At 37.9% G+C, this 72,089-nt stretch overlaps 3 protein-coding genes across 3 annotated transcripts; 1 reads left to right on the forward strand and 2 right to left on the reverse strand.

Annotated features, from left to right (window-relative positions):
• Positions 1 to 6,590: 6,590 nt before the first annotated feature.
• Positions 6,591 to 15,992, reverse strand: LOC107786893 (glucan endo-1,3-beta-glucosidase, acidic-like). The gene is made up of 5 exons (XM_016608408.2): positions 15,944 to 15,992; positions 14,453 to 15,407; positions 13,967 to 14,034; positions 11,265 to 11,741; positions 6,591 to 6,868 (listed from the first exon to the last, which is right to left on the reverse strand). The coding sequence occupies exons 1-5, from the start codon at positions 15,990 to 15,992 to the stop codon at positions 6,591 to 6,593; spliced, it is 1,827 nt and encodes a 608-aa protein (XP_016463894.2).
• Positions 15,993 to 18,790: 2,798 nt separating this feature from the next.
• On the forward strand, positions 18,791 to 26,982 carry LOC107786895 (uncharacterized). The gene is made up of 14 exons (XM_016608410.2): positions 18,791 to 19,146; positions 20,412 to 20,509; positions 21,449 to 21,531; positions 21,665 to 21,791; positions 22,698 to 22,761; positions 23,897 to 23,994; positions 24,096 to 24,180; positions 24,422 to 24,545; positions 25,106 to 25,207; positions 25,517 to 25,581; positions 25,743 to 25,824; positions 26,314 to 26,393; positions 26,481 to 26,565; positions 26,742 to 26,982. The coding sequence occupies exons 1-13, from the start codon at positions 18,911 to 18,913 to the stop codon at positions 26,536 to 26,538; spliced, it is 1,302 nt and encodes a 433-aa protein (XP_016463896.2). The 5' UTR covers positions 18,791 to 18,910; the 3' UTR covers positions 26,539 to 26,565; positions 26,742 to 26,982.
• Positions 26,983 to 27,320: 338 nt separating this feature from the next.
• LOC107786894 (uncharacterized) lies at positions 27,321 to 39,221 on the reverse strand. The gene is made up of 11 exons (XM_016608409.2): positions 36,847 to 39,221; positions 36,501 to 36,740; positions 35,569 to 35,698; positions 34,618 to 34,770; positions 34,241 to 34,485; positions 34,092 to 34,161; positions 32,301 to 32,507; positions 29,780 to 30,012; positions 29,391 to 29,469; positions 29,178 to 29,315; positions 27,321 to 28,201 (listed from the first exon to the last, which is right to left on the reverse strand). The coding sequence occupies exons 1-11, from the start codon at positions 39,057 to 39,059 to the stop codon at positions 28,004 to 28,006; spliced, it is 3,906 nt and encodes a 1,301-aa protein (XP_016463895.1). The 5' UTR covers positions 39,060 to 39,221; the 3' UTR covers positions 27,321 to 28,003.
• Positions 39,222 to 72,089: the final 32,868 nt, after the last annotated feature.

The following is a 72,089-nucleotide window of genomic DNA, read 5'->3' on the forward strand; positions in this document are numbered from 1 at the left end:
CTTTTCCTTTTAGTCAGCATTAGGGTTTTAAACCCTAAACTGAACTTTTTCTTTTAGTCAGCATTAGGGTTTTAAACCCTAAACTGAACTTTTCCTTTCAGTCAGCATTAGGGTTTTAAACCCTAAACTGAACTTTTTTCTTTAGTCAGCATTAGGGTTTTAAACCCTAAACTGAACTTTCCCTTTAGTCAGCATTAGGGTTTTAAACCCTAAACTGAACTTTTTCCTTCAGTCAGCATTAGGGTTTTAAACCCTAAACTGAACTTTTCCATTCAGTCAGCATTAGGGTTTTAAACCCTAAACTGAACTTTTTCCTTCAGTCAGCATTAGGGTTTTAAACCCTAAACTGAACTTTTTCCTTCAGTCAGCATTAGGGTTTTAAACCCTAAGCTGAACTCTTTTCCTTTAGTCAGCATTAGGGTTCTAAACCCTAAACTGAACTTTTCCTTTAAGTCAGCATTAGGGCCCCAACCCTAAACTGAACTTTTCCCCATTTTGTCAGCATTAGAGTTTCAACTCTAACCGAACTTCTCCACAGCTAATCAGTATTAGGGCTCCAACCCCGAACTGCACTATTTCCATCCCGCCAGCCTTAGGGCTCCAACCCTAAACTGAGCATTCATATCTTCTTTTATCAATTTTATGAACTTCCTGGCAAATAACTCACGAAATGTTCCTAGTGAAACTGGGGCAGAAAATTTCGTTCGTTTTTTTTTCCCGCAGGTCTAACATCGAGCCGCACGGATCGAAACGACCCACGAGATGAATCTCAACTCAGAATCAATGAATAAAAAGACAAAAGAAGATGTCCCGAGATACCAGAAAAAATGGAAGACGGATCGCGCCAGGACTTGATCAAAGTCCCGAACTCTGCCAATCACGTCTCACTCAGTATCCCAGAGATTAAACAAGCACCTACAGCTCGCAAGCATCAAGATTCGGATCGAAGTCCCCAAGCAAAATCAGCTAAGACCCAAGATCAAGTCGCAAAAGAATCATAGATAGGAATCTTGTAATTAGCAGTTGGCATGCATATAAGTGTTTAGTTCAGTTTCAATTTTTCTTTGGTTGTAATAAGGCGGTCAGTAAAGCAGCGGTGACAACAGCAACAGCAGTAACAGCAAGCATTGCAATCCCATGGTAGTCCCAGCTGCCAAAACTTCCCGAACTACATTGACCTGATTCCTGTTTAGCCCAGGATATGTAGGAAATCTTTGAAGCAAAGATTCGGTCAAATCTTTCAAAAAATGTGCTTCACACGGAGTAGTCCGATAGGCAAAAATCGCCCATACCCGCTCACTTTATCTTTGCACGAAAACCCTTCGTGTTTCTGAACAAAGAGGGGCAGCTGTGAGCACGTGATTTTTGTTTTACGCGACAATCACTCCAAAAGAAACAAAAATAATAGCAATTGGTCTTGCTGTACAATTTCTGGATTTTTACGTGGCACTTTGTTAATTATTTATGATTTTGGCCCATTTTTATTTTATTAAAACAAAATACAAAAAATGTGTGTCATGCGTAGTTTAAACCGTAATCCGGTTATTAAATGGAAAATCATAAATATGCATCTTTGTCCTGATTGTTGCCTTGTTTTGATTTTACCTACTTTAAATATTTTAACATATGTGTGTAAAATAATGGTATTGAGTGTTTAATTAATGAATTTTAATTTGGTTTAATTAGGTTTTTGTTTTAAAATAAAAAAAATATATAGAAGAAAAGAGTGCAAAAATTGGCTTGAAATCGAGTTGGGCCTGCTCCCATTTTCAAAATCTGAGGCCCAAATCAAGCCCAGAACGTGAGCTTGCCCCGGTCCACACCAGTCGACCTCAGGAACGTCCAAACGACGTAGTTTCGATTTGGTTTGATCTAGGCCGTTGATCTCAGAATGATCAACGGCCAAGATCACATTCCCCATACCCACTAACGAACCCGACCCATTCCACCCGGACCGACCCAAACCCCTTTAGGTTGAAACGACACCGTTCCCTACCAGCCAAAAGATCCTGACCCTTCATCTCACCCCATCCAACGGCCAGGAATCGACCCCTCACTAACTATATAAGCCTATAACCATACCCCACGCCCCATCTAAACACCCCCCCTACCTTTCATCGTCTACACAGACCAACCCCTTTGAACCCTAGCCGCCCCCTTTCCCCTCACCATTAATCCCGGCGGCATGAACGCCGGTGGCCCTCACCTTAACACCATAGATGCTCCTTACCATCCTGAACCTAAATCCACCAGCCACTTAGCTCGAATCCCCTCCCACCTTCTCGAATCTTCATTTGAAGATTCGAGTCGGAACCTGACTTACACCAATTGACCCCAGTTTCACACCAGACAGTCCCTGGACCCCCCTCGTGACCAAACCATGCTTGGTTTGGTTCGAATCTAACCAGGGAAAACATGAATCCCATATCTGATTTTGGGAGCCCTAGGGTTCCTCGTGACTGGTCTGTATCCGTTTGAGCCAAAGTATTTAGGGTCTAATGGACTTTAGTTGAAGTGTTCTCAGTGAGAACACTTCGATTAAAGTCCGTTCAACCCCAAAAAGGGTCTACTCAAACACAAGTTGGTTTCTCTGATTTTTTCAAGGGCTTTAAGGTAAGTTGGTTTTCTTTTCTTTGTCCAGTTCATGTATGTGGTTAAAGGTCTGTCCGTATGGCCAAACGTCTGTTTTGGTTTGTGCTTTTGAATTGTATCAACTTTTGTTGCCCACCTTGCCCGGACCTCTGTATTCAATCAGATTTTCCTTCCCTTTACTGATCATGTATACGTGTTTGAGTTGCACCACTAATTGAGTTCAAGTTCGATTGATTAATTGATTCCCCAGTGCAATTTTTGTTTAGTCAGTACCATTCGGATCATGTGTTGACACTGTTAGATGTCTGATTATGGTTTTCGATTGTACATATTATAATTAGTATAGTCGATTCGATACGTATCGTCGAATAGTTTCAGTTGTTTGAATGATAACAATTTGATCAGTTTTCTGTTAAGCATTGTCTTAATCGATTAGGAATTGAATTAGTTACTTATAGTTAGTGTATTCGAATCAGAGTTTAAGGGTCTGGTCTGTTAGCTGCCATCTGAATTGGTGGCATGTGCATTTGTGCACAACATGTGCATAAAAGCCCTTTTGAGATGAGGAATAACTTGACAGCATGTGCTGTCAGGTTATATTCCTGCTGCCCATGTCTGCTTTTAGTTTAATAAGCCAATTAAAAGGGCTGTCAGGAATCTCATGGGAAGGTTCATATTTTAAATGTTGAATGGAAAAACAACAGGAAAGAGAAGGTTTCTGATGTGTTTTAACAGGCTGGAATAGCCTGATGTTAGGATATAAAAGGAAGCAGAACTTCCATTAAAGGGGGGGATTTTCAGAATAGATAGAAAGGGAGATAAAGGAAGGAAGGCATACACATTGAGGGATTGGATACACATACAGAGAGGATTGAAAAAGGATAGAACTGATTTTAGGAAAACACAGATAGAGAGAGATGTTAAGAGATAGAAAACATACAATCAACAATCAGAAACTGTTTCTTCCTATTGTTGTTTGGGTTTCATTTGTTCAACCTGTTCAATCAATTCTGATTCTTTGAAGTTCCAATTGAGTCTACTGGTCGAGTGTTTTCATTGGTTTACTACTGGTTTTGGTCTGCCTGGAGTTCTGATTCTACTCCACTGTGTGCTGCTGTCATTTCGCTACTTTTTCTATCGGCTATAGTTGCATTCTTGCACTCGAGCCTGTTCTGCTGTGTTGCTTTGTTTGCTGGTGTTATTTTGTTCCTGCTGCTGCTGATTTTCTCTATCTTCTTCCTCTTCTTCTGTTTTATTCAACATCAAGGTACACATTTCATACTGATGTAACCATGAAAGGCATGAATTGAAAGATCTGAAGAATTTTTAATCATCTGTTGCCTTACTTACAGCTTTGCGAATATTGTTAAAGTTGTATAAATTCTTTAATTTGTAGCCCAATAGAAAACACATTAGTAAGTTTGTACTTAATTGAAAATATTCTGGTCTAAAACTGCGATATGGTTTGTTGGCAGTACACATGATGTAGTCATATAATTTATGGAATGTGTTATCATTTGGTAGAATTGTTAATTCAAACTCTTCCTCCAGTTATGTTTGAGCATGTAGGGTGAATGGTTTCTTGAAAAATCTTGTCGAGTACAACATAGTCTTAAGTTTAGGAGCTTCAGTTTCGGTAGGCAGTTTTAGGATGAGTTCTGAATATTATTAGTAGTACCATCTAATGAGTAACTTTATTAATCCTGTTTAAATAAATTCAAAGTTTAACTCGAGGAGTATTTGGGGCTAAGTGTAGTGTTTCATCAATCTCGTGTATAATTCTTCTATCCAATTAAAAGCACGTTCCATGAGGTATAACGCTTCTTCACTTCGTAAATGATTAAGCAGATAATTAATAAGAATCCGGATTTGGCCAAAGCACATAATTGAATTAGCACGTATCTTTTTCTTCTATTTTTAGAGACAAACACAATAGAAATGTAGTCGTTTTAGGATATCCTTTCTAAAATAATGAGACGAGCCTCGTCAACTTAAAAATGCAAATTGCGGGGCCCTCAATAATTAACCATAATAAATATTTAGAATTTGGGATGGACTGTTTAGTGAATTTCACTGCCGTCCCCAAAGATAGTAACGCGCTAGACTCTTTAAGCGCGACTCAATTGAAAATTACCTTCTTAAACACGGGTGCACATTGATGTGACCCAAATCCAAATCTCAACGGAGTCAAAATGTGTTGACGATCACGGGTGCATTGATTGTGACGCGATTCGAGATGCATTTTCACGACGTTGCAATTCTATAAAAATAAATGATAATAATAAAAGCGGTTTTAAACTTAATAAAAGCACATAAGTCACAAAATGTATTTAAATCAGATATTTAGCCATTATAACAATTTAAGCGACCGTGCTAGAACCACGGGATTCGAGGGTGCCTAACACCTTCCCTCGGGTCAACAGAATTCCTTACTTAGAATTTCTGGTTCGCAGACTTCATTTGGAAAAGTCGAAAATTTCCTCGATTTGGGATTCAAGATAAACCGGTGACTTGGGATACCAAAAGTCAAACCTTTACCAAGTGGCGACTCTGAATTAAATAAATAATCTCATTTCGAATATTGTCACTTAAATTGGAAAAACTCCCCTCACGCGTTTTTAACCCTTCTGGGCGAGCGCGCAAAAAGGAGGTGTGACAAATAGTATTTCAGTGAATGAGCAGAACCTGTGCTATGATACCAGTTGTTGGGAATAAACCTCCTACAAAAATAATATTCACGGCAATAAAAGTGGAATAAGAACGTAGCACCGAGATACGATAATTAACAAGAATAAAAGAGTAGCAACGACACCAAGATTTTTACGTGGAAAACCCTTTTGATAAGGGAAAAACCACGGCCCCGAGAGGAGCAACTAATATTACTATAGTAAGGAATTTTCACTTTGTAGGTCTGAGTAAAATACTCTAAAGACCACTACAATACTCAAAAGAAATAGCCCTCTTTTAATATTCTCACCTCACTACAATATCACTCACTCTCTATTTTTCTTACAGACTATTTTCTTATACCCTGTCTGTAAAACCTCACTCTTTCTTTCTCTCTTTGTTGGTGTGTCTTACAATGAAGGCAGAGACACTTATTTATAGCTGCATAATACTTATGTTGATATATGCAGTGACATCAACACTACTGCAAAAAATCAGCCGCTCAAATCTTGTTTAAATTGGCTGGCTTGATAAAAGGAAGAAAGAAGAAGTTTTTCTTCTTTCACATATGGGCTGGACCCCACATGAGGCGCTTACATTCTCTCTGCCATTAAGTCTTTCCACCCATGATATGACATTAACAGTACGGGCAATAAATTGAGGAGGCCTCAGTAATGAAAAATTATAGAATTAATCATACTTTTGATGTCAAAGTAACAAAAAGCACAATCAAATAATGAAGTATCACAAAAAATATTTAACACCCAGGAGTAAGGTATTGAAAACCAGTATAGTTGCATCGCGCTAATGCAAGACAAACAAAAGAAGAAATAAATGGATTACCAGTATATCTGAACAGCCATATTTTTCTTTTATCCAGTTGGATAATGTATCAATTGGTCCACAATATCCAGTTGATGAAACCTCTTGTGTAGATAATTCTCGGTGCTTTTTCCCCAAGGCTAGTCTCTGGCTATGTAAGAACTATCATTAGGCCATATTATGGCAGTTGATGAACAATCTGTATTTGCACCAGTTCATGAATGGTGGTATTCTTTGGCACCATTATATTAACTAACAATATTCCTTTTGCAATATTAACATGCTACACAACAATCTGTCATTGGACTTTGGCCTATTATACCTACATTTATGGTAGAGCTTTATGCCATTTAGAGAATTACAGAACAACGTAAAGCAATAAAGAAGAAAAAGAAAAATTCAAATAGATTGAACAAAATAAATTACTAATAGACATTTCAACCAATTAACACTGTAACTAAACACCATTACATACCACATTCACCATAAGCACATAAAACATAACAAAATTAAGCCCTTTCGCCCCTAATACGCCTAGTCAACTGAATATCCTTAGGTATAATAGTCACCTTTTTAGCGTGAATAACACACAAGTTGGTATCCTCAAAAAGACCCACCAAGTAAGCCTCAGCAGCCTCCTGAAGTGCAGCCACAGTACTGCTCTGAAACCTAAGATCCGCCTTGAAATCCTGTGCAATTTCTCTGACTAGTCCTAACAATCTTAATAACAAAGTTGCGGATAATAGTTTAACCGAGGCTATAGATGAATTGTCGGTTTTGTGAAACACTTGATAAATACAATTGTGAAAACAACATTAACAGAAACAGAGTACTGGTACTATATATAATTTTTCACAATGAGTACTTTGTATTGTGAAAAATTTATCCATAAAACCAGAAAAGAAGAAAAACTTTAGAACTATGTAAATTTGATTATGTTACCTTTGCATCTTGTAAAATCAACTCAATCAAATATGGTTTTTCAGGATTGAAACGATCCGGCATTTCCCACATTCGAACGACTCTAACTTTGAGGTTCCATTGCATCGAATTGCTTGAAATTTGACTGATTTCATGAAATGTTGTAGCCATATTTACAAACTTATGTATTTTGAGCAGAGAAAAAAAGGGAATAGAAGTAGAATAGAAAAGAAAAAAAGAAAGAGAAGGCGTTTGAGACATTATTAGTTTAGGAGACAGTTTCTAAGTTATGGAGTTAGGTTTTGATGCCCACGTTTGTGAAAAGGATCTGGAGTAATTTTCATCCGGATAAAAGAAACGTGAGAGTCCAAAATATTGAATAGATGATCGTAGATGAAGAAATATGGGAGTCCAAAAAATGTGGGACTCATGGATATGCACAAATGTGGGACTCTTAAGGGAAATAACTGAAACATATTAATGCTTTAAAAACTTCAAAATAACTTTTTTATTTTATAAATTATAATTTTTTTGAATCTCCAAACTTATTGGAGTTTTGTATTAAATCTTGACACGTGTAGATTTTTCGGTTTGACACTTGGCACAATATTATGAAGTTGCCTCTCCTTTTCTATATTAGTAGATAGATAAGTGGATACGTCGGAAGTTCCAACTATTATTACACAAATTATTTGTCACGGCACAAAACTTAAACTCTTAAATAAATAGGTTGGACTATGTGGGAACATAATAGAACAAAAGAGCCATTTAGAATTGCAAACTTTAGTCGTTTGGCCATGCAAATTTTCACGTAGAAGCTATACTAGCAATTGAACATAATACCATATATAATTTAACTATTGGAACTCCAATCAAACTAAGGGGTGGTTTAATTAGCGGAAAAACTGCTTACGAATTACAGTACAGTCAAACCTTTCTATAACATTATCCCTATATAATAGTCATTCATTATAAAAATCATGTTTTATCGGAACCAATATTTTTATATTATAATATATATATCCTTCATAACAACACTTCACTATGGCAACCAAAAAATATTGAAACAAATATAGAAAAATTTGACTGTACGTGCATTGTTGCAACCTTAAATGCTGGATTATTTAATGGATTTGTAATTTTTATTATCGAATATTTGTTTGATGATATTAAAATATGGATATATGATGTATAAAGTAAAATATGTGTTCTGTTTTAAATTGAAAGTTTGTTACAAACAATACTTTCACACAATATTAATTGTATCATATGCGATTAAACATATGTTGAGTTGTGTCCCACATCGGTGGGTTATGGGTATCTTGGTCTCCTTATATGGTCTTGGGCAATCCTCACCTCACAAGCTAGCTTTTGGGGTTGATTTAGGCCCAAAATCCATTCTTAACATGGTATCAGAGCTAGACTCATCCCAATTTATTATTACCGATGTTGGGTCCCCATTTATATTGTCCACGCTCCAGTTGCAGGCCTGAGCGTGGGGGACGGGGGTGTTCCTCTATAACAATAATTGTTTAAGGAATACTTTTGTTGTTTTACTAGGTCTTATCCAGGTGTTGCAAATACATATACTATTAGTTACATTATATTTCCATACCAAGATTATTTCAAATACATATACTATTAATTACATTATATTTTCTATAAAATAATACGAAAACTGCATCATAATTGATGGTAAGTTATGATTAGGGGGAGGGGGGTGTTCCTCTATAACAATAATTGTTTAAAGAATACTTTTGTTGTTTTACTAGGTCTTATTCAGGTGTTGCAAATACATATACTATTAGTTACATTATATTTCAATACCAAGATTATTTCAAATACATATACTATTAATTACATTATATTTTCTATAAAATAATACGAAAACTGCATCATAATTGATGGTAAGTTATGATTAGGGGGAGGGGGTGTTCCTCTATAACAATAATTGTTTAAAGAATACTTTTGTTGTTTTACTAGGTCTTATCCAGGTGTTGCAAATACATATACTATTGGTTACATTATATTTCAATACCAAAATTATTTCAAATACATATACTATTAATTACATTATATTTTCTATAAAATAATACGAAAACTGCATCATAATTGATGGTAAGTTATGATTATGGAAACCAAATAAGGAACAAAATAGCGGATTACTAATGTGAAATTCAATACCAAGATTATTTCGCGTAACAAGATGACTTGTAAGAGTATTAGGCCTAGTATTTCCAAAAACTTCAATGGCAACACTTATAAGCTACATATTTTGATGAGTTTTGTTTTCTTTTCTTCCATAAACTATATTAATGGTGTAATTTTCATAATATTTAATAACTGGAACATTAATATGAAGCATAATACCTATAAAAAGAAAAGAGTATAAAGCACAATACTTCATCAAATTGCAGTTTCTACATCTGTAACGTATATATAAGTTCATCAAATTGTAATATCTGCACTCTGCGAAACTTCTTATCGTCTTTATTAAAAATCGACAAAAATCGAATAGAGTTAATTGCTTTGATTTAGTTCTTATATTCGAAAAATCGACTTAATTATTTTGATTATCTTTTAGGTAAAAATCGATCCAAACCGAACCATGAGCACTCCTAATAGTGGGACTGGAATGTAGTTATTGTAGTTGTATAGTGTGGGGCTTGATTAGGAGTCTTATTTATAATATTCATTGTATGGATTAGAGGTTTAGATTAATTTAAATGCATGTTAATAGATAGTAGTTGTTAAAATATTTCTTTATTATTCATTATTGTCAAATATAAAATATTTTTTTCTCACTTACAAAATTTGATAATCAATTATGATAAAATTTTATACCTTATTTTTTACGTTAATGTCAAAATTGGATCTGTTTACTTTATTCTATTAGTCAAATAGGAAAGACAATATTTTTTCTCCGACTTCAGACATACTACTAGGATTCAGTTAATCAGATTCCTAACGTAACTCGAAGAAATATCTTGCAAAAAAAAAAGGTACTCTCAAACATATATTTTTGTAAAGGAAAGTACAAAAAATCTCAGTTTGAAGAAAAGTTGAGAAAAGGTGGGGGGGGGGGGGGGAAGAAAGTCTGAATCTCACACACACCCAAATTAACTAAGCTTCAAGACTATATATGCATTTGTATTTTTCGCGAACTATCTATGTATTTTAACCTATTGTAACAGATATATAATATGCGTTATTCTCTAAGTTATTAATTGTATGTTTGTAAACGGTTACTAACTATGTTTATTTTAGGTGATCTGATAGTGTAAAAATTCATTTACAATATCAGTATATATAAAAGTTAATATTGTATGATTATTTATATACATTAATTTGATATTTCAAATGTATTCATACATAAACATAATTATCCAGCTTGAAGCCATAGACTTGTATTGTAATTTTAGGTAAATGCATTGTTCTTCTTCCTATTTAATTAGTTGATAACATTTTTTTTTACTCTAGTTTCTTGCAAAGTAACAACATTTCCCTTTAAAGTAGTTAATAAAAACCATGATTAATGGGTTTTTTTCTTCTCATTAACCATGGTTGGTTAAGTACAACATGGTGCCTAAAGTTATAAATTGCCATCTTCAAAAAAAAAAAAAAGATTAAGCCTAGCTTGCTAAAAAAATGTTGGAAAATTAGAAACGCATCATAATTTTTTTTTTTTAAAAAAAAAAAAACTTGAAAGACGAAATAAATTAATCATTTCACAATCTGAAGTTTAACAGATAAGTGATAACTACTATTTTTTTTTTTTTTTTGCCGTGGTTTCCGGGTGTCGCTTTGCGAACCCGACTAGCTGTACCCATCGGGTCCCGCTGTTTCAAAGCGGGTCCACCACGATTAGTTCCACGGGGCCCTGGAGACGCGGCCGATTTGTAATGCCTTCAGTGACCCTGCTGGGCCCTGGGGCTCGAACCGGCGACCTGAAGGACTTTGTCCTCAAGCCTTTACCAGCCGAGCTACCCCTTAGGGTTAGTGATAACTACTATTAATATGTAAGCACAAGGGAGAACATAACTTGAAAAGAGTTTAAGCTTCATAGATTTGACAGAAGATAATCTTAATTACATTCTAACAAATGAAAATGAGAAAATCCACTTTTTCTGCTGCTGGTTTTTCTAATTAAGGCATAATAAACAACGAAATAAAAATTACATGATCATAAAAATCAAATTGTTACAACCTAATTAGCCTATGGTATTTATTGTCCTTTAATCTACTTCACATGACTTCGCTACCTTCACCGCAACTGCTATGATCACCCACAATAAGACCAGTCAAAACATTACATTCAACAAAATCAACAACATTCCAACCAGTTGGTATAATTTTCTCAATTGGCATATCATAATTTCTCCTCAAATGCTTTGGAATATTAATTCCATCATCTTCTTCTTCTTCTGCAGCTTTCAATGCCAATTCCAATTCCAATAAAAGCTGAGAATCATTTTCTGAATTATTCCAATCAATTTCATCAATGTAGAGATTAGGGTTTGGCTCAAAATTAGTATCAATAAATTTCAAGTTATGAAACTCAGCATTAAATCTATTTTTTGCATAATTAAATGCTTCTTCGGCAGCTGAATCATTCCATTCCAATATTTTTGAAAAGTGATATGTATATCTCTTGCATTCCAAGAAATTTTCCCATGTGAATTCACCATTCTTTAAACAAAATTCCTTCTCCCATGCAGGAACTGCCGGCACCCAAATCCCTAATTAAGAAAAAAAATTAGGTTAAATTTTTACACGCAAATTTTTAGACTATCAGATCACGTAAACGATAAAGAATATATAAACGTCTGTAATAAGTGTGATTAGTAATTGAAAAATAAAGCAAGACTAAATAAAAAATTGGATTAAATTTATGCACGCAAATTTTCATGCTATTAGATCACGTAAACGATAAAGAACATGTAAACGCCCGTAACAAATGTAAATAATAATCGAAAAATAAAGCAAGACTGAATAAATATTGAATCTAAGTAAATCGATTACAAGAAATATCAGCCAAAGTTCTATAAATAATCATAAAATAAAGATTCATGATAAGAGGGTTGCCTTTTGTTTTTTTGTTAATTAATTCCTTCATTAATTTTTGTTTCTCCTAATTTTGCTCCTCATTTATTCAACTAAAAAAAAACAGTTACACATTTGCAATCAATATTCTCGTAGAGTTCGCCCTTTTATTTTTCTTCTAGTTTTTAACCTTTGAAATTTAAGCTTTTATAGCTAGAGTGTAAAATGTCCAAGGCAATTAAATCTTTGATCTTCAAATAAAATCAATGAATGTAAGAACAAATAAAAGTAAAACTAGAATTTTCTTAGTGTAGAGAAATTCAGACGAAAACTATTGATGATAATTTATACCTCAGCTTTAAAATAAGGAAACCGCTTAAAACCCCTCATTGGATAACAAAAATCGAAGATAACATGAAAAGAGGAAGAAAAAAAAAACGAAAGTTTTCGCTTAAATGACGATAACATAGCTTTTAAAAAAATAAAGATAAAATCAATTTCTAGAGCTTAATTTTCTTATGGTAATCGATCAACAATCAAATAACCAAAATTTAGACCAAAAAATTATTTTTTCTGATATATCTGTGAGAGTGTCTCTACTTCTACTTCTTTTGTGCTTTATCTTCTTTCTTTTTTTAAATCAATTTTTCCCATGACTTATAACAATTAAAAATTAAATCCCAAAAACAGAAAATATTTAAAACAAATAATTTAACATTCAGAAGGGGGGGAAAAACTTACGTCTAGTAGTCTTTCTTCCATAGTAAATAGTCTTGTCATGATTTCTTGATTTGAACCCCATGGTTTTTTTTTCTTTTTTTGGTGAAACAAAGAGAGAAATTTGTTTAATTTTGTTGAATAGACAACAAATCAAGAATTTTTCTGATGGGAATTGAATAACAAAGGGCTTAAGAAGAGGTCTTTATATAGATAAAAATTTATATAGTGTGAACCATTATTTTGTCCTTTTCATAGTATAACTAGGAAAGTTTCATTTAAGAAGATTTTCCGTTTTAGAAACCCTATAATGACAAATTTCATGCAATCCAACTCCAAATAACATTAGGAAACAAAATCTGATCTGGCATAAGTAACAAAATAAATTACAAAATACATGCAAAAACAAAAAAAAAAAAAAAAAAAGGAAAAAAAGTGGGTTAATACTTTCGAGGTGTATCAACCTTTTTTCTTTCTTTACAGCTTGTTTGGATGGTTGTTGCGCATCGTTTCATAATGTATCGTATCGTACTGTATTGAATTGTACTATATCGTTTGATAAATACAATGTTTGGATAGATTGTGTCATTTGCCATCATTTTATGATATCACGCACCAGCAATATAAAGAACAAACTTGCAATATTATAAAGAAAAAATATGATACAAGATAAAATTGCTATATAAAAAGGTAGGGTAAATGATAAATAAAATAATTTAATAATAATAGATGGTGAGATTGAGAGAAAAAGACAAGGTAACGACGCGACCACACCAAATCGGTCGTTACATAAAGTGGCACATTTCGTCGTTATATAACGATGGATCTAACGATACGATACAATAAAATTTAAGTAACAATCAAAACAAACATTATATTTAAAGTAACAATACGATACAATACAATGGATAACAACCATCCAAACAAGTTATTGAAATTAATAACTAGTTATAAAGTACAAAGGTATGTCAAACCACCTTCTATCAAATGCTTCTTATTAAGAAAGAATGCTTAGAGATTAATGAAGTTGCTAAAGCTAAATATGCAAAGTTTAACACTGAAGAATCTCAACTAATTATGCCAATTAAGGATAGATTGTACCCGCTACTTCGAAATGAAATAAACCAGAATTAATCCCAAATAACCATTCATCCAACTGTTTAAACTAAAAAATAAAAATAGTCGGTGGAGGTATAGTATATACATAATTTATGTATTATATGTGTATAATTATGTTTAATCAATGTATAAACTATGTATATGATTAAAAAAGTAAAAAATAAATATGACAATCTATTTATGTAAAGATCTCTTTTGTTAAAGCTGCACAATTTTGTAGATTTATAGTTTTCAAATTCTATTTTGATTTTAATATAAATTTCAAAACTCCTATGGCAAGTATAACATTCATTCCACTAATGATATTGTTCGCGTTACAAGAGCTTAAGGTTTGTTTCTTTTATATTCAATATCTCTTTCGTATTTTACCTATGTGATTAGTTTAGAATATTATGTATAACAAAATAGAGATAACTTGAGAGAGAGAAGGGATTTCATATAATTAAGCTTGCAGCCATATATTTAGCAAGAACAATATTTTGACTAGATCAAGCTAGTCATGAATTGAGTCTTTAATATGTCTTTCTATCCTATACTAATACATAATTAAAAACAAAAAATCCTTCCCTATTGGAAGTTAATATTATACTTCTTAGCTTTATTAGGATAAAACACTCCATAATGTTTCTCAGTCTCATCTCCTTCCTTCAAATTTTCATCAAACATAGCGAACAAATAAGTTTCTATAACTTTTCCAGGCTTATGTGGAGTTCCTCCTCCTAATTTCACATGATTATTCAAATTTATATAATAAGTTCTAGCATTTTCCATACTTGCTCCAAATCCACCATCAGAAGGCCATCCACTTTCAGCAACAACAATTTCTATGTTATTTCCATCGGCTTTCTCAAGTGCATAATATTGTGCATCCAACATAGCATCAAACAAGTTATGATAACCCGACCCGGGATCCGCTCCCGGTTGGGTAAATAGTGCATAAGGGAGTGCAACATGGGCCGGGTCACCTCGATACGCGAAGTAAGGGTAAATATTCGCTAACAACGGAGAGTCATTCTGTGCCAGGAATTGCACTATCGGGACGATGAAACCCTTTAGGTCATCGCGAAAAATCGCGTTCCAAGGAGGGTAGGTATTCGTTAAAATACCCGAATACATGACCGTTGAGACCTTGATTTGGTTTTGTACCCCATAAGCTGCTAATGCTCGTTGTACATTATGCATAGCAGGGAGAATAAAAGGAGCAAATTGAGCTGTTTGAGGAAATCCTGGAGAAACTTCATTTCCAGCAGCTATATATTTGATTTTAACACTTGGAAAATAGTTAATAATATCGGTATGTACCCAATTTGTAGCTGCATTTGGATCTGTTAAGGCTTGAAGATTGTAATTGGGAATGTCAAGAATTATTTCAACGTTACTACCTCTAAGAGCATTGAGTACTTCAGGATTTGGATCATAAATTCTCAAGTTTGTTATGCCATTATCTTTATAAAGATTTATGACATCTTGAGGAGATGGTAAATTGTTGCCATTTCTCCCATAGCATACTCCAATTGACTGCACTCCTGCATAATTAAAATAACACATAAATAAAAAAAAGTCAATATACATTCGAATATATATATATTGCCGAGGATTTACCGGAAACAGTCTCTCTACCTTAAAGGTAGGATTAAGGTCTACGTACACTCTACCTTCCCTGGACCCCACTTATGGGATTATACTGGGTTTGTTGTATACATTCGATATACGAGTATATATATATGTGTGTGTGTGTGTGTGATGACTTCTGATATTCCATGTAACTTAGCGATTATTTGGTTGATTAATGTATGGTATAACTAATTCCAACATTACTAATACACCATATTCGTTGAAACATGAATATGAATAATATTTGCGTTATTTATTGTAAGATTTGTTTGGTGGAATCAAACAAACCACACTTAAGTAATACGAAAAATTATGTATTATTTTATGCAGGATAGAATATGTGGAATAAGAAAATATATACATAAAACCAACTTTCGAGTTCTGAAAAATCAAATGGAGTTATGCATGCAAGGAGCTATATAAAAAAAGAATTAAATTAACATATTACCTAATATTAGAAGATTTGGCAACAGTGCAACAAGCAGAAGTATAGCCATTGTAGAACTATTAAAAGAAATGTAAGAAAATAGGAGAAATGTGTAGTGTGAAATATTTTAACCGCTTCTTATATAGGGGAAATTTACTACTTAGCAATAAATGAAGACTTGATTTTTTGTAATTTGTGTTCATGAGTTTAACGAGTGTAAGGAGATATATTCACACTTCAATAAAGGCAAAGAGTTATTAATTCATTTGTTTCTTTAACAAAATTGAAATGATTTGATCGCATCTACATTAAAGCCTCAATTCATTATCTTGCACTTAAATAATATTAACAAAAAGTATACATGAAATGAGGTATAATTTGATTTTTTTGGTTTTCCACTCGGCGTTCGATACTTATATTTGGGTCCTACTAAATCCGGATTCGCACCAAAAAGTTTCACATTGGGTTAGAGCGCTCCATAATAAAGACGACTCCATACCCCAGGCATAATCTGACGAGAAAATAGAAAAGTGAAAAAGTTAAAGGAATTGAGAAGAGTCAACCTCAAAAATGTCATTATTTCAAACATATCATTTGTTTATTTTACCTTAACAATTTAATATTTTCTCCATAGTTTCAATTCACTTACTAGTATTTATTCTAATCAATCTCAAACTTTAACAAGAAAAACGCATTGCTAGACTTTTTTCTAAAAACTAGCTTTAGAGTACGCATTTTGTGCGTGTACCCATTTATGTATTTTTTCGAGCTTGTATATTAATCTTTTTAACTCTATCATAGTATAAGTGACTTGGCAAAATTTAATAATTTCTTTCACTGCAGTGTTATTCTTTTATAAACAAATTTATATATCCTGAGTTGTTAGCTTAAAAAAAAATTACTTGTATGATCTTAGAAAAATAATAGATATAATATTTTGTTAATTAGTGTATTCAAATACTTAATTATTTATTCTCAATATTAAAGAAAATTATTTATTTTTGTTGATTCAAATACATAATATTAGCCCATCCCAAAATTTAAGTATTTACGTAATTATAATTATATCTAGTAAGATTCTATTTTCAAAGGATAAGATATTAATGATTATTTCAATTTCGAATCTTTGTGCGCGGGACTGTAAATGTTATATCAATCATCTTTCTCACTTTTTCTCTTTTATATTTTTAGATATTTTCTCTGTTATTTGTTCTAAGTGTTAATTGTAATTTTAAATATTATACAAAAGAGCCGATGAAGGAAAAAAATATTTTTTTGGGTAAAAGAGAGTTAAAATATAAATATGAAAATGTATTATGTTTCATATAATACGATCTTAATGCTCAAAATTCAACCATCTTAGCAAATGCACAACTAACAAATTTGTATTAAGAAAATACTTGACTTCAGATAATAAATTTACTGAATTACTCACCGTAACATAGCTATCTAATTATTTGGAATCATGATGACAAATGTTTAAGTCACACATTTAGTTGAGAGAGAGAGAAATCGACTCTTAGTTATTTTTTTCCTGTACAAATTTGTGATATTATATAGTTTAAATAAGGAAGAATATAAATATGTCAAATTTACTTGATTTTGAAATCCTAAATATTAGAAAAATAATAAATGTCTATCCTTATATATTAAAAAAAATAATAACTATTTTACCTAGAGTGAAATCAAATTTTAAAGGGTAAAAAAGGCGAACGACATTTCGTTATGCTTTTAATATAGTATATAGATATTAATCTATGCCATATTTGAATTAATTGGTAGATATTTATATCTATGGTATAATTGAACTAAATGCAAACTTAGATTTTTTGTAACCTCAAAAGCTATCATTTACTAAATCCTTATATATCATAAATTTAGTTCATAGCTATAGTTTAAACTGGTTAGTTCACTTATGACTCCAATTTATAAAAGCTGACCAACTTACTGTTAAATATTTATTGCAAAATACAAATTTAAAATATTAGACTGATACAAATTTAATAGAGCAATATGGTTAATGAGCATTCATATAACAAATTCTGACTAACTTCATTGAGGTGTAATTATCATTATTGCTGCTATCCCAATATAGTTTGCTTCAAATTCTTGAAAATGAGCTTTTGCACTAAGAACCTTTTTTTTTTGCAAAAAATTATTTTTTATGGGTTTTTATCCAGTGTTTGGTCTTCGATATATTCACGTTGGAACCCGATTAATTCATATTCACGTCACATAAGTTCCATTAAAGAAAAAAGCGTTTACTACAAGGTATTTTTTTATTCTCAAGGCTAACCTATTCATGTTTCACAACCATAGGATGAAGAGCAAGAATAGTCACTTTTAAGCCTGTTATTTAAAATATATTCATAATTTACAATGTATTTAAAGATTAGTCAATTTATCCAAACTTCAGAACTTAGTATGCTGAACTTGGAAGTCCTGAATTTTTGAGCTGCTAATTTAAAATACAGGATTATAAGTGTCTTGAATTTCTGAACTACTAATTTAAAATTCAGGACATAATATTCGAACTTCTAGATATAATTTTCGAACTTTAGGACACGATGTCCCGAAGTTTGAACTTTGAGGTTTAAACTCTAGGAAGTCATGTCCTGAAGTTTGAACTTTAGAATTTAAGCTAAATTAACTAATATTTAGATACAATATAAACTATGAATATATTTTAAACATCATGCTTAGAAGTGGCTAATGTGGAAGACTTATTAAAGGCACTCTAGAAAGAAAAAAAAAGCTTTTAGTTAGACTGTTGCCTTCTTCTTTTTTTTAGTTTTTGCAAAAATAAAAAGCTCTTTTTATTGATGGGACCCACCAAGGCATTATATTTCTGGCAGTTGTTTTCCCACGCATGTAATCAAGAAGATGATAAACTGTTAACTTCTTCAGCCAAAGCAAAAAGAGAGGCAGAAACTGTACTCTTTTAACACTTCAAGAATACTCCTTTTTTCCCATTAAGAAATTAAAAAGATGGCTAGTTTAGGCATGTATTGGAATACAGGATTCAAGAAAAGGGCAGTGAAAATGGCTAGTTCTGCAAAGGAGATTAATAATGAAAAGCAGAACAACAGAGTTGAGCTACCAGAGAAAGTGAAAAAATCAAGAGTATTAATATTAGGTGGAACTGGAAGAGTTGGTGGTTCTACTGCTATTTCTCTCTCTAAATTCTGTCCTGACCTTCACATTATCATTGCTGGTAGAAATAGGTAATACCCCTTTTTGAATTTCAAGTTATTGGTTTTCTACGTAGTTTAGTTTTTATGGGAAATTGTTGGAAATTACTAAAAATTCATTCATGGCATTTTGTACTTTCAGAAATACCACTCTGCAATTTGAGTGCTACTTTGTGCTTTTAGTTACTTTAATATAACAAGATAGCCCACGTTGGTTGAGTGGTTTCACACGCGGGAGACCTAGGATTGATTCCCCTCACAAGTGGCCTCCTCAGTCGGGGCTCGTTGCACCGGGCTTGACTAGTGCGGTTCAAATCTCCTGTGTGTTTTGCGGGCTGTTGCAGAGTGAGCAGGTTACCCAGTGCGCACCGAAGGGTGCTGATAAGATATAGTTTTGTGATTTTACTTTTACGATGGGTAAAGTTAAGTTACTTGAATGTGACTAAAAATTGTTTTGTGACGTTACATGTTATAGTAGGTAAAGTTTCCTTAATGTGACAAAATAATTTTGTGAATCTATTGTTATTGTTGGTTAAGTTCAGTAACTTTAATGTAACAAAAAAATAGTTATGTGATTTTACTATTGTATAGGAGGCTTAAGAAATATTGGGGAGAGGTGATTAGGCGGGACATGATGCATCTTCAGCTTACTGAGGGCATGAACCTTGATAGTAGGTTGTGGAGGTCGAGGATTAGGATAGAAGGTTAGTAGGTAATATAGCGTCTGGCCCTTCCATACCGATAGCTTTAGTACTACTCTTGTTCTGGCGAAGGATCACTATTATTACCTGTTGTTGCTTGTTGTTGCTTCTGTTCCAGTTTGTTACTATCTTGTTGTTGCCTCTGTTTCTTTTTTATAACGTTTTACTCATTTGTTATTCATTTCTTTACTACTATGACTGCGCTTACCTGAGTCGAGGGTCTATCGGAAACAGCCTCTCTACCTGCACAAGGTAGGGCTGAGGTCTGCGTACACTCTACCCTCCCTAGACCCAACTTGTAGGAATTCACTGGGTATGTTATTATTGTTGATTTTACTAATGTAGTGGCTAAAGTTCAGTTACCATATATATATATGAAATGCAATTTCACAATCCCATGCAGCATATCGCTAATATTGGCTATGTCTTTCATCCAAATCTCACAGTTAAATCTATCTCTTAGTTCATGTCATTCTCTGCATGAATTTCCTTTGTTTCTTTCTAAAAGTTATTTGTTGTAATTTTGGACTTCTTGATGAATGTGGTTTTGGAGTTGGTGAATAAAGAAAAAATGCTGTGCATTATTATTTGTGACAGGGAGAAAGGGAATGCTATGGTGTCAAAACTAGGAAAAAACTCAGAATTTGCTGAAGTAAATATAGACAACAGAGAAGCATTAGAAGCCAATTTGACAGGTTATCCTTCCACTTTTCATAGTTTGAATTTGAGAAGTACTTTACGAAATACAGCTGTCTATTTCATGTTAATATCTTGATAAGTATGGATCATCATTATAAACGTCTATGTTGCGGGGACTCTCCAAAAGAGCTGCCGCACCCGTGTCAGTTCCTCCAAAAATGCACTACTTTTGGAGGATCTGGCACGCGCCATCGACATTTTCGGAGAGTCCGAGCAACATAGACCAACATCCTATGCAGTGCTATATGGTGTTATGTTTTATATAAATTTATCTTAACAGGAAAAAGTTATGTTAAGTCAATGATTCTTCCTCTCTGTCATTTATCGCCATCCTGCTGTCACTTTAGCACCTCACTCTCAGTAAACTGATATTCGTTGCATTAAACCGCTTCCTTGATCGATTAGTTAAGGAATCTGTGTTGTATGACTATAGATAAACTAGCATAATCATACTCTTCAAAGAAAATTATGTTAGCATATGTTCGGTTTGTAAATTTTTGTGTACGATGTCATTTCCTCTTTGACAAACATGTTAAAGAGTATGATTGTTTGATATGACTACGGCACTTGCACTTGGATACTTGTAAGGTAAACTTAGACAAGTCGATATACTACGACCTCCACTGGTCAGCATAGACATGGTATAAGCACAAATGTCTCACGCATGAGTGATTTTATATGTTGGCATAGTTGATGGAAGAAATATGGGGCTTATGCCAGAAAAAGAAAAAGGAAATAACGGCAGGGAATTTTGGAAGGATCTTGTTTTTTCCTTCTTCTTTTACATGTTAATGATGCATTCCACTTCTCTTCCTACTTATATAAAATCACACTATGTTCCTTATCAAAAATAAAATCACGCTATGTTCTTCATACTTCAAACATTGGCTGAAACATGGGGAATATAATTTATCTTACTGTTCGCCGATTTGCAGATGTGGACATTGTGGTTCATACTGCCGGGCCATTCCAACAGTCAGAAAACTGTAAAGTACTAGAAGCTGCCATTGGGACCAAGGTGAGAGAAAGGTAATCGGCATAACTTCCAAGTTATTTAACTTTCTTATAAGAAATGATTACAGAACTATGAAACTCTTCCTCTAATTACAGAGACAATTGAAACTTTTAATTAAGTCGTGTCAATTCAACAGACAGCCTATCTTGATGTTTGTGATGACACAAGCTATGCAACACGGGCAAAGTCCTATATGAATAAAGCTCTGGAAGCCAATATTCCAGCCATAACTACCGGTGGAATCTACCCAGGAGTGAGCAATGGTATTATATGACTGATGTTATATTGTTGTGCATTTGAACAACGGAAAAAGAACAATATTCAATAATCTCTTATTTATATGGAACAGCTTAGAATGGAAATTCCTTTTAGTTCGGCTAATTCTTTTGTGGAAATATTTGTTATGGTTCACAACTATTGATGGAATATAATGGATGGCAAGTATGGCTGAATCAAGTCGATCATTTAACATATAGTTCTAGCTCAAAGTAAATTAAGGTTGATTCTAACTCAAATAATGTTGAGCTCGAATCAAGTTCGAATATATTAATGAGGTTCAAATATTTCTAGTCTAGAATATGAAGAAGTTATTCGGCTTCAAAAACTCCAGAACTTTGCTCGATTTTCTGATGCATATGTTTTGATGTATATACATATCTAAGTAGCATATACACATATCTAGATTGTGTGGATTATTTTGTGGTTTGAGAATAAAATTAAGAACTTGAAACATCATATATGTAGAATTTAATTTTTTAAGAGAATTGGAGCCAAGCTGAGTCATTTCAACTTTGGTCACTCTAGAGCTTGAGCAGAAATATAGAGTTCGAATAGTTCGAGCACGAGTTGTAACACTTGGTAAGCAAAGTTGAGTTGAGCCAACACCTTTGGGTTTCGGCTTGTTTTATCTAGTCTTTCAAACTTCGTTTATTTCCTGTGAATCTGCTTTACTGTTGCATGGACTTGAGAAAGAAGTGTTTCTCTCTAGTTTCCATATGCAATCTGATTACTTGCCTTTAACAAGCTGATACTATTGTATCTTCAATTAGTCTGCTGCATTGCATCTACAATCCCTTTTATAGGGTTTTATGCGGAAGTGTATATGTCGAAAATTAAAATTTACTACTTTATCAAATGAACTCAAATTTATTTTTTTACTACAATGACAGTGATGGCAGCGGAGCTTGTTCGCACTGCGAAACTTGAAAGTAATGGTGAATTGGAGAGGCTTAGGTAACCCTTTCCCGGTACATTTTAGGGCGGATTTATTCATTTTACTACATTGTCAAGTTTTGATCAGAGATTTGAACGAACATTAATTCATTCAAGGACGAACTTGTCTATCCTAACAATTATTCCAAAGAGAGCTTTTGTTAGATGACATATACGCTCTGCGACGATAATAATCATTGAGTATCTTGCAGTTTTTATCCACCCTAGTATATCAAAAAATTTCCATCTTTGCCACAAAATGTTGCTTAATGCTCTCTTGAAATTACCCCTCTGCCTATCAACCAACATGGAAATGTTTTGAATTTTTCTATTTAACTCTGTCCGATTCTCATCTAGCCGGATAATACTGAATTTGCTGGCGCAGTAGCAAGTCCTTGTTTAATAGTAATAGCTTATTGCAGTGCCTTTAATTTGTGACAGGAATCTCTGTCTGGCTCAAAATGATACCTCTGCCGGAACAGTTAATCAGCTGATCTTCCATTTTACAGGAAATCTTCTTCATTCGTTAACTGCTTCTTTCTAGCGCTATGGAACAGTTAAGAAAATGGGCATCAGACCTAACTAAACGCTAGATACTAGCTCAAATTGTAATAAAAACATATAAGGAGACTATAGCCCTGCACTTTAACCGATGTGGAATTTTAACACCCTCTTGCATGCCCGAGGCTGGGCATTTTGAGTGTGGCATAACATGGTTGGCCTAATATTGGATAGTACAACATCATGAGTGGATCTCTAATACTATCATAAGAAAATGGACCTTTGACCTAACTCAACCCCAAATGTTAGGTCAAGTGGTGAGAATTACCTAAGATCATACAAGGAAACTAAAATATACACACTTAATCGGCATGGAATTATAGCAGGAAGAATAAGAATGAAACATCTAATGGGTAACTCACTGCGGAAATTTTTTTAGCAGTTCTTATCAAGAAACATTGATTTAAGCTTACAGTTAGAGCAGGAAATTTTTTCAATGTTAGTCCCTTCCAATCAACTACGAGCTAACCTATTTTCTTGAAAGATGATCAAGTAGCCTGGACTTTGCTCCATTTATATGTCAACACATTTGTCTTATCGCTTTTTTCCTGATACATCTTTTACAAATTTAACATGTTTTAGATATTTTTTTCAGATTCTACTACTACACTGCAGGCACCGGTGGTGCCGGACCTACTATTTTAGCTACTAGCTTTTTGCTTCTTGGAGAGGATGTAGTTGCATATAATAAAGGTCAGATTTACAGTTGTAGGGATGGATTTTTCCACCATCTTCCTCCCTGAACCACTTGTATTTTCTTGTGATCTCACCAGTATATCGTAATTCTATGCCAGGAGAGGAAATCAAGTTGAAGCCTTATAGTGGAATGCTTACCATTGACTTCGGAATAGGGATCGGCAAGAAGGATGTTTTCCTCCTGTGAGTATTCACAACAGAAAATTTATTATGAAGGATCTAGCTTTGAGCACTGTTTTATAATATCATGAAGATCCTGCAGAAATATAGACTAGTTTTAATATCACCCTTCTTATAATTAGAAGGTTGGTGACTTTTTTATAAGTCAGTTTTTTCGTCTTTCTGTACTAATCTACTTCTTCAATATGTGTGAGCCTTTGATCCCTCAAGTTCTAACTTTTTTTGAGAATCTCATAATGTTCAGAAATCTGCCAGAGGTGAAAAGTGTGCATGAGGTCCTTGGAGTACCGACTGTTAGCGCTCGGTTTGGTACGGATCCATTTTTCTGGAACTGGGGAATGATTGCCATGAGAAATTTACTTCCTCGTGTAGGTCTCTCAACTTGATACTTCCCGATCTCCGTTTTTCGAGGCTTAAATTCCATTGGGTGCAGACTTCATCTTTATATATTTTAAAATAAAACTCCACCTGTGCGACTCACAAATTATAGCTGGTCTGAAATCCGAATAGAGATTGTGGTCTATTAACCGCTAGCGTAAAAAGTCAACTGTGATGAATTCTCCGAATACTGGACCTGTAAGAGCTAGCAGAATCGATACCATTCATATAGTTCTTAGTTAATTTCTTTTTTTCCTTTTTGTGTGTATGTGAGTGTGAGTAAGTGTGTATATTGAAAGAGAAAGCAGAGAATCTTCGAAGCTCTGATTTTTTTGTTTATAAATAAAACATTCATTTCATTTTGTCTGCTTTGATCTTGATGTATCCAATAATAAGCCTCGAAATGCTGTTGACTCTTTACTATGTTTTCTATCTTGATGTGTCCAATAATAAGCCTGGAAATACTGTTGACTCCTTGCTATGTTTTATTTCAACAGTATATCACGCACACTCAATAGGTGTTTTAATCACATAGTACAAAATTCTGCAGGAATTCCTGAGGGATAGAAGCAAAGTGCAGCAGTTGGTTCAACTATTTGATCCAGTTGTTCGAGCCGTTGATGGCACATCTGGAGAGGCAGTCTCAATGCGAGTAAGTCGTAAGATGACCACCAACTGTCGTTAGTTTATGTACTTAAGTTGTGTGCATTCACAGCGTATAATATTTACACCATCAGGTTAGATTACTTGTTAAAACAGGTAAGTATTTATAACAAACATGATCGACCCCCCACCCCCACCCCCAAAAAAAGTAGATAACCTGCTATAAGAGGTTAAATTACATATATAACTTAAACCCTAAGTTCATTCAGTTTTAATGCTGCTGAGAAAGGGTAAAGACTGTCAAACCCTACTCGCAAACAGTAAGCTCAGCAAGTTAGTTTGATCTTTTGTGAAACAGGTGGATTTAGAATGCTCAGATGGACACAACAGAATTGGCATATTTAGTCATAAAAGACTTTCTAGGTAAGTTATCCAGTCAGTGTAAAATCTCTTACTTTTTTCAGCTGTTGATTGTCGAGTTACTATCTGTGCGATGTTCGTCTCCTTGTGATTTTCTTGAGAAAATCCAAGAAAGAATGTGATGAAAGCCAAAGGTTGTAAGCTTTAAACTGTTTCTTTTTCAGATCAGTGGGAATTTCAACAGCTGCATTTGTCCTTGCTATTCTCGAGGGAAGCACAAAACCAGGTGTCTGGTTTCCTGAAGAGGTATGTAATGATGAACCAACATACCCGTGATTTTTCTTGGCGTAACTGGTAAAGTTGCTGTCATATGACCAGGAGGTCACGGGTTCGAGCCGTGGAAACAGCCTCTTGCAGAAATGCAGGGTAAGACTGCGTACAATAGACTCTTACGGTCCGGCCCTTCGCCGGACCCCGCCCATAGCGAGAGCTTAGTGCACCGAGCTGCCCTTTTTAAATAATAGATTTCAGGTCCACTTGCATGCACCTCAGTTATTCCGTCAGCTACTTCCTACTCCCACCAGCACAAGTACCGAGTAACTCATCCACCAAGACTTAAGCAAATAAGAAAAAATCACTTAGCATTTTTGTCTCTACTGATTTAACCATAATCTCCCATGGTTTTCATCATCCACTTCATATACCGCTAGGCCATGCCCCTTGGGCGCAACATGCTCGTGAATTATTTTGACCGTCAACTTCATATTTAAACATTATTTGGAGCTTTCCGTGCAGCCTGAAGGAATTGCAGTTGAAGCAAGGGAAGTTCTTCTCCAAAGAGCTTCCCAGGGAACTATAAACTTCATTATCAACAAGTATGCATTTATTTGTTAGCATTTTTCTCTTGCAATGTGCTGCTTAAATTTTTAATGTTTCAAATGTTACTTCCGGCTTCTTCTTAGGGCTCCATGGATGGTAGAAACAAATCCTAAAGAGCTCGGATTTGGAATTTATTCATAAATTCAGTATACAGATTTTACAGATCAAGTAAGTCTTCCTAAGTTTCATGCTGGTTCATAATATGTACCTTTTGCATTTCAAATTTATAAATATATGGAGGTAGACAACCTTGACACTTGTATTGAGCTGTTTTCTCGATTGTGTAAATATCTTTTACATCGTCAATGCATAGAGCTTAAATTCATTTCCTTTTCGCTTTTCAGGCGTTGGGCTTGGAGCCAAAAAAGCAACCTCAACCTGAAGATTAAAAAGATGACATTGTCTTATAAATTGAAAATGCAGATAAAACAATGAAATCTCATCAATTGTCTCCCTTTCCTTTTCTTTCCCCTAATTATCTTCTTTTACATAGCTGGAGTACAATTCTATTAGAGAAGTCTGCTGAATAACAATGTTAAGACACATTTGATAATTATACATATTAAGCAGTTCCTTGTTGATGCATCAAGTTGTGTTAATGTTTTACTTACCAATTAATTAGTGGTTGAGTAGTAGGATTTCTTTGGATAATAACTACTTCCTTAAGGTTCGTCCACAATAACAACAAAAAACCTTGTGAAATCCCACAAGTGAGGTTTAGGGAGGATAATGTGCACACAGACCTTACTCCTACCTTATGAAAGTAGAGAGGTGGTTTCCGATAGATCCTCGGCTCTCGTGCATGATAACAAGACTTACTAAAATTTAAGTAGAGGAAGACTCAATATATAACAAAAGTTAAACAAAATGTGTAATACCCAACACCAAGTTTGTCAAATGAAATTTTCAGGAAAGATGTTACATTGACCAAAAACAAATCAAATAATTATCAAATTGCTCAAAAGGAAATAAGGAATTGACTTTAGTGTATTACAAACAACAGAAAACCCCACCCACAATCAGGAAAATGAAAAGGAAAAAAAGAAACCACTCTATCATTCTTTGGACATTTCAAATACAAGCGCACACTTCTGTACACAAACAAAATTACAAGTATTGCCTAAAATTTAAATGCAGAAATGAACTGGAACAGAAAATGAATCACTTAGAAAAAATCAGTCATATCCTTCTCAAACCGTTGAGCTGGTCTCTATAGCATGTCTGTATACATTGTCTGATAACTATACAACCGCATCCGTGCAGGCTATCCTTGTTTGTTGCCGAAACAGTTTTGCATGCATGAGTCCGGCTTGATGTACATTCGAATCTCTCTCAAAGTTGCTAAGCCAATGTTTGAAATCCTCAAACAAGATTTTATGTAACAATTTTTTGTTCATCTCTGCTCGAATGACTAGTCAGGAAGTGCCAAATATGAAAGGCAGAGGTGTCAGTATGTTGAGAATACTTCATCCACAAATTCCACGCCTCTTCTTTTGTCATTTCTCACACATCCTGCGCTAACAGCAGACTGCACATGCAAGCAGAATGCTGAACACGTGGCTGGATCGAACTGTATGAAGGCTCAAGCACAGCACATTCGTCACAACTACCAGTTTGATCTATTTCTGTCCGACTCTCTGGGCTGGGTACTCTTATATGCTCTCCAAACATCTTCCCAATTGTGTCTACTTCCACTTCTCTCAGACGGATAATTGTTAAAATCCGTGTGTTCTCTAAATGTGCTGCTCTCATTGCCTCTACTTTGACTATTTCTCATCTCTTCTTCAAGGTCATAACGTGAACGCTTCAAAAAAATAGCAGTAACCCATTTTAAGATTCAGCGAACAAGAGATGTACAATCTACAGAAGGAAGCTGTAAGCAGTCAAAGCCACCTTAGCAAAGAAGACAAAAAGAGAAGAAAACCAAGGGGTCCTTGCACTTCCAACCATTGGATTGGGAGTTCGAGTCACCAAAGGAGGGAAAAAGTGAAGTGCTGTTAATCCTCTTGGGAGATGGGTGGACGGGTCAGGCACGGGAGGTGGTTTGGGCTGGCTCCTAGTGTTTTAACAATATACACCAATGCAGGTTTTGTTATGGTGAAAGCTTTAGGCTTGTCACTACAGCAGCTGCTTTTCTTTAAAAGCTCCTCGACTCCCAACAACAATTAAGAAAATTCCATTCAATGGAAGAAGGAGACCTAACTTTCACGAGCTCCACATTGACAACGCCCGCAACACGAGGAACAAGATACATGGGATAAGGCAAGGCATAAAAAAGGATTGATTTCTTCGATTATATTTTAATCTACTGAAATTAATAGGCAACTCAAGCAGGTTGGGTACATAAACTTGCTACAAGCCCCTAATTCCATGCTAACCTACACCCTAGGGGAAGATCCACGAGTGCCCAAGGCCGGGATAGGGAAAGAAAGGCTAGCAACAAATTGGCCATTTTACATGCTACACATTCTTTGATCTTGGTAACAATTTTTTATTTATAACTGTGGTGTCCGGGTCAGCTTGTCCGCACCTTGACTAATTCCATGAAGATACCTGCTACCTCCCTCCTGCAACAGGTACCAGGTAACTCTATCCACCAAGGCTTGAACAGATGGGAAGAAATCACCTAGTATGTTTTTTCTCCGCCGGAATTTAAACCTGAGATCTCAGGTTTTCAACCCACTTCATTGACCACTAGGCCACACCCTCGGGTGTGATCATAGTAACAAATTACCTCAGGAGAAAAACAATGAAGCACAATAGAGTATGCATAAACATACCTTTGCAGAGTCCGAAAGCACTGCATAGGCCTCTCCTATCATCTTAAAGAGCCTGTCGGCATCTCTGTGGACTTCTTCTGCTATGTCTTTCCACAGCCCATCATCTGCATTGTCATTTCTAGCCAGTGATTGCCCAGCCTAGATCAGCAAAACAATGTTTAGCTAAAGTCGCCATAAGCGGTGTTATAAAGTAGCAAAGGTCCTAGAAAGAACCTTATCAGGGTGATGCTTGAGCGCAGCTTTTCTATAGGCTTTCCTAATTTCTGATGCACCAGCAGATGAATCAACTCCCCTGTCATTGTCGCATCAATCGTTAGAAAAACAATTGCTTACTAAAACATCATACACCTGTATGCATATTATTTCCACAAACAAATACTCTCTCGATTCGTTTTATAGATGTAAGCTAGAGATGTATAACATAGCAAACAAAATATCTTGTAATTTTTAACATGCCATGTCTATTTCCATAGCATGTCATTAAAGGTAAAATGTCGCCTCTTAACATTAAAGAGTTTTTAAATATCGAAAGGTGTCAATCTTTTCTGGACTGAGAAAAAAATAAAGAGTTCAATAACTTGAGTCACAATTAAGAAACTTACAAGATGAGGTAAAAGTTCAAGGGGATTTCCTTTCTGGCTTCTTCCTCCATTACCGAAAGCTTTCGTTGTGTTTGACGAATCTCGTTTATGAAACTCATTTTGTTATGTGATCCAGATCCACCAACTTTATTTTCCATATGCCTTGTCAGAAGGGACACAAGTCGCTGAAGATCTGAAGCTGCTCGTCCGTAATCTCTGATCATCTCAAAAAGAGAAGCCCGTCTAGAAAGTGCCTGCATTAGTTTATGTTGGCATTAACCGAAGATATACTGTACCCTTGTTGAGTTGTCCCACATCGGAGAGATTTGAGGTCCTTGGTCTCCTTATATGGCTTGGGCAATCCTCACCTCATAAGCTAGCTTTTGGGGTTGAGTTAGGCCCAAGGTCCATTCTTATCATGCCTAAAATCAGGTAGCTAACTCCACAAAATTGCTATGGATAATTTTTCACTAGAAAAACACTGCCAAACTGATCAAGTTCAATATACTAGGTTACCCAAAAATTCAGTGTAGTCAAGTGAAGTCCTCCGGGTAATGTTTAGAACTGCACGAAGTACTATGCTTACCCAGCCCATTCATATGAGAGAAACAATAAAACTACCATCTTTGAACCAGTAACTCAATCAGCATAGGACTTCGTGAAGCAAATGAGAAGGAATTTTTTTTTCCTATTTAAGTCATCTATGGCTATATTCATCATAAAAATATGCAAATGAAAAAAAGTAGCTAGAAAAAAGAGATCGTCTAAAATGCAGTCCTGGAGAAGTCCGATCTCACAATTATTGTAAACAAAAAACTCCATATAACAGTACGATCATGCCAATTAGGATTTTCCTGGATTTCATTATGTTGAGAGTGGGATCGGGGGACAGACAAAGGAAGTGGATTAGATTCTGCACCGCTACAGTCAGAAAATAAGTCCTACTGAATGGTAGCCCGTGCGTAAATATTTCAGTAGCTCGAGAGGTCTAAGACAAAGGGAATCCATTATCGTCCATGTTGTTTAAACTGCTTATGGAAGCATTGAACAGACTGATGGTTTGAATTGTGACAAGTGGATACCTGAGGGGTTCTCTACAGCGTTTAGGGGTCAAGGCATTGACAGAGTTACACACCACTTGTTCAGAACAACGCTCTAGTATTTTGTGATGCCGAAGGAACTAACTGGAAACCTTGAGACATGCGATTATTTGGTTCTAGGGCAGTGCTTGGTCTCGAGATCAACCTCAGAAAGTTTGAGACCATCCAGTGGGTGAAGTGAACAAATATTGATAGTTGTACAGGTGCTCAAATGCAGGATTGAAGCTCTTCCAACCACTAGTATCAGTTGTTGTTGGTTCATCAAACAAAGAAACAGAAGCAAGCAATCCAGTAGTAGAAAGGGTAAAGAAAATGACTTATGAGTTGGCAGAAAGATTTGCTCAAAAGGGAGTAGAGAAAGGAAGTGTTAAATTAAAAGCACTACATCTAGTATTCTCACTTATTTTTTGTCGCTACTGCAGGCACCAGCTAGCGTGACAGGGAAACTGGAAAGAGTGTAGAGGAACTTCCCATGGGACTCAGTGGACAGTTCTTAGAAAAAATTACTATTGAAAGTTGCTAGCTAGAGAGAAGTCGGTTTCCCTTATCTATCGGTTTGTATCCCTAGGACACCAAGAAAGGTGTGAGTTTTCACTTGGTTGGTCAGCTAAGTAATCTGTTTATCCTCCAGATCCAGCCCTTTGTCTAATAGTTAGCTAAATTTCCATTCATCTTTTTTACCATAGACAGCTTCAATTATTTGCTTCCGGGAAGCGTCATCTTCAGAACTGTATTTTCATAGCCACTTGAAGAGCAAACTTTTATTATGCAGTTTCAAGTTTCTAAGTCCCCTTCTTCCCCCTTTTTTATCCCTTATTACTTTATCCCATTTGATCGAATGCATCTTTCTATTTTCAGCACACCCTTCCCAAAGAAATTTACTCCTCGGGGAGTTCAGCTTTCTTTCAACAGCAGCTGGTAAAGTAAACATTGACATTAGATAAGTTGGAAACCCATCAAGTACACTATTTATAAGCGGAAGTCTTCCCCCATATGAAAGATACTGCTTCTTCCAGGGAGTGAGTTTGCTGTTGCATTAATCCAGTACTCCCTGCCATAGGTTTGGATCATTTCTTCTTGCCCCCAAGGGAAGTCCTAAATATTTTGTAGGAAATTTTTCCACTTTGCACTCCAACAAAGCTGCTAATTTTTCAACCACATCATCAGCATTAATGCTAAACATCCGAACCAACACAAGCCCAATCACGGCCCTCTAGTTAACACTGAACAGTACAAGCTTTCAACTCTTATGCAATAATAAACTGCAGAGGAAACCATTTTCCTCTTTTCCGTCGGAGCATTTGGAGGGAGTTTATGTTGGAGATAAAAGATGGGTAATAGAAAACTACCCTTCAAGGCAAGACTACCAGAAAATATGCAGTAGGCCTAAGAGAGAAATTACATTCAACAGCTGCACTGAAAAGACAATTCTGAAGCCTTACCTTCACATAATTCCCATCTAGGGCAATTGCCAGGCTGCAATCTGCAATGGCATCTGAAATTTGACCCATAGCTCGGTATGCAGCAGCACGATTGCAGAAACATATTGCAGTGAAAGGCCGCGACTCAAAATTACATGATACTGCAGCAGTATAATGCTCAACAGCTTCTGCATGCTTTCCTGATTGGAATGCCGCATTTCCAGCTGCCTGCATGGTAAAGAGTTGAATATCTTGAAAGTGCAAAGCAAGATGTTCTTCTTCATTTTTATATTTACTGTTTTCATGGGGTGGCGGCAAAATTTTTTTGCATTACTTGCTCTGAGATCTTTCAGAAATCAGAAAATGCAAAGAAGATGAGTAGTAAAACAAGGTAGTTAAAGGCTGAACAAACAAGTCGAGGTCTATAAAGAAGCAAACAAGAGTCTGAAGCAACTAGAAACAAGAACCATAATCAGTTCACTCTGTAGTGGAGCAACCCTACAATTTCATGTTTGCTGATGGATTCAGGGCATTAGGACTACTAACTTAAGTAAATTACTGGACTCATTAAAACCTTACAACTTTCAATACAAACACAACAGAATATGTCGATAATTGTATCTCATTTAGTCACGAGAATGGCTATATTATTATAGGCTTCCTCAGTAAACTGCTTTGTTGCATGTCAATCGCCATTTCTTTGTTCTTCTTTTTCAGAAAGGTTACTAACTACAGTAGCTTGCTCGTCTTAGGAGCTTACCAAAAAGGGCATCAAATAACTTTTCTCTTTCCGTCTCCAAAAAAAGTAACACAACTTTGCTAGGAAAATTTATGACTGACCAAGAATGACCAACCAAAGTAGGTGATGATAGAAAAGTATACACCCCTCAAAGAGCAATTCCTAATGCTTTTCCGCAATAATAATTAATCACGATGCAAAAGTAGAAGATTACTTGTTTATTCAAGGGTGGAGGAAATAAGCAGCTATTTACAGATGATAGAAAACTTCCAAGTTCAGTAGTTAATTCCAGATAGTTTAGTGCGGAAGGAACGTAAGGATTGCCTTTTCTCTCAGTGAAGTCCTGATATAAAGTTGTCACAAAATAGACAGCAAGAACAAATATGACGATGAAAATTCATATGGAGAACAAAGCACCTTATGCAGTAGAGTGTTATTCATGTGTCGTGTGTGAAGAAGATTATGAAGACGCAAAACACTTATTTATCTATTTGTTGAATCACAAACCAATCTAATACATGTTGAACTTGCTTGAAGTTATATGGTGCAGCCATGCTACATTTTTGGAATAGAAGAACAATACGAGGAGGAGAAAAAAGTTGTGGAACACTATGCCAGCAGTTATATGGTGGACTATGTGGAAGGGAAGAAACCAATGATACTTTGAAGGCAAAAAGGAAAACATTCTCAGTGGTATAGACAGAGCAGCCCTAGCAAATTTAAAGATTCAACGCTACAACTTCAAATATAAATTTTCGCTTAGTGTGATACCCACAATCTCTCTCATTTATCATGGCTACTAACTAGCTAATGCAATCAGAGACCAGGATTGTCTCTTCTTCTTCTGTTATTGTTATTTCATTTACCTTCCAATTCATCGCAGAAGATCTTCAAAAATATCAATAGGTAAATCATTTTGCGAGTTTCACGAAAATAGAGATTTATAGTTCAAATGGCAGCTACCACATTTAGTTACTGAATAAATACATGTATAACAATGAAATAAGCTAAACATAGAAGTGGTGGATGCTTGTTTAGGAATGGGAAGATGATAAAGCACAAAGTTCACTCACCTTGAGGCACAAGAGCTCACGTATTATTACAGCTAAAGGAACAACAGCTTCCAAATTCTTGAGTCCACTACTGCAAAGTCAAATTATATGACTGTAAGCTAACGCCTACCTGTAAAAGTGGATAAAGATATTCCAAATAAAGAAGCCACCTTTCCATTAGACACATCGATTTTTCTTGGTTCTTCATAAAAGTATCAGCCTCTTCAAGCTTCCCAAGATAAAAGTAAGACTTGACTATTTTAGAAAAACACCAGATACCAGAGGAAGCACTTTTCTCTGTGGCCGCACTATCTAATTTTGATGACTGGTAACTGGAATTAGAAGGCAGAGCATTTGATTTAGCAAATTCAAGTGTCTTCTCACATAACTGAATCACCTCTTCGTACCTCCTCAGCTGTTCATTAAACTCACAGTTTAGATTAATTCAAGAAATTCAAAAGATTTTTAGAGCACTTGTTGCAAACTGCCAAAAAAATTTATGTAGTCAAAATTTAATTTTACAGTCTCATGGTTCAATGACAAATACCAAGAGAAGAGCATCTGCTTTCATTTCAAGAAGTTTCTCCGAATAGGTGCTTATTGTCAAAGCCTCAGAGATTGCACCCAAGGCCAAGTCTGCATCACTTTGCCTTCGCCTTTGCAGAAGTTCCACACACTGCTTCATACATTCTGATACTCTCTGAGGGCATCGAAAAAGACCAATTAGTTTTCATTTATCAAGAAGTGCAACAAAGTTCATTTTGTTTGCGAAGAATTCAGATGTTGCTTAAATGTCATTATTAAGGAAGAAACTGGACAAATAAAATCATAATCAAAATTCAAAGCTTCAATCAGAATGTCAAGAACACAGCCTATATTTCCAGTTTTCTTTTCTTAGTGAACAACAGCTGTGGTACACGGACGGAAGTGTCAGATAAGAAGTTATCTAGCAACAGATACTTAATTCACCCTCTTCTTCTTCTTTTTTTGATGAAGTAATGAATTTTATAAAAAAAGGCATCAAGAAAATGCAAGAAGAACCTCTACTTCTTTTAACCAGTACACCCTCTCTACTTTGTGTTCATATTATCCTTATTTTCTCTTCCTTTTCCCAATTTTGGGGCCCTCTAAGTGACCTTGCATCTCATAGGAGATAACATAAGCAAGTTGTTCATGTCGCATGCTTTGACAAGCTCAAAATTTATATGACTAAAGTTTCCAGATAATCTCATTTAAAACCTAATGTGAAATCCATATATCTTGTTGGAATTTTTCTTTTCTTTATCTTTCATCAAACAACTAGTGGATTTGAAACAAGCTGGGGCATAAACGACATAATTGTGTTATTGCTGAGGTAAATAACTGCATACAAGACACGGCTAAGATAATTCAAATAAGGGGAGCACAGTCTAGGAGGTAACTGTCTAGCAAAAAATCTGCTAAAGAGAAGTCCTGATAAGAAGAATGTAAAGCAAACTACTGAAGTTAATCATTTTACCTGTGTCTTTTCCAAGCCCTCCGAAGCTTCCACCAATATTTTTCTGTCCGCACACACCTCCGGCCCTTGTTGCAAGCACTTCATGAAAAACTTTGATGCATTTTCGACTTCCCCAAGGGCAAGGTAACAGCTAGAAAATGCAAAACAAAACATAGTTACAGAAACAAAGTGTCTGCTTTTCCTTCTGTCTATATAAATGGTATTAACACTACTATACACTTTGGCATATACTGGATGCTGGAATGCAACTGTCTACAACATTCTAATTATACGATTAATCACCGCTGAAGTAAGTTCGTGATTTGAAGCTGTAAACAGAATTTCAGGAACTATCTAGAGTGGCTAAATCTTGAAAAGCTGCAAATTATAAAATTCGATCACCAAGAAATTTGTGACCTTTGTATAAGACCTAAATGCATCAGATGAAAAAGGACAAGAGTAAAAGCTGTATGACTGTATCATTGATTACACTAAATACACGCACATATCAAAAGACAGATACCACAGTAACCACGGTAACAGAGAAATATCAACTTTTTCTCCTTTTTCTAATTTACATATTTATAGATATTAAAAGACGAACCTAAAGGTATTGATATTCAGTTTCTAAATGAGTCTTCCCCACGAAGTTATACAAGAAATGTTGACACTGCGTGAAAACAATCAATATAACTAAGTTATCATATTGAAGAAGGTTTATCCAACAAGAATCACGGAACGATAAACTCAAGACAGAATATTATACGTGCTCCATGCACTGTGATTGTTTTAATTTTTAAAACAGACATGTTTATGCATACTAAAGGACAGTGATCAAACTTCTATCAGTCAACCATATGTTCAGAGAGGTAAGAGGAAGCTAAACCTATACCATATAGAAACTAAAGGAACTTATGACAAACGGAAGGTAATTAATAACGCATGGATCATACTTTGCAGCTCGAACTTGGACCCTGAAAAAGTTCGGATCTAATGCAACAGCCTTCGTACAATCCTCAAGTGCTTCTCTCATTCTTCCAAGAGACATACGTGTTGCTGCACGGTTGCTATAACATAACATTAAAGCCCGAAGACAGCTCTTAGATGTCTCGCTTCCAGACACACAGTTCAGTCCTTGTGTGTAGGATTCCTCAGCTTTAGACAAGTTCCCATTTGCATAGGCTTGATTCCCCCTAATATAAATAAAGATCACAAGCATGAACTTTGGACAAAAATGCAACAAACAAAGGAATAAGTGAGTGAACAAGGTAAATCCCTCCATGAAACAGTAACTTGTACCTCAATCGCCATTTTTCACAAGCTTCCTGAGCAGCCATGCTTGCTGCAACCGTTTCATGGTTGACCTTCTGCACCTTAGCTGGTTCATCATTTCCCTGGCTATGGCTTGTCAAAGCAGGTATATATCCTTTCTTACCCTGAGTGGGAGATGAAAGAGAAGATCCAGAAACTTGCAAAAATTGCACCGGTGATGATGAGTAAGAAAATTGCGTAGTTGACATTGAACTACACGAATCATTGGTGAGCTTCGTTCGATTTTTCTTCTTCTGTTGCCGTGTTGCTGCTGCTATCTGATTTTGAGCAACAGAGGATGCACCAAATATGAAGTTACCCTCAATGCAACCCTCTTCAAAATTTGAAGTAACACTAAACTGACTTCCTCCATCGCTATCTTGCCTCTCTATTGTTGATTTGGAAGTCACTTCATTATCTGCTGCAGTTACAAAAGAATCAGTACTATAATCTAAATGCTCGGTAGCAGATTTGAAGCTTTCAGTCTCAGTCCCAGTCCCAGATATAGACTCTTCAAAAGGACCGCCTGTATCTGCACCATGATGAACAGAGTGTCCAGATTTTACTTCTTGTGTTTCGTTGTATGTCACATCATTTTCATTGATATTCATGCGTTCTGTAGCATCTACCAGATCTTCATCTGTTACATCATTTGCATCCGCTGGTCGTGAATCACTACATCCATAAGTCTCATTCAGACTAAAGGACTCATCGGAAGCCAAAGAAGTTTCCCTTGACAATGTATTATCTGCTGGTGCTTCACGATACGGAGAAATATCCATTGGTGAATATGGTTCGGAAGGTTCGGCATTCTCTTCTGAACTTCCTCTGAAGGCAAAGTCTTGAGCAAAGTCTACTGGTGTTGAGTGTGTTTGCTTAGGTTTCCCTTTCTTTTTCTTGTATCTGGGGTCTTTAGTCGCTTCCCTTCTAGTTTCAACTTTCTTATTTAAGCTTCCTTTAACAGTTGGTGTCTTAAATCCAAAATTTTGCATTAGCAAACCATCAGACTTTGTAGTGAAACTAAATTCAACCGGATTAGAAAAGGGACTATTCCGCATCGCTGCCTGAAATGAGAACCCTGAAGGAATGGAATCTGAAATTCCACCAGCATCGGTATTGCCCGAAAACTCAGTCTTCCCTTTATTCACATTATCTGCGGAAGCCGGAAAATCGGTCTGTGTTTGACCAAATTGGCTTCTGCTTCTGCTTCCAACTCCTGACTCATTCACATTATCATGCTTATTAACAATATTTCCACTGGGGTCACTTGAACTTGGATCAACCTTTACATTCTCATTAGCAACATAAGAACCGATAGGCTCATTTATATGCATGTTTTTCATCTTATCATGAAGCAAGGTCTCTGAGCTTCCACCCAAAGAGCCTCTTTCCATATACGCATAGTCCTTCACGTCATTCTCAATGCTTTCTTTGATATTCAACTTGTTCATCTCATTCGAGAGATTAACTCCTACACCCCCACCAAACTTATTATCAACATTTTCACTACTCGACAAGCTGCCAAACACGTTAACCTCGGGTTTTACATTCCGTGCAGAGTCAACATTTCCCTCACTATCGATCTTTAGCTTGCTCTCCACCTCCTTGCTTACCATTTCATCAAGTTTCGCATCACCGCCCGTAAATACAAAAGATCCTCCTTTATCAGCAACAGAATTAACCACATTGTTGTTTACACCACTCACATTCATTTTCTTCTCACTTTCAAGTTTCAGTTTTCTCATTTCATCAACAAGAAATGTTCCTTCCCCTACATTGGTATTTGAATTTGCTCCAAACAAACCACCTTGATCATTACTACCACTAATTCTACTAGCTCCAAAAACAAACCCTTTATTACCAACATCCCCACTACCCCAATACCCCAAATTACCCCCCACCCCCAAACCCATGTCCATTTCTTGATTTTCCACAAAACCCTTAAAAGGGTTGAAAGGTTGGTCCTTTTTATGAGGACCCATATATTTCTTCTTGTACAATCTGGGTTTTTGCAGCTTTGCAGAAGACCCAAATGGAGACGGGTTCGGATCTTGACCCTGACCCGTATGTCCAAGATTGTGATCCATTGGAACCCCACAAAATATTTTCTGCTGCTTTGAAAGATTATATGAAGATCGAGTGTTAAAAATCTGACCTTTATGAAGATACAAATCTCCGGTATCAGTCAACGCCGGCGACATAAGTCATCTAATCGAACGGTCGGCGTTTACTCCCATAAATTCTGATCATGAAATAATTTGGTTTGTTTTTGGGAGAAATCAAATGAAGCTTGTAGAGGAGGGTCTACTTCCTCTTTTAATTTTCTTTTTAGCTTACTACTTTTCTAATTGTTGTTTGTTTACAAATTTTCATGTTGTGTGTGTATATATTTTTTATTTTTTATTTTTAAAATCTTTGGTTTTTATCATGAGGGTTTTTTTATTTTATTTTATTCCATGACTCAGGGAATTTTGTGTTTTTGAATATGATAGTTCTTTTGTTGATTTTTTTTTCTTTTTTTCTTTTTTAAATGTTCATCTTTATCTTTTGATAGGATCTTTTTAGTGGCCTTTCACAGTTTTTCGGGTCCATAAAATAACAATTGTTTTCATTCTGTGGTGAAATGCAAATTGTTCATCTTTTAATTTGAATAATTATTTTTACATTATTATATGAGTGTGTTTGTGAATCTTTGCTTTGGTATTATTTTGATGTGAATTAAATATTCAAATAAATGCCTTTGTCCTACAAACAATTGAATGTAAATAATATATCAATAATATGAGACTTGCAAACAAAAATAATCTTTTTGTGTGTTACTAAGAGATCGATTAGTTGTATGAATCTATTATTTATATCACAATAAAATGATGTATGCACGATTCAATGAAACATGAACTAGGTCAAGAGTTATACGGACAAAAGGATAATTTGGGATAGAGCTTCACCAATTGACCTATACTAAAAGGTTAATCAATATGAAAATTCCTTAAGACACCATTGATCTTCTCGAATATAGACTACTATCAAAAATAACAACAACAATGGCACGGTATAATCTCACAAGTGGGATCTGGGGAAGGTAATATGTACGCAGACCTTACCCCTACCCCGAGGGGCAGAGAGGTTGTTTCCAGGAGACTCTCGGCTCAAGAAAGCAACAGGAGACGATATATTAGTACCATCAATAGAATCATAATAAAATAACAGCAATATAAGAAATACGGATTAGATGGAAGGTATAATAATAACCAGCAGCTAAAGCCCTGCATCAGTAGATGACCACTAAAATCCTAAAACTAACTCCTAACTGGCTAATCTCACTCTAGTGCGCTGTAGAAATATTCACAACTTCCCCCTAGCCTACAACCTTAATGCTCGACCTCCACAATTCCCTGTCAAGGGCCATGTCCTCAGCAATTCTAAGTCGCGTCATGTCCTGCCTGATCACCTCTCCCCAAATCTTCTTAGGTCGCCATTTACCTCTCCTCGTACCCACCACAGCCAATTGCTCACACCTTCTCATCGGTGCATCAGTGCTCTTCCTGTGAATGTGCCCGAACCATCAGAGTCTTGCTTCCCGCATCTTGTCCTCCATGGGGGCCACGCCCACCTTCTCTCGAATTTCTTCATTCCTAATCTTATCCATATTTGTATGCCCGCACATCCACCTCAACATCCTCATCTCTACTACTTTCATCTTCTGGATGTGTGAGTTCTTAACCGGTCAACACTCAGTCTCATACAACATGGCAGGCCTAACCACTACTCTATAAAACTTACCTTTTAGTAACGGTGGCACTTTCTTATCACACAGGGCTCTCGATGCTAACCTCCACTTCATCCACTCCACCCCTATACGGTGTGTGACATCCTCGTCGATCTCCCCGATCCCCTGAATAACCAACCCAAGGTACTTGAAACTACCCCTCTTGGGAATGACTTGAGAGTCAAGCCTTACGACCACTCCCGCTTCCATTGGCTCGACCCCAAATTTGCACTCAAGGTATTTCGTCTTCATCCTGCTCAACTTGAAACCTTTAAACTCAAGGGCATGTCTCCAAACCTCTAGCCTCTCTTTGACGCCGCTTCGTGTCTCATCAAATTAGAACTATGTTATCAGCAAATAGCATGCACCATGGCACCTCTCTTTGAATATGATGAGTTAGTATATCCATCACCAAGGCAAATAGGAATGGGCTGAACGCAGACGCTTGGTGCAACCTCGTAACAATCGGGAAGTGCTCGGAGTCGCCTCCTACTGTCCTAACCCGAGTCTTAGCTACATCATACATGTCTTTAATTACCCTAATGTAGGCAACCGGAACCCCTTTAGCCTCCAAGCAGCTCCATAAGACCTCCCTAGGAACCTTGTCGTACGATTTCTCCAGACCAATAAACACCATGTGGAGATCCTTCTTCCTATCCCTATATTGTTCCACCATCCTCCTAATAATGTGGATAGCTTCTGTGGTAGATTCCCCCGGCATGAACCCGAACTGGTTTTCTGAAATAGACACTGTCCTTCGCACTCTCATTTCTACCACTCTCTCCCAAACTTTCATGGTATGACTCAGTAATTTGATACCCTTATTGCTGTTACAACTCTGGATATCGCCTTTGTTCTTATACAAAGAAACCATTGTACTTCACCTTCACTCTTCAAGCATCCTATTAGTCTTGAATATAACATTAAATAACCTCGTAAGCCATTCCAAGCCTGCTCTACCCACACACCTCCAAAGTTCAACCGGAATTTCGTCTGGTCCGGTAGCTCTGCCCCTTCTTATCTTACGCATCGCCTTCATGACCTCACCGACCTCAATGTCCCTACAATAACTTAATTCATGGGGACTGTCGGCATTCCTTAATTCACCTAGTACAATATCCGGATCCCCTTCTTCATTTAGAAGTTTATGAAAGTAGGTCTGTCACCTCCTCTTAATCTGGTCATCCCCCATCAAAACTTTGTCGTCCTCATCTTTTATGCACCTCACTTGGTTCAGATCCCGAGCCGTCCTCTCTCTCACCTTAGCCAGTCGGAATAACTTCTTCTCCCATCATTTGTTCCCCAAGTCCTCATACAGACGAGCAAAAGTTGCAGTCTTAGCCTCCGTGACTGCCATCTTCACCTCCTTCCTAGCTACCTTATACCTCTCACTATTCGCTCTCATCTCCTCCTCGTTAGTGCTCCCTACTAACCGTAGGTAAGCCGCCTTCTTTGCTTCCACTTTACCTTGGACAACTACATTCTACCACCAGTCTCCTTTGTGGCCACCGGTGCGGCCCGAAGAAATCCCTAACACCTCTCTCGTCGCCTTCCTTATACAATCTGTCGTCGTCGACCACATAGTGTTTGTGTCCCCACTACTTCTCCACGCTCCCATTGCTGATAACCTTCCTTCCAACTCATAATCTTTATCCTTAGTCAAAGTGCCCCACATAATACTCAAACGGCCTCGTACCAGCCTCTTCTTCCTCCTTATCATAATACCAATGTCCATCACCAAAAGCCTATGCTGCGTTGCGAGGGTCTCACCAGGGATAACCTTGCAATCCTCGCACAACCTTCTGTTGCATCTCCTGAGGAAGATATAGTCAATCTGAGTCTTCGCCTTCGAACTTTGGTAAGTAACCAAATGTTCCTCCCGCTTCGAAAAACTTGAGTTCGCAATCACTAGATCGAATGCCTTGGCAAAGTTCAATAGCGAAGTGCCCCCTGTCACACCTCATTTTTACCTACACCCCCGTAAGGAGGGTATAAGGGAGTTCTTCCAATTAAAGGACAATCGAAACAGGATTATTATTAAAGATTCAGAGTCGCCACTTGGGAGATTTATGGTGTCCCAAGACACCGGTTGAATCCCGAATCGAGGAAAATATTGACTCTGTTTAACAGTCCGCGAATCAGAAATCCGGGTAAGGAATTCTGTTAACCTGGGAGAAGGTGTTAGGCATTCCCGGGTTCCGTGGTTCTAGCACTCGCTCAACTGTTATATTCGGCTTGAATTATCTGATTTTAAACAATTATGAACATATGTGCAAATTTTAACTTTAACCGCTTTTATTCATTTTTAAGAGAATTGCAACGCCATCAAAACACGTCTCGAACCACGTCACATAAATGCACCCGTGATTCTTGACGTATTTCAATATCGTTGAGATTTTGATTTGGGTCACATAAATGCGCACCCGAGTTTAGGAAAGTAATATTATTAAATGGCGCACCTAAAGCAACTACGCATTTTTCAACTTTGCGAGGGCCGTGGAAATTTAACTAAATGGTACGCCTCGGTTTCTAAGGATTAAAATTAATTACACAAGGTCCATGGATTATTTAATGAAAATGGCACACTTCAAGTTTTCTGTAAAAAAAAAAAAGCTAACTAGCTTTGTGAGGGCCATTGATTATGGAAGGTCAATATGGATAGATGTATAAAGATTAGTTTTTGACATGTACATCAAATGGATTCTACCAACATGGATCATAAATTCCAAAAATCCTTATACACTTTGTATTTTTTAAATCAAAATAAAAAGAAACTGATGATATCATGGAACAATTGTATAGCAATATTACATGAGCCAGAATACACAAGTGACTTGTACAAGAACGAATACCCAGTTCAACATTTGTTAGGTGCATGAATAGTCGACTTAAACGATTATACTGCCAATTCACGCAATACACTTTCAATGCTTGAAATTAAAAAAAAACTCATGTGCTATTGACACATACAACTTCAATTGACTTTTCGCTAGAATTCCAATTTTTATACACTACCTGCTAGTTATATGAGAACTCATGTAAATCTTTGAATACAAATGAGATCACAGCTAATCATGAGAATCCTATCAAACATTCGTACATGGAAACAAGAATAGGAAAACAAACCATCGGACAATTTGAATCACTTAGCATGAGTACATGCTTGTCAATTTACAACTATGACCAACTAGTGATTACAGCTGCTAAATGATCAGTCCCCTGCAATGATTAAACTCCACAATGCCATACAAATACACTTCTATTCTGATTAGCATGACTCAATTTTAAAGAATTAACTGACAGCAGGATTCAATGAATTAAGATTCAATTCCAGCATCAAAACAAACCATATCATCATAAAAGTCTATACATTTCAGAAACTCATAAGAGAGTAGGAAGCAAAATACTTATTTCCTTCGACAAATAAACCTTGGAACAATCTTAACTAGTACATATTTATCAATCCAAAAGATCCTGAGTTAGCTATATTCAACCAGGCTCAAATCCAGACCTTAAAGCAAAAACAAGCAACCAACCAGATATATTTAAAAGGCTTCAACTAAAAGAGATACCCATCCAAACTATCATGTAATATACAATATTCAGAAAGTTATTCTCTTGATTACATATTCAGGGGTGTAGGGGTGACGATCAAAACTACCTAAATGAAACAGAAACAAACAAGTAAACTAACACAACACAAATCCTATTCAAAGCTCCATAAATCCATCTTTTATATATTCCAAGCCAAGCTTTACATTAGGTGGAAATAGAAGCGAATACCTAGAAAAGAGGGTAAACAATTAAGAAATGAGATTCAGCAAGCTCAAAAAATCAACAGTACAACAGATAACCTCAGATTCAAACCAACAGGTGTCGAGATCGACCCCAGAAACCCGTAGAGTATCTACTTGTTCAACCAACTTCACATCCCACTCAAAATGAAATCCATTCTACTTTAAACACTCGAATGAACTAAACTAGACCGGACAGATTGAAAATTTGAGAAAGAAAAATCGAAACAAGAGAGATTAATGAAACAGTGAACTAGGATTCATTTCAGGAATTCGAAATCTAAGAAATTACCAAGATAACTTAATGAAACAATAGTTTCTACAGCTTCCTGGTATTTTCAGAATTTCTCCTCTCAGTATTTTTAGAGTATCTGAATCTCCCTCCCTCCTATTTTAGAATATCCAACTGCTGTGTATATCCTAATGTTTATCTCTCTCTATCTCTGCCTCTCTCTCCTCCAATGTTCTCCTCTTCTTTTACAAAGTCAGTCCTCCCTTCTTATATATATCAGTGAGTATCCCCCTTTTAAGGTGTATTCTGTCCTTTTTCTTATGTTCCCCTCCCTTTCCAGACTGTGTACCCTTTTACACCTGTATTTTAGTCTTTAATTATATCCCCATGTTCTCTGATTCCCAGCTCCTAAAAGGGCAATAAGCCAGCCACTACCAGTCCCCTTTTCATTCTTAATTCATTCCACTACTTAGTGCTTATAATTAATTCAGTAGTGCATTTCCTAGACCCTACCACTATTAAGAAGCCCTCTAATTAATTATTGACAGGTTTCCCCACCTAAATTACCCTCAAGGCTTCTGTTATTCATACCCCCTAAGTTCTGAAGTACCACAATTATAGTAAACAAAAGACTAAAACCTTTAACTAGATTGAAAAATCAAAACCGCTATTAAATTACTTAACGACATACATGAATATGCATCAAAGGCAATCGAATGGATAATTCACACTTTTAAACCTAATTCAAACCTAAGAAGAGAAGAAGACAGGGCAGAAGTGGAATAATAACAAGAAAAGAAAAGAAGTAGTGTTAGATACTCACCAACTAAACTCGAAGTTAGAATCTTATAACTTGATTTATACAAAACTGATACCAATCGCTTTTTTCTGTCGAGAAAGAGCGAATGGCATCAATTTTGTAATGAATCAGCCTTCCCGAGTCGATGCATGCCACCAGTTTTGATAGTATCGAGTTGTGAGTTTTTAGAGCTTAAATTTGGATCTAATATTCGAGGAGTTCTAGAAAGATTCGAAGGAAACCATTCTGGGATTTGTAAAAAGAGGGTCCAGGTGGTCATATGGTATTAGTTTGGGGTTGATTGGGTAAACTAGGGTTCGGGTCCGATCTTCGATCTGAAATTCGAGGGATTTGGCTAAGATTCGAAGGCAATGGTTCGGGGATTTGACATGATGGGGTGAAGGAGAATCAATGGTGTTAATTTGGGGTTGTTTGGGCCACCGAAACCGCCGTGAGGCGATTTTCGGTGGGCGGAGGGTGGTGGTGTGAGGCGGTGAGAGACACAGAGAAAAGGGAGGGGGGGTCCTGAGAGGGGTAAGTGTTTGGGGGGGTTTGATATATCAAACGTTCGATTTAATTAGGGTCGTTGGATGATTGGAATCCAATGGCTCTGATTAAATCATAAATGGAAACGGGGTCGTTTTGGTTTCAACTGGGGCGGTCCGGGTGTGGGAATGGGTCGGGGTTTGGGAATGGGGTGAGAATCTGGTCTGTTTGATCAAATTAATTCAACGCCTCAGATTAAAGCATGTCCAAACGACGTCGTTTGGTTTAGTCTGGTAACGGACCGGGTTGGGACGGGTTTGGGCCGGACTGGGGTGGGTTTTCAGGTGCATTTGATTTGGGCCTCTTGAATTAAATTGAATTTGGCCCAAATTTGACCTCCTTCTCTTTCATTAATTCTTTTTCTTTCAAAATTTAAACTTAAAAATCCTAAATTAAACTATAGAAGACCTAAATTAGCTTTAAAATATTAATTAACTTTAAATAACACCTATCACAAATAATTAAACACTTAAATTAAAAGAAAATCACACAATTTGACCAAAATACAAAAATATGTTTATTTTTTTGTGAATTTTTATTTTTTGTAAAACATCTAATTATTAATTAATTCTAAAAAATATAAAAATCAAATCTTAAATGCAAATGCTATATTTTTGTATTTTTTATGCATTAATAAAATTAAACATGCACACAAATACATGCGAAAAATCAGGAAAATCACACAATAATTCCTAAAGTAACACATAATCAAAGCCAAAACCTAATTTTGGGAATTATTTTGGAGTAATTTGTATGAGGCAAAAATCACGTGCTCACAGCTGCCCCTCTTTGTACGGAAACACGAAGAGTTTTCGTGCAAAGATAAAGTGAGCGGATACGAGCGATTTTTGCATGTTTGAACACTCCGTGGAAAGCATTTTTTGAAAGATTTGACCGAACCTTTGCTTCAAAGGTTTCCTACATATCCTTGGCTATTAAAGATTCAGGTCAATATAGTTCGGGAAGTTTCGGTAGCTGGGACTACCATGAAGCTGCGGTTTTACTGTTACTACTGTTGCTGTTGCTGATACTGCCTACTGTCCTCCCTATTACACCATGACAAAAATGAAGAAGCTAGACTAAGCTATAATCTATTCTTTACAAAGATTTATTTTCAAACTTGGTCTTGTGACTGTTGTTGCCTTGTTGATTTGCATTTCCCTCAGTCGTTCCTTTGCTGCTGACTCGAATTGTATTCTTGAGATGCTTTTCCTCTCCTTCAGGCGGGTGCCTGATTGTTGAACCTTTAAACGTCTTTCAAGACCATTGCTGAACTTGAATCGTATTACCTTGTTCTCCAGGTGGACGCCTGATTGCTGAATCTTCCACTGCCCTTCCTTGTTCTCCAGGTGGACACCTGATTGCTTGAGCTTGAATTGCTTCTTCCCTTCGTTTTTCCGGCGGGTTCCTAATTACTTGAAATCTGAATGGTATCCCCTTGTTCTCCAGGTGGGCTCCTGACTACTGCGCTTGAAAGTATTCTCTACTCTCCAGGCGGGCTCCTGACTTCAAAATAGACAAACCAAGAATTTGAAAGCTAAAACTTAAATTATACTCCCTTGTTCTCCAGGCGGGCTCCTGACTGCTGCGCTTGAATGTGTTCCCATGCTTTTCAGGCGGGCTCCTAATTGCTAAACTTGAAATGTATTCCCATGCTCTCCAGGCGGGTTCCTGACTTCAAAATAGACAAAACAAAGAAAATTTTCTGCCCCAATTTGGGTATCTAGGCACATATGTAAGTGTAAAACGAACCACATTAACAAATATCAATAAGCATTTGAAAACTAGGTTCCGTTATCCAGGGGGTCCTGACAACTCTTGACAATTTTAAATCTAAGCTATATCTTTTAAAGGTGTGACTTCCGCTAAATCTTGTTATTTAATGAAAACTCTCAAAGCTAGGTCCCATTGTTCAAAAGGGTCTTGAGAATTTCCGACTAAATTGGGAAAAGGCGGAAAAAGATGGCGTTTCTGCTTGGGGAAAACGTTGAGGAAACAGAAAATCATAATCATTAATCTGGGAAAGAAGAGAAATTAGAATCTTTGTTCTCATGGGGTAATGTCCAAAGTGTATCTCAAACATACAAACTTCAAAGTTCCACTTATAATCTTCTAGGGTGCACTCATGTCAAATTCCGTTACTCATGATTATTTTGAGTTTTAAACTAAGTCCTATTTTCCAGGAGGGTCCTGAGAATTTCCGCGATCAAATCTGCCTAGTAATTACTCTTCCTACGGATGATTTCCCGAAACAAATGCCATTTTTGCCCCTGTTTCAAATCAAAGAAAATTTCGTCAGTTTAAAATGTGGTGGTTCATCGTAGCATTCTTGCTGGAGGTGGTTTTCTCTTTGTCATTCTTTGCTTCGTCCAACTGCCTTGAACTGATCGAAAAGATTGTTTTGACCTTCCGACTGATCCTTAACTGCAAGATCCCCAACTGCTATTCTCCCCTTCTGACCTTTATGCCTGAAGCCGTACATCTCCCACGACATTACTGAACCATTCCACAGTTTTAAGTTTTGCTTACACCATAGGTCCCATTTTTCGTCTTTGGCGTGTTCTAGCTGCATTTTGCTTTGTGCAATTCCGAAACTGGTAGTAAGCTTTGAAATTCCTTCTTACAAGGCTAACTTGGAAGAGCTTTAGAGAAGTAAAATTAACAGCAATAAAATGCAAGGATTTTAAGAATAAAGAAAAGAATCCAAATTTGGATGACTGTTGGAGATAGGAAAAGGGACTTAGCTGAGCGGAATCACCGACACCAATGATCATGGTATGCATTTGGATTAATTAGCCCAGTCTATTTAACCAATCTCCTTTCCAATTGTTTTACTTTGTTCTCCAAGATTTCCACAACCCAATTTTACTTTCCGCCAACTTACGGACCTTGTTCGACTTGCAGTGCCCTGAAGGGTTTTCACCGACAAACCTCTCTCATTTGTTTTCTCTCAGTTTTTGTCGCCTCATGGTGCCCATAAGGGTTTTCACCAATAAGACTCTCTTATTTTTTTTTTGATTTTTCTTACTTAAACTGGAGTGTTGCCCCTAATATGAATTCTCTTTACATTTCTCGACTTGGCATCTCTCGAAGACTGATCGGAAGGTCTTTCTTTGGACCGTAATGTGGGTTTTGGATGAGGTTAGAAAGAAAAGGTATCAAAGGCTCAAAACAATTTTGACACTGGTTTAAAATTACAACTCTTGGAATCACATTTCTTATTACAAGTACAACTTCTGCCCGAGTTTCTTGCTTGGGGATCTTTTTGTCACGGCCCAATTCCCGAACCCGGTCGTGATGGCCCTCTCGTGAAGACAAGGCCAGCCAAACTAAACAGAACACCTCTCGTAAACAGTTAAATATCATAAACGGTAATAACATATACTATAATCTTCATAAATTATGAAATTTAACAAAACAACAGTAGAAACCATCCCGACACAGCCCAAACCAGGGTGTCACAAGTCACGAGCATCTATAAGAATGAAATTTCCACTTTACAGTCTAGAAATACACTAAACAAGAATAATGAATAACATATAAAGACAGTGGTGCTGCGAACGCTGGCAGTCACCTCGCTAAAACCTCCACAACTCTGCCTCCACACAGCCAATACCCGCTATCGGGTGAAAAATAAAATACCTGCAACTGCACGCGAGGTGCAGGGAGTAAAGTGAGTACTCCAACTCAGTAAGTAATAAAGGTAAATAATAACTGAGCAGCAAGAAACCACGTAAAGCAACCGACATGCTATATAGAAGCAGTGTAAAAACTCCTTGAGAAAAACCAGTGAAACTGTGAATTCTTCAGAAAATACCTTGGCTCAGTTTTAAACCTCTTTTGAAAATGATCTTTTTCAATAGTTGTGAAATAATTTCAAAACAATTAGTGCCGCTATGCACAGAAATCCGCCCCTCGGGCACAAATATCACAGTTAAACAAGTAAAAGACAAGTAAGTATGCAAAATGAACACATAAACCTCGCCCCTCGGGCAATCATATAGAATAGTAGCAGCCCCTCGGGCACAATTAGTTCCTGGTCAGCCATTGTTACCTGACCGTACGGTGTTATTCCTGGTCAGCCATTGTTACCTGACCAAATTGCATCATACAGTGTCATTGTTACCACTGTTTCAAATCACATGGGTACCCGCGCTCACTGTGGGTGTGCAGACTCCGGAGGGGCTCCTACAGCCCAAGCGCAATAACAAGCCATCTCGTGGCATCAATCAAGTCCTGGTCAGTCATTGTTACCTGACAAATTTATATCATACAGTGTCATTGTTACCACTGTTTCAAGTCACATCATACAGTGTCATTGTTACCACTGTTTCAAGTCACTGCTGCGGCGCGTAGCCCGATCCATGCTCAGTTCAGAAATCATAATAAGCCCCTTGGGCATTTGTAAAACAATATTTCTCAGCCCGAAATATTATTTAGAAATATCATTTAAGTTTTCAAATCTTAGAAAGATGGCTGAGTTGCAAAACAGTATTTAAAACCTTGAACTGAGACAAATCTTACATCACAATATGCTAAGGGGACAATACCCAATCGAAAACAATCGCAAAATATCAAGAATCTCGAAATTAGCAAAACCCGAGCCCCGGGCCCACGTCTTGGAATCGGGTAAAATTTACATTTTTAGAATCCGCATGCCCTCACGAGTCTAACCATACCAAAATTATCCAATTTCGATACCATTTGGTCCTTCAAATCATCATTTTACACTTTTGAAAGGTTTCACAATTTTCTTCCCAAATTCCATCTCAAATCACGAATTAAATGATGAATTCAGTGATAGATTCACGAATTCTAGCCAAATCTGAGTTAAAATCACTTACCCCGATGAGTTCCTTGAAAAACCTTCGAAAAATCACCAAAATCCGAGCTCTCTAGGTCAAAACATTAAATAAAACTCAAAACCTCGTATTTATATAGTACCCTTCGGATTCCGACACCGTTGACCGCATAAAAATGACCGCGGTCCGCGCAAAATCAGCGGGGTCCGCGCAAAAATGACTGCGGCCGCGCAGCTTTTGACTGCAGTGATAGGCTTCAGTATTTTGGCCATAACTTTCGCTACAGGTGTCCAAATTGTGATATCTTTACCTTTCTGGAAACTAGACACGAAGGGCTACAACCTCCATTTTTGAATCACCTAAATATTCCTTGTGGATCAAAAGATATGAGCTTCCGAAGTAGGACCAGCAACCTGCAGTCTTCAGTGACCGCGGTCCGCGCCCACTTTGACGCGGTCAGTGCTAGCCAGCGCGCCCAGCGCGAAAAGGAGCGCGGTCCGCGCCACAACTGCTGCCCCCTCCATTTTCTAAGTTCCGGGGTGTCCGTACTCGCTCAAAACTCACCCGAAACATGCCCGAGGCCCCCGGGACCTCAACCAAAAGCACAAACGCGTCCTAAACATTATTCAATCTCGTTCCAATCATCAAAACACCTCGACTAACACCAAAAATCCTCAAATCACATCGAATTCAAGCCTATGAATCTCAAGAACTTTCAAATTCCATTTTTGATCAAAAACTCAACCAAACCACGTCTGAATGACCTCAAATTTTGCTGACAAGTCCAAAATGACATAACGAAGTTACAGAAACTCTCGGAATTCCATTCCGACCCTCGGATCAAAATCTCACCTATCAACCGGAATTCGCCAAAATACGAATTTCCGCCAATTCAAGCCTAATTCTACACCGCACCTCCAAAACCACTTCTGATCACTCTCCTAAGTCACAAATCACCTCCCGAAGCTAACCGAACCATCAGAACTCACATCCGAACCCTCTAACACATAAGTCAACATCCGGTTGACTTTTCCAAAATAAGTCTTCCTTAAAGAGACTAAGTGTCTCATTTCCTATCAAAACCAATCCGATTTAACTCTAACACACCGAAGACTGATAACAAAACATGAAGAAGCATAAAATGGGAAAGACGAAGCGGTTCTCATGAGACGACGGGTTGGGTCGTCACATCCTCCCCAACTTAAACAAATGCTCGTCCTCGAGCGTACCCACAGTTATCCTAGAAGCTAACCAATAGCTGAATGACCTTACCAAGAATATACCCGGGGGTGATCCTACGTCACCCTATCTCGCATAGGTCCGATAACACAACATAGCTGAAATTTCACAATCCATCTAGTCTATAAACCATAGAACCACATTGCACTTTCCGAAATCATACACAAGATCCGATCCTCACATCCATACTCAGAATAGGCCCGAACCAGCTGTAATAACCCTCAATCATATGATATACTACATAACCCAAACACTCGAAACAATAACTTCTATTCACAGCAGTTGCCCACAGTGCCCGAATACCGGTAGGAAACCTCTTATCAACTAAGGTCTTATTCTAACACTTCCATATACTGCCAACGATAAATGAAACACGCAACAAACCATAACCATTTCTCAGATCAACCACTCATGAAGCCATTTCCCTTTTGACTAATACCATAACAGGTTTCTGAGCCGAACCTCGATATTATCCTTCTAACAAGCTGAAATCAAATCTGTCTGTATTCATTAATGACCCCAACGATCACCTGGAATCCAACACACCACTCTGGTGATATGACGCCTCAATACAGGCCTAAGCCACAACTTGCATAATACACGCACCAATAAGAAACGGTCTGAACATACTTAAATCATTAAAAAAATGACTCAAACGAAAGAGCTGTACCTCAAGCTCATCAATACCATCACAACACAAGGCTGAGACCCCGTCTCACATCATATAAATAGAACACTGAATCCACCCCGAAAGGTCATATCTCCATGTGGCCACGCTACAACGCGCGATCCTATTCAATCACTGTTATACATAAAACACCTACAGTCACCATGCTCAAAATCGACAGCCACGCACAATTTGATGTTTGAAACCAAAGTAGATCATTACACCCACGGTGAAACAAGTAGCATATACCATGAAACCCGATAGGACGTAACCGGTACGCCATCCACTGAGCAACACCCAATTATTCTTCCGATCGACTTCCACTATGAACCCCAACAGAATCGCACCATTGGTGCCCATAACCAATAAATCATAATGTCTCGTAACACAGAAGGCAACTCACGGACCTCCCGATCACTAATAGGCTCAATAATGGTCGAGACAACCTAACCCTCAACGATACAATCCGGAGCCAACCGAGCCGACTCAAGCTAGAACACGCATCCACATTAGCCTGCCAACAAACTCCTTACCGAGGAATCCTGAAGCTGCTTCTTCCACTACCATAACTCCTGCCGGAGTCATACGATACGGTGCCCGGCACCAAATCAATACCGAAATCCACAACTCCATCCGGCGACATGCCCGACCACAAGAAACATATTCGAAAAGTCCCTCAATATCAGAACTGAATCAATGATGGCAACCTCTGTGCTGACATCCATCACGAGGCCCAAATAAGGAAAGCAACCCTTCCCAGCCGTCCGCTGGTTCTTTGAAACATAAACCATTCTACTAGAGCATACTCCGACACACCTCGCCACTCACCTTGTGGCATTTCCGGCATAGCCCATAACGCAATAATCCATAATAACCCAACACTGAGAAATCCAGTCTAAACCCCGATATCATATCCAAAATCTGATATACCATACAAGGAAAGGTCCACTCGGGCCCCCAAATCCCGATAGCCGTTACACACGATCCACTATCACAACATAGCCTGAATATAAGAACTTCCGTCTTCAAATCCACGCGACACATGAATCACCACATCATATCCCAATTTCACCGTCCGAAAGCATACCACACCTTAATACCCAATAATTCCACGATAGACTCTAAAAGTTCCCTGTACTACCAAGCCAACCCGAATATCACCAGTCGATCTAATAAGAAAGTGCCGCAATACCACCGAAGTTCCATCCATTTAATCACATTGCCCTTTTCCTGAAACATATACTCTTGTCAAATCACTTTCAAATAGCAGTACCATTTTCCTTGATTATCTGAGGCTACCCACTGCCTAAGTGTTTCATGAGCTTCCTTTCTGAACCGAACTGTAACCTAACACACGCAAGTCTCGATCCTCCACAACATACCGCATATAACATACCATCCGAGGATACATGAAAATCTTACCTCCCTTCCGGGCCACAGACATCTATGCACTCCACTAGTCAAGAACTTCCATCGATCCCATCTAGAAGAAAAATCATTACACATCTCATGTCTCTCATATTCATAGAAAATGTACCTCTTCAACCACGGTAGAAATCAACAAGAACTCTCTCAATTCCGTTTGCATAAATTAAACTGCCAGGACGGAATCCTTCTAACTCGACCAAGCTAAGCAAGCCAACAAAACCCAAGAGCATTGCTACAAAGTACTTGTATGAACTCATTACCTCGAACACATACCAAGAATTAATCATACCTTTACCATACCGATCCGGTCTACTATCAAGCTACTCCATCTATCTAAATTTCCTTCTGATTCATATTCAACTTGATATTTCTCCTTGCTGTAGCACCACAATTCCTCAACCCAGGCTCACTACGCGAGACCCAAGCACAAGACCACACTGTCTAAGACCCATAAGCGACTGAATCCTCTCTCAATTATTTCCAGATACCCCACATTTCAACATACTTCACTCCGAAGAACTTCTTGCGAATCTAAATCTGTTACATTTGCTTTCCTGATACTGATACATAGGATCTTATAATCGATATAGAGATATCATAAGTCTTGACCTCATCCAATGAAAACACAGTTTCTAACCCCATATACAACTTTAAGATACCCAATTGTTACATGTGGAACCTCGAACACATTAGGACCATTTTCGAGAGTCATTCACTCTATTCAACTTGCATTTAGCCTGCTCAACTAACAAAACCACTTGTGCCTCATTAGCACTCTGACATCGCAAGATACAACCTTATCCCAATACAATCAAGCATCTTCCTTCTCTATACGCTGAGCATTCTTTACAACAGCTCAAGACATCCTATTATTTTTACACATCTACGAAGCACCATATAACCTTTATTAAAATTTTCCTTCACTCGTGCCATCTTCGGCTCAATTTCCACTCGCCAGCAGACCTCAATTCAAAACCAGCATATCAACACCACCGTACAATCAGCTGACCAATAACAAGCTCCCCAACTTGGCTCGAAGCCATAGATCAGAACACACAATACTCATAACGTGTATACTCCACCGCTGCCTTAATACCATAGTGAGATTAAACTCAAATCATTTGTAAGCTTGTGAAAACACAGATCATCTAGTACTTTAAATCTTCTGCAAATCTCGCATTCATCCTCGCAACAGTTAAGCTCACTCTCTTGTGCGACCCCAAAATTTCAAACTTCAACACTTACAATTCACTGGCACATGAGGTTTTCTATCATTCACATAAGGATCACACCGCCTCAGCACACTTCGCGGGAGATAACCCACCTGCTTCGCCTCAATATAACCTTTTCGTATACCTTCCACCGCCATAAGCATTACGCAGTCACTTGATCTTCTTGAGTCTGTACTCATACCGCAACGTGAAATTTACTTCACTCTCAACTAGGAGACTTGAAAAGATTCTTCACACACCTATAATCTCGGAACTACACTTCCACTCACAATGGAAATCCTACATTTAGTAGTCCATCTATCATCCAACAAATCTTTCTCGACACTTCCAAGTCATATAGAAACATCATGCAATACTAGCATATTCATCACATAGCTATCCAGCTATCACTCCCACTATTAGGGACAATACTGAACATATAAGTTCAAAACACTTACTCGTACAATCAGCACCTCGGTGCTCAAGCCATAGGCAAAAATCCGGCCTCAAGTCCTCTAGACTGGCCCAACATAAACTCACAGGGATTACATCTCGCCCCTCGATCGGGGATTCACAAGCCATCAAGGCACATCTGATACTGAGCACTCATGCGTGCATACAGACACGTGGAAGGAATTTCAAGAGTTACTTTTCAAGCTTAATCAAGGACGCACGATAAGAATTCAAGAATGTGAAGTTTTTCCTAAGGTTCTGCAGCCTCTCGAGGATAAATACAGACGTCTCCGTACCGATCCGCGAGACTCTACTAAACCTGCTCATGACTCGTGAGACCTATGTAACCTAGGCTCTGATACCAACTTGTCACGACCCAATTCCCGAACCCGGTCGTGATGGCGCCTCTCGTGAAGACAAGGCCAGCCAAACTAAACAGAACACCTCTCGTAAACAGTTAAATATCATAAACGGTAATAACATATACTATAATCTTCATAAATTACGAAATTTAACAAAACAACAGTAGAAACCATCCCGACACAGCCCAAACCAGGGTGTCACAAGTCACGAGCATCTATAAGAATGAAATTTCCACTTTACAGTCTAGAAATACACTAAACAAGAATAATGAATAACATAGAAAGACAGTGGTGCTGCGAACGCTGGCAGTCACCTCGCTAAAACCTCCACAACTCTGCCTCCACACAGCCAATACCCGCTATCGGGTGAAAAAAAATACCTGCAACTGCACGCGAGGTGCAGGGAGTAAAGTGAGTACTCCAACTCAGTGAGTAATAAAGGTAAATAATAACTGAGCAGCAAGAAACCACGTAAAGCAACCGACATGCTATATAGAAGCAGTGTAAAAACTCCTTGAGAAAAACCAGTGAAATTGTGAATTCTTCAGAAAATACCTTGGCTCAGTTTTAAACCTCTTTTGAAAATGATCTTTTTCAATAGTTGTGAAATAATTTCAAAACAATTAGTGCCGCTATGCACAGAAATCCGCCCCTCGGGCACAAATATCACAGTTAAACAAGTAAAAGACAAGTAAGTATGCAAAATGAACACATAAACCTCGCCCCTCGGGCAATCATATAGAATAGTAGCAGCCCCTCGGGCACAATTAGTTCCTGGTCAGCCATTGTTACCTGACCGTACGGTGTTATTCCTGGTCAGCCATTGTTACCTGACCAAATTGCATCATACAGTGTCATTGTTACCACTGTTTCAAATCACATGGGTACCCGCGCTCACTGTGGGTGTGCAGACTCCGGAGGGGCTCCTACAGCCCAAGCGCAATAACAAGCCATCTCGTGGCATCAATCAAGTCCTGGTCAGTCATTGTTACCTGACCAATTTATATCATACAGTGTCATTGTTACCACTGTTTCAAGTCACTGCTGCGGCGCGTAGCCCGATCCATGCTCAGTCCAGAAATCATAATAAGCCCCTTGGGCATTTGTAAAATAATATTTCTCAGCCCGAAATATCATTTAGAAATATCATTTAAGTTTTCAAATCTTAGAAAGATGGCTGAGTTGCAAAACAGTATTTAAATCCTTGAACTGAGATCAAATAATATGCAACATATGCAAAAACAGTGATATCAATCCCTGAAGGATTCAAATAATTGGCGCGAAATTCAGATATATCAAATAAATCCAAGTAGGAGGATTATCAAGTAAGGTCTAGCCGAAAACACAGAAGAAACATCTCTCGGGACGGACCAAGTCACAATCCCCAATAACAAACGACCTCGCACTCGTCATAGGGTGCGTGTATCACCTCACTATAGCACTACGATGTGCAAATCCGGGGTTTCAAACCCTCAGGATATTATTTACAATCATTACTCACCTTGAACCGGTGAAATCTCTAGCTCGCGACGCTTTTTCCCCTCCAATCGACCTCCACGCACGTCGAATCTAACCAAAATCAGAGCGAATACATCACAATATGCTAAGGGGACAATACCCAATCGAAAACAATCGAAAAATATCAAGAATCTCGAAATTAGCAAAACCCGAGCCCCGGGCCCACGTCTTGGAATCAGGTAAAATTTACATTTTTAGAATCCTCATGCCCTCACGAGTCTAACCATACCAAAATTATCCAATTCTGATACCATTGGTTCCTTCAAATCATCATTTTACACTTTTGAAAGGTTTCACAATTTTCTTCCCAAATTCCATCTCAAATCACGAATTAAATGATGAATTCAGTGATAGATTCATGTATTCTAGCCAAATATGAGTTAAAATCACTTACCCCGATGAGTTCCTTGAAAAACCTTCGAAAAATCACCAAAATCCGAGCTCTCTAGGTCAAAACATTAAATAAAACTCAAAACCTCGTATTTATATAGTACCCTTCGGATTCCGACATCGCTGACCGCATAAAAATGACCGCGATCCGCGCAAAATCAGCGGGGTCCGCGCAAAAATGACTGCGGCCACGCAGCTTTTGACTGCAGTGACAGGCTTAAGTATTTTGGCTATAACTTTCGCTACAGTTGTCTAAATTGCGATATCTTTACTTTTCTAGAAACTAGACACGAAGTGCTACAGTTTTCGTTTTTGAATCACCTCAAAATTCCTTGTGAATCAAAAGATATGAGCTTTCGAAGTAGGACCAACAACCTGTAGTCTTCAGTGACCGCGGTCCGCACCCACTTTGACGCGGTCAGCGCTGGCCAGCGCGCCTAGCGCGAAAAGGAGCGCGGTCCGCGCCACAACTGCTGCCCCCCTCCATTTTCTAAGTTCCGGGGTGTCCGTACTCCTCAAAACTCACCCGAAACATGCCCGAGGCCCCCGGGACCTCAACCAAAAGCACCAACGCATCCTAAACATTATTCAATCTCGTTCCAATCATCAAAACACCTCGACTAACACCAAAAATCCTCAAATCACATCGAATTCAAGCCTATGAATCTCAAGAACTTTCAAATTCCATTTTTGATCAAAAACCCAACCAAACCACGTCCGAATGACCTCAAATTTTGCAGACAAGTCCAAAATGACATAACGAAGTTACAGAAACTCTCGGAATTCCATTCCGACCCTCGGATCAAAATCTCACCTATCAACCGGAATTCGCCAAAATACGAACTTTCGCCAATTCAAGCCTAATTCTACACCGCACCTCCAAAACCACTTCTGATCACTCTCCTAAGTCACAAATCACCTCCCGAAGCTAACCGAACCATCAGAACTCACATCCGAACCCTCTAACACATAAGTCAACATTCGGTTGACTTTTCCAAAATAAGTCTTCCTTAAAGAGACTAAGTGTCTCATTTCCTATCAAAACCAATCCGATTTAACTCTAACACACCGAAGACTGATAACGAAACATGAAGAAGCATAAAATGGGAAAGACGAAGTGGTTTTCATGAGACGACGGGTTGGGTCGTCACACTTTTGATATTTTATTTTACTATGACCGAGCCGGGAAGCTGCCTACGTATCCTTAACAGGAATCATGTCAAATGTAGTTCACACATGAATTTCCTTGTTGTCATACTTTTTACTTCTTTTCTTTTCTCTTTTTCTTTTCTTTCTTTTTCTCTCTTTTTCATTATTGATTCCAAAAGAGGGGTATGAAAGAAAGAAATAAGGCTCAAAAGGGGGGAACAAAAGGGTAAAGTATTTAGATAGCAGAACAAATTGCCTTCGTCATTTCAATCTTCGAAATAATGCCAACTACAAACAATCAATAATTATACCAAAGAAATCATACATAATATCTTTTTACTGCATCAGCATTGATAGCCATGTCTATGCATTTTCCTTCGATATCTGTTAAACATAAAGCACCATTGGACAATACTCTAGTCACAACGAATGGCCCTTGCTAATTTGGGGCGAACTTGCCTTTCGCTTCAGCCTGGTGTGGAAGGATACGTTTCAGTACCTACTGGCCCACTTCAAACTTCCGGGGACGTACCTTTTTGTTGTATGCTTTTGCCATTCTCTTTTGATATAACTGGTCATGACACAGTGCTACTAATCTCTTTTCATCAATCAAATTCAACTGCTCCAAACGAGTTTTGACCCACTCATTATCATCAATTTCAGCCTCAGCGACAATCCGAAGGGACGAGATTTCAACTTTCGCAGGTATCACTGCTTCAGTTCCATATACCAACAAATAAGGAGTCGCACCTACTGAAGTACAGACAATAGTGCGATAACCCAGCAACGCAAACAGTAATTGTTCATGCCATTGCCTGGAACTTTCTACCATTTTCCGAAGTATCTTCTTTATGTTTTTGTTGGCTGCCTCAACTGCTCCATTCGCCTTGGGACGATATGGGGTAGAATTGCAATGTGTAATCTTAAACTGTTGGCATACCTCTTCCATCAATTTACTGTTAAGATTAGCACTATTATCTGTGATGATCACCTTTGAGATGCCGAATCGACAGATGATATTTGAGTGAACAAAATCGACCACTGCTTTCTTGGTCACCGATTTGAAAGTTTTGGCCTCAACCCACTTGGTGAAATAATCAATGGCTACCAGAATGAATCTATGCCCGTTGGATGCTGCTAGCTCAATTAGTCCAATGATATCTATGCCTCAAGCAACGAAGGGCCATGGTGCCGACATCGTGTGTAATTTCGATGGTGGAGAATGAATCAAATCTCCGTGTATTTGGCATTGATGACATTTGCGCACAAAACTGATACAATCTCGCTCCATGGTGAGCCAATAATAACCTGCTCGGAGAATTTTCTTTGCCAGCACATACCCGCTCATATGTGGTTCGCAAACTCCTGAATGTACTTCGGACATGACAGCCATAGCTTGTCTAGCATCTATGCATCTTAACAATCCAAGGTCTGGTGTTCTTTTATACAAAACTCTTCCACTTAAGAAGAATCCACTTGCCAACCGTCGAATTGTTCTCTTCTGATCCCCCGTGGCTTGCACTGGATATATCCCCATTCTGATGTACTCCTGGATATCATGAAACCACAGTTCTCCATTAAGTTTTTCTTCAATCATGTTGCAGTAAGCATGTTGATCTCGTACTTGAATGTGCAAAGGATCAACATAGGCTTTGTCCGGATGGTGCAACATTGACGCTAGGGTAGCTAAAGCATCGGCGACCTCATTATGGACTCTAGGAATATGCCTAAACTCTACTGATCGAAACCGTTGACAAAGATCATGCAAACATTGTCGGTATGGTATGAGCTTCAAATCTCGTGTTTCCCATTCTCCTTGAATTTGGTATACCAGAAGATCCGAGTCTCCCAAGACCAAGACTTCCTGACATCCATGTCTGCAACTAACCTTAAACCCAAAATGCATGCTTCGTACTCAGCCATATTGTTGGTACAATAGAAACGAAGTTGAGCTGTAACAGGATAGTGATGCCTTGTTTCAGAAATAAGCACGACTCTTATCCCCACTCCTTTCATGTTAGCAGCCCCATCGAAGAAAAGTTTCCAACCTGGTTTTTTGGCCTGTTCTAGCTCGTCAATATACATTACCTCTTCATCAGGAAAATAAGTCCTCAGTGGCTCATACTTTTCATCGATCGGGTTCTCGGCCAAATGATCGACCAATGCTTGGGCTTTCATCGCAGTCCGAGTCACATAGATTATGTCAAACTCTGTGAGCAAAATCTGCCACTTCGCCAGTTTTCCTGTCGGCATAGGCTTTTGAAAGATATACTTTAATAGATCCAAGCGTGAAATGAGGTAAGTAGTGTAGGATGACAAATAATGTTTCAATTTTTGTGCCACCCAAGTTAGGGCGCAACATGTCCTTTCCAGGTGAGTGTACTTAACCTCACAAGCTGTGAACTTCTTGCTAAGATAGTAGATGGTTTGTTTTTTCCTGCCGGTGATATCATGCTGCCCCAGTACACATCCAAATGATTTTTCCAAGACAATCAAGTAAAGAATCAAAGGTCTCCCTGGTTCTGGTGGTACCAGCACAGGCGGGTTAGACAAGTATCCCTTTATCTCGTCAAATGCTTCTTGACACTCATCAGTCCACTTGATCGCATCGTCCTTCTTCAGCAACTTGAAAATAGGCTCACAAGTTGTTGTGAGCTGAGCAATAAATCTGCTGATATAGTTCAACCTTCCTAACAGACTCATCACTTCAGTCTTGTTCCTCAGAGGGGGCAATTCTTGTATAGCTTTGATCTTTGATGGGTCCAACTCGATGCCTCGTCGGCTAACTATGAATCCCAACAGTTTTCCGGATGGAACACCAAATGCACACTTGGCGGGGTTCAGCTTGAGGTTGTACCTGCGAAGCCTATGGAAGAATTTCCTCAAATCCCCGACATGGTCGACCTGATGCTTTGATTTTATGATCACATTATCTACATATGCCTCAATCTCCTTGTGTATCATATCATGAAACACAGTAGACATTGCCCTCATATAAGTTGCCCCAGCATTCTTCAAACCAAATGGCATTACCCGGTAGCAATAAGTTTCCCATGGCGTGATGAATGCCGTCTTTTCTGCATCTTTTTCATCTACTAGAATCTGATAATACCCGGCGTAACAATCCATAAAAGATCCAATCTCATGCTTGGCACAATTATCGATCAAAATGTGAACATTGGGTAGTGGGAAGTTATCCTTCGGACTTGCTTTGTTGAGATTGCGGTAATCGACGCATACTCTGATCTTGCCATCCTTCTTCGGTACATGCACGACATTAGCCAACCAAACAGGATATCGAGTGACCCGAATAACCTTTGCATCTAACTGCTTGGTAACTTCTTCTTTAATCTTCACACTCATATCAGTTTTGAATTTCCTCATGCTGGATCAGTGGGCAATCTGTGGACCACTAAATCAGTGCTTAAACCCGGCATGTCGTCATATGACCATGCAAAAATATCTTTGTACTCGATGAGTGTTTTGATTAACTCCTCCCTGATTTTTGGCTCGAGGTGGACACTTATTTTAGTCTCTCGGACATTGTCTGTGTCCCCTAAATTGACGGCTTCCGTGTCATTCAGGTTGGGTTTGGATTTTTCTTCGAAGTGAATTAACTCCTTACTAATCTCTTCGAAGGCTTCATCCTCATCATCGTATTCTGATTCATAATCGCAATCTACTTCTTGTACTAATATTTCGGAATCAGATTAATTTTTAAGGCTGGGCAGAGGATTCCTTATGCATGCCATGTCATTAGAACCGGCGTAAAAAGAACTGTGTAAAAAAGAAGACAAAAACAAAAAGGAAAACCATAAGGAATGATGAAGAAAGGGAAATTGTATTTCATTGAATGACAAAAGATAACAAGGTTTGCACACTCAAATAGACTGAAAAAATGAAATCTGGATTACAACCCTGGAATAATCCGTACAAACTTAAAGGAAAATCAAAGCAAACTACCAAGACTCCTTCCGAGTAGGGAGAGGAGTAGCCTTCCAATTATTAAGCTTTGTTGTTGGCCCGACAAATTGCACTTCCGCGTTGCTAGAACCTTCTTCAATTTCCACCATGTTCACACTGTCGAACAACTTCTCAAATCTTTCAATTAACTCCTTGTCTGGATCAATCACAGAACTAGGAATTGTTGTCACTGGGCGACTCCTCGTACCGGACTTGACAAATGATCTGGAAAGACGTGAGACCAGCTTTGGAAGGACCCATGCCCTCTGTTTCAATTTCCTGGCTCTTTTTATATCTGCGGTTGTGGGCTTGAATCCTAGACTAAATGTTCCCAAGTTTTTGGGAAGAGACACGGGCTGCATGATGCTTTGTAGAGCTGATCCCAAACCCTTTCCTGGTACAAAACCATTCTTCAACATTTCATACGCTACCATGACTGATGCGGTAGTTATCTTCGGATTTGGGATACACTTCCCTTCTGGAACTTTCTCGACTGACATTGCGTCAGAAACTTGGTAGACCCATGGTCCCTTGTCATCTCCCACGTCAATGAATGGCACAATGGTGTTGCTGTGAGCGCACAAATTATCTTTGTTGTGCACAACTATTTCCTGTCTATCCCATTCAAACGTGACCATTCGATGGAGTGTTGATGGTACTGCTTTAGCGGCGTGGATCCATGGTCGCCCTAATAGCAAATTGTAAGAAACAGCTATATCCAGCACTTGGAATTCCATTGTGAATTCTACTGGACCTATAGTCAGTTCCAACATTATGTCCCCGACTGAGTCTTTGCCTCCGCTGTCAAATCCTCACACACAGATACTGTTCTTATGGATCCTCTCATCTTCTACTTTCAGCTTACTTAGAGTGGAGAGAGATAGATGTTTGCACTCGAGCTAGTGTCAACCAATACTCGGGTAACCACGGAATCCTCGCATTTTACTGTCAGGTAAAGGATTTTGTTGTGCTCAATACCCTCTATGGACAATTCATCATCGGAAAAGTGACTCTGTTTACTTCAAAAATCTTGTTGGCTATCTTTTCCAGATGGTTTATCGAGATCTTGTCGGGGACATGGGCCTCATTCAAGATTTTCATCAGCGACTGACGGTGCTCATCTGAATGAATTAACAATGAAAGTAATGATATCTGAGCGCGCGTTTTCCTCAACTGTTCTACAACAGAATAGTCATACACTTTCATTTTCCTCAAAAATTCCTCTTCCTCTTCTTTAGTTACAGCTTTTTTACCGGCGTTGGATTATCTTTAGTTCTTCTTAACTCCTCGGGAGTAAAACACCTTCCTGAGCGAGTCAAACCTTGCGCTTCACAAACTTCTTCTTTGACTTCTTTCCGTTTGTAAATCACCATCACCCGTTCATACTTCCAAGGAACAACCTTGATGTTGATCACTGGAAGCTGGGTTACTCGTTTTATAATAACAAGCTCTGTGCGAGCACCCTTCACGACCACAACAGGTTTACTTGCGACCCTTGGCACTACCACTTTAGCTTTATCTAGTTTCACTGTAACAATGCTTGACGACCCTCTCTCGGCTACCACAGCGGGCTTATCGACTACCCTTTTCAATTGGACCATTGGTTTCTTGCTAGTTACTTTTTCCTTTGAGCTGGTTTCGCTGGAACGGATCATCATTACCGTCTGCGAGGGCTTCCTGGGATCCCTTTCTTTGTATATCAACTCAATCATATGGGTCTCATGGTGAGCTGGCAGTGGATTCTGATTGATATTTGGTGTTTCTAGGGCCTGAACCTAGATCTGATGAGTATCAATAAGCTCTTGCACATCTGTTTTCAGTTTCCAACACTTCTCTGTATCATGCCCCAGAGCTCCTGAACAGTACTCACAACTCACCGAGTGGTCAAGATTTCTAGGAGGGGGATTTGGCATTTTAGGTTCAATTGGATTCAGCATGCTCAAGTGCCTTAACTTGTGGAAAAGATTGGTGTATGATTCCCCCAGTAGAGTGAAAGTCTTTTGCTTCTGTAACCTCTCATTCTTGAAGGCTTGGTTTGGTCGAAAACCCATTCCGGGGGGATTTATGTAGGCTCTTGGGGGTGGATATGTGTTTTGTGGAGCTGGGTATGGATTTTGTGGAGTCGGCGCACGCCATTGTGCGTGTGCCGGAGTTTGGATATAGGTTTGTGCATGATGGACGGAAAAATGGGGATCTGGAGGTGGGTAGTAATGTTGTAGAGGGCTATATGGAGTGTGGGGGTAATTTTGGTGGTAGGATCATGGTTGGCTATAGTAGGGTGACGGGCCTCTAGATCCGAACCAGGCTCCGGACTCAACATTCGTGACATCTTCTTTCTTCTTCTTCCCAAGTACACCCTCAGTGTCGCTTTGAATGGCCTGAGTGGTTGCCTTGATCGCTGAATAACTCATGATTTTGTTGGACTTAAGCCCCTCCTCGACCATGCCTCCCATTTTTACAACCTCATTAAAAGACTTGCCAATTGCGGACACCAAATGACCAAAGTAAGTTGGCTCCAAAGCCTGCAAAAAGTAATCAACCATCTCGCTCTCTTTCATTGTGGGATCTACCCTTGCTGCTTGCTCCCTCCACCGGAAACCATATTCTCTAAAGCTTTCACTGTGCTTCTTCTCTAGTTTAGTCAAAGATAGTCGGTCTGGAATGATCTCAAGATTATACTGAAAGTGACAAGCGAATGCTTGTGCCAGATCATCTCATGTGTACCATCTTCCGTGATCTTGGCGGGTGTACCACTCCAATGCTGCTCCTTTCAAACTCTGACTGAAGTAAGCCATTAGAAATTCATCCTTTCCTCCAGCTCCCCTCATCTTACTACAAAAACCTCTCAAATGAGCCACCGGATCACCGTGTCCGTTGTACAAGTCGAATTTGGGCATTTTGAACCCTGCCAGTAGTTGTACATTTGGGAATAAACACAGGTCTTTGTAAGCCACGCTTACCTGACCTCCTAGCCCTCTCATATCCCTGAAGGATTGTTCTATGCTTTTCATTTTTCTGAACATCTCCTCATGTTCGGGATTTTTGGCTGGTCTCTCAGCTTCTCTCGGGAGATCAGAACGTGGATCGTAGGGGTAGGTTTCGGGAGCTTTGAAGGTGGGCTCCGGGGGATAATACTGGTTGTCCTGAGCTTGGAACACAGGTTCACTCGGGGATCTATGGAGTGCAGCTGGTGGAGATGCCACAAAGACAGGGGTGACTGGCGGAGGAGGGTATGGAATTGATTTTGGTGGTGGAGCTTGCGGCATATGAGAATTAGTGCCATGGTAGTATTGATAAATGGGAAAACTTGGATCGGTGGCGGGATGATCCTGAGACTGAGCTAATGGTGGGATAAAAGCCGGGTTGGCTGGGTAAGACGGCGGTGATTGCCCTTTGGACCAGGACTGGTACATTTCGGCCATTTGTTGCTTAAGCTTGAGCATTTCCTCTTTCATTTTATTGACGTCCAACTCCTCTACCTCAACACTAGTGTCGACATACAGGATAGACATGATTTCTGGTATTGGTCCCTTTGATCTAGTTTGGTAATGATAATGTGTCAGTATCCCCTAAATAAACTAACTACATGAATTCTCTGGAATACAACAAACTTGTTAGTTCTTAGAGTTTAACACATATGCAATTACACGTTGGGATGCAATGCACCTAGGCAATTAACCATTTTCTATCATGCATTTGCTTCGGTTGCGTGCATCATTCCGGCCTCTCATAATTGTGTCCCTTCTTTTAAGCTTATTTTATTCTATCCTTCTTTATTTCCCCTTTTTCTTTTTAGTGGTGGTCGAATCCTATAGAGATTGTCTACGTATCATGTCCCCACATGAATCAGACCGTGCGTAGTTCTAGCAGATAAGTGTGAAAGTAAATAAAATATTTTTGGGATTTTCAGCTTTTATAAATCAGATGCTTTGATCACAAAGACTCAATACTAACAAATTTCAAAAGACTAACAGACTCTGATGCAAAAGACAAAATACAGACTCCGAAATTATGCTATCATACTTTAAATAAATCTATTAATATATAAAAAGAGAAGCAAATCCATAAAATTATGCCAAATGTCAACATAAAATATCAACATGTGTCATATTTTAGGACAAAACTCCAATAAATTTGGAGATTCAAGAAAATTTTAAAATAGAAAAAAAACTAACAAAATTTTGAATAATTAACCAATTCAGTTATTCACATCATGGAGTCCCACGTTTTTGGGCAGATACTTTTTTGAAACTGAAACTATATATATATATATATATATATATATATATATATATATATATATATATATATATATATAAATCCAAAAAGTTATACAGTCACTTCATTTTTTTGTCAATCATGTTTAATTAAAGAAAATACAGTTACTTTATGTTCTTCTCAATTCACGTTCAATTACAGTTGCAACTCCTAATAATGAGGAGACATCTAAGGCATGCAATAGTTACTGTAATCTTTTTTAAGAACCGTTTCAAGCCAAAGCGCACGTCTTCAGTTGCCGTTTCTATCAAACGCCTCACGTTTCAAATGCAATGGCACCCAAGGCAGAGAAAAAATCAACAAAGAAGAAGAAAGTTACCAGTGAAAATAATCTGAAAGTACATAATTGGATATTGTTAATTTGTGCCAGTAAGAATCTTCACCTATTCACTAAATTTCTTATGGTTTTCATTTTTCTAATCCCTTCTTTTTTCCTTACTTATCTTTTGCTTTTTGTTTGGTCATGGTAATGATAAGAAGGAGACTGAGTATCCAAATAATTGTAAATAATATTTCACTGTTGATGTCTTCATCTTTTTTATCTCTCATTTTTTGGGTGGTAAATTGTTCCTTCTCTTTTCACGTCTTCTTTGTGCTTTCCACTATTTTTTTCATCTTTGTTTCTTTTTGTATAGTAACATACTCTAGAAAATTATTTCAATTTTATACTCATGAGACATTTTAAAAGATAAATAGATTTTATTGTATTTATAACTATATCAATAAAAGATAAAGTTTTCACTCAACAATATGCAGATGATCATTGAGCAGTTACAATAGATATTTAATCTTTTTCATATTTAAGTTTTCTAAGGATTCTGTTATATATATGCATTTAAAGATCTTCTTTCTAAAATATCTATGGAATGATGGCGTTTGTTTTCCAAGGAAGGGAAGGAAGCGGATGGAAAACTTGAAAACTCTCTCATTTAAGCATGATATTAATTTTACTCTCTATTTACAGGTTCTAAATATTGGTTTCTGCAGCAATAAATATTTTATGTACATTGATCTTTCTTTTGACATTTTCAATTTCGCCGCTCCAGCAATTGAAGGATAAAATATGTTTCTCCAAATAATATCTTATGGGTATTTTTCAATTTTGTGTGCCGAGTTTCCTGATACACATGAAGGACTTTTGTAAAGTGGATATTATATTAGTTGTAACAAATGATATTGACGAATTAAAAAATTAGAGTAATATAATGACTACAAACGATAGAATGAAATGTTTTATGTATTACTTTTTTTGGTTCGTCTCCAATTAATTCGACGCATATGTAGAATTTGAGTTATATATCTTTCGTGGATAGAGTAGTGATACAAAATTACTTCGCTAAGAATCAAGAGAGAAGCTTGGTCTTCCTTTCTGGTCTTTTTATTGTTTTAGTTGAGACCAAATTATTTTGGTCCTTTTATGCATACTATCTACAATAGAAATGTGTCTATACGAAGGGATTACTTTAGTATGTCATTTCCTTTTTGTTTGAAGTTAGAATATGAATTATTATCTAAATTCACTTCTTTTTTCTCAGATGCTATTCCGTGATACAATGTGGAAAACTGGAGTATAAAGTATCGCAATAGACATGGTTCTACTATGACACTGAATGCAGTACAAGACTTATCGATAAATGGGGGTCATGTTAAGGGTATGAAATAAAGCTGGTTGGAGAGTCTGTGTTTAGTTGCAGATACTTTTTTGAAACTGAAACTAAAAAAAATATATATAATTACTTTTAAAGGAATACAGTCACTTCATTTTTTTTGTCAATCACGTTTAATTAAAGAAAATACAGTTACTTTATTTTCTTCTCAATTCATGTTCAATTACAGTTGTAACTCCTAATAATGAGGAGACATACAAGGCAATAGTTACTATAATCTTTTTTAAGAATCGTTTCAAGCCAAAGTGCACGTCTTCAGTTGTTGTTTCTATCAAACGCCTCACGTTTCAAATGCAATGGCACCTTCTGCATCCTCGTCATTAAAAGACAAGGTTCCTTCTGGTACGTAATCCCGAGTTCGCTTCTCCCTTGTGATCGACACCTTGGTGCATTTTAATACTAGTCCTTGAGGAATATCAACCCCTCTAACAATCATGTGAATCACGTATTATGGCTCTTCTTGCTCGTTTTGTCTATTTGAATCTCTATTTTTGAAGTGGTTCTTGGCCCGATTGCTTATGAATTCCCGAAGTGCCCCTCGTTGAATAACCGGGCTACTTCCTCCCTTAGTTGTCTGCAATCTTCTATTTTATAGCCATGGGTGCCATGATACTTGCACATTTGGTTGGGATTTCTCTGGGTTAGATCGGTCTGCAGAGGTCGAGGCCATCTAGTATAGAAAGAAAATATAAACCCAACATGACTTACGGACTCCGACAGAAAAGGAAATACCGACTCAAACAGAAAAATTATGAGTATATCAATGCTCTTGGTGCCTGCGGGACATCATTCGGTCTCGTCGCGGGCCTATGTGCAAGATCCCTTTGAAGTCGGTCCAAGTTGTTCATTATTTGTTTAACAAAGGTCATCACCGCTGCAAAGAACGTAGTGCGAGTCATATCCTCACAAATGTGGCACTTCATAACGATGTAGTCTGCGGTGTTTCTAATTCTCTCTCTTATGATGCCTTTTTCTTGTAACAAATGCCCAATCTGCCGGGCCCTGGCCTCCAAATCTTGCTTGGCTGCATAATTTTGTTCCTGAAGTTGTTGCAAGTCTATTTCTAACTGCGCCAATGTCGTATAACAGCGTTCCCTTTCAACCTTGAAGTCTTTTGCCTTCTTGATCATTTTGTTTTCCGTGGTGATGACCCTTTTTTTCAACCCCGCGACCTCATCGTTGTACCTTTCTCTTAACTGCTTAACCAGGCATACCCGTTCATCTGCATTTTTAGCCAATTGTTTTTGAGCCCTGGCCAGTTCACTTTCTGCTTTGTTCAAATAGAAACTATGGTTACTCACTTTCTGCCTTAGGTTAGCTACGAGCTTTTCATCTCTGTTACTTCAGACTGGATTTTCTGCTGCTACTTTCAGTTTCTGAATTTGAGCTCGAAGGGCCTCATTTTCTTTGGCTAGCCTTTTCTTTTCACCCTCATCCGTCGCTGCTTGTAAGTCATTCTCGAATTGAAGGTCTTTGACTTGCTTCTCCAGCTTTCCTATTGTGGCCCTGTACTCATTTTCTTTGGCCAACCAAGCCCACGGTTCTTGCGATGCCTCGACGAATTCCTGAATGTGCGGTTTTTTGGCCGGTCTTTCTGATTCGGCCCTTGCAGTGTTCTTCTTTCTATACCAGGAAAGGTAGGCGGGTGAGACCTCGCCTTTAGATAGGTTCCGCACTCGGGTGCTTGCCGTCAAATGCTGGCACTCGTTCCAAATAGAACGAACTGTTTCTTCGTGAAATTGGTCGTCGGAGCTAATCTCAACCGCGTGGATACTGAGATCTTCATCTAGATGCATCACCTGACACCTTCCTAATTGTCTCATCACTCGGTAGGGTGTCACGACCCAAACTGAAGGGTCATGACTAGCACCCGACCAAACTTGCCGAGCACCAACGTACATTTCATCTAACCTTCATTATTATCTTTTAAGGCTGACGAGATCAATATAAATGGTAGACCTAGATCATGGACAACCAGCAATAAAATATGACGGCATGAACATACATAGCAGGTGATGGCCAGACAATCAAGAAACTACATATAAGGTATGAGCTACCACGCTACTATGAAAGACTATACAACAAAAACTAGCCGACAAGGCATACCAAACTATACATGAGCTGACACCTGTCTATGAGCCTCTAAAAGAACATAAGTGTTGCAACATAGCCGGAACAGGGCCCCGACATACCCATAATGTCTATAACAAAAATTGCATACCAAGACCAAGGCAAGTCCGGAGAAGGGATCTCGCCAATCACCGCTGAACTGGACAGTCTACTGTGGTGGGGGAGCTACACCTGCCTGTCTATCAGGACCTGCAGCACGACATGCAGCGTCCACAAATAAAAGTACGTCAGTACGAATAAAGTACTGAGTATGTAAGGCAAGGAACCATAAATACGATCAGTAATGTAAGCAAGGATAGAGAATATACAACCTGTAACATCTTAGTACCTCTGAGGGCTACTTACATGAAATGCATGATACATATGTATAAATACATAAACCTTTAAAGCATTCGCCTCTGTGGGCATCATCATATCATATCGTACCCGGCCATAATAGGCTCGGTAGAATCGTACCCGACCACGTGGAGCTCGGTAAAACCCAACTGATCAGTGGTTGCACAATAGGTGCCGTACCCGGCCAACTATAGCGTGGCTCGGTAGAGTAAAATAGATACATATATATAATGCATGCTCGACTCATGGAATCACATTCTAAACCTTTCGGAGTGACGTAAGGTCGGTATCCTCTGTACACGTTATTAGGACTAACTCTTCACTATGAACCTTATAAGAATCAGGAAGTACCAACAACATTGATAACATAAGACTAAGAGAAGCAACATTAACATCAATCGTTCCATAAGAGGGAAAACAATGTAAGTACTGCTAGCTTCTAAGAGTAGAGTATCTTGGAAGATCGTTCATTACATTATGTGCAATCGGAGTCGTGCA

Source organism: Nicotiana tabacum, chromosome 18, assembly GCF_000715075.1.
Source record: "Nicotiana tabacum cultivar K326 chromosome 18, ASM71507v2, whole genome shotgun sequence".
NCBI classification, from domain to species: Eukaryota; Viridiplantae; Streptophyta; class Magnoliopsida; order Solanales; family Solanaceae; genus Nicotiana; species Nicotiana tabacum.

What these genes read in the sequence shown, in the direction of transcription:
- LOC107786893 (XM_016608408.2), bottom strand. Translation starts at nt 15,992, where the DNA reads ATGGCTATACTTCTGCTTGTTGCACTGTTGCCAAATCTTCTAATATTA. An exon ending in GCCAAATCTTCTAATATTAG is followed by an intron (nt 15,408 to 15,943) that starts GTAATATGTTAA and finishes TTAATTATGCAG; the next exon opens with GAGTGCAGTCAATTGGAGTA. An exon ending in AAGTATAATATTAACTTCCA is followed by an intron (nt 14,035 to 14,452) that starts ATAGGGAAGGAT and finishes TTTATTTTTTAC; the next exon opens with TTTTTTAATCATATACATAG.
- LOC107786895 (XM_016608410.2), top strand. Translation starts at nt 18,911, where the DNA reads ATGGCTAGTTTAGGCATGTATTGGAATACAGGATTCAAGAAAAGGGCA. An exon ending in GGTGAATTGGAGAGGCTTAG is followed by an intron (nt 22,762 to 23,896) that starts GTAACCCTTTCC and finishes TATTTTTTTCAG; the next exon opens with ATTCTACTACTACACTGCAG. An exon ending in AAGAAGGATGTTTTCCTCCT is followed by an intron (nt 24,181 to 24,421) that starts GTGAGTATTCAC and finishes CATAATGTTCAG; the next exon opens with AAATCTGCCAGAGGTGAAAA.
- LOC107786894 (XM_016608409.2), bottom strand. Translation starts at nt 39,059, where the DNA reads ATGTCGCCGGCGTTGACTGATACCGGAGATTTGTATCTTCATAAAGGT. An exon ending in TCGATGTGTCTAATGGAAAG is followed by an intron (nt 34,162 to 34,240) that starts GTGGCTTCTTTA and finishes TTGACTTTGCAG; the next exon opens with TAGTGGACTCAAGAATTTGG. An exon ending in TTGAACTTTTACCTCATCTT is followed by an intron (nt 29,470 to 29,779) that starts GTAAGTTTCTTA and finishes CGACAATGACAG; the next exon opens with GGGAGTTGATTCATCTGCTG.